This window comes from Lucilia cuprina, chromosome 4 (assembly GCF_022045245.1).
Source record: "Lucilia cuprina isolate Lc7/37 chromosome 4, ASM2204524v1, whole genome shotgun sequence".
Classification (NCBI taxonomy): Eukaryota; Metazoa; Arthropoda; class Insecta; order Diptera; family Calliphoridae; genus Lucilia; species Lucilia cuprina.
The window spans coordinates 5,419,932-5,486,260 of record NC_060952.1 but is presented as its reverse complement, the minus strand read 5'-3'; the positions used below and the strand labels follow the sequence as shown (position 1 = coordinate 5,486,260).

At 27.5% G+C, this 66,329-nt stretch overlaps 1 protein-coding gene across 1 annotated transcript; it reads right to left on the bottom strand.

Annotated features, from left to right (window-relative positions):
• Positions 1-7,299: 7,299 nt before the first annotated feature.
• On the bottom strand, positions 7,300-38,303 carry LOC111683973 (GATA-binding factor C). Its single transcript, XM_046949595.1, has 4 exons — positions 37,851-38,303; positions 17,923-18,206; positions 16,918-17,779; positions 7,300-7,815 (listed from the first exon to the last, which is right to left on the bottom strand). Exons 1-4 carry the CDS (start codon positions 38,143-38,145, stop codon positions 7,634-7,636), a joined length of 1,623 nt encoding a protein of 540 aa, XP_046805551.1. The 5' UTR covers positions 38,146-38,303; the 3' UTR covers positions 7,300-7,633.
• Positions 38,304-66,329: the final 28,026 nt, after the last annotated feature.

Here is a 66,329-nt window from a genome sequence, read left to right as displayed (position 1 = left end):
AATTCATTTTTTTTTTGGCTATTTTATACAGCAGCAGAAAAAGTGGAATAATTTTTATCTTTCTAAATGTCTTCTCTTCATCTATGTTTTTTTATTTTTTGTACTACAAATGTAAAAAAGAAGAAAAAAGAAGCAAACTGTCGCTAATATCTATAAAAAAATTGTTTAAAAGATAAGGAATTTAGAAAAAAAGTCCTCTTGTAGAAGAAAATATTATATATATGGTTTCCTTTTTTTGTCAGAAATTGTCTTAGTATGGGTAAGGTTTTGGGGGGTATTGGTGTGTTTCATTTAAATAAGTTTGTGTGTGTTTGTATATGGGGTTGTTGGCTCAGAGTCTGTGTTTGCTGTGCTAAAATTGTTTACCCCCTTCCCCTTTTCAAATATAAATTCAAATACCAGCACGTACAAAAATCATGGAGCTAGATTTTTTATTGTAGATAGTAAATTTTTATGTATATCTCTTTGTATCTGTGTGTAAACGCACATACAGATATACAGATTGTGTTCTTTTTTTTTTGTTGTTTTGTTTGTTTTGTTGTTGTGTAGCTGCGCACTATCTTAGATTTAAAAGGGCATTGGCTTGTGTGTATGAGTGTAAATATTTAACTTTAATAATTTAAAAATTTCTTTATAAATATTTTGTCCAGCAATAATTTAAAGCTACTGGAAATTTTGCCGACGGCTTTGGAAAATAATTAGAATTTTTAACTTTGTTTTAAAAAAATTATTAACAGTTTTTTTTTTTAAGTTTTATAGATATTTTAACACTTTAAAGCTAATAATGTTTTAAGATTTTGTTATTGAAATTTTGTTAAATTTTAACCAAAAAAATTTTAAAAATTCTTTAAACTTTTCTCTGTGTTGACCTCTTGACATCATAAATTACTCAAACGTTTAGGTTGTTGCTTTTTGAAATGTTTTCTTCTAAAGGATTTTTTCTGTATAAAACTGGGAGAGCAAAACAAAACAAACAACTGAGAATTTTATGGCAGCTGTCAGCACATAAATAAATCTTTTGAGGTGTGAATTTATAATTTTTAAAAAAAGTTGTGTTTTGGGGAATTTTTTCATAAATTAGTTAAAGTCTTACTGACCATACTTTTGTTGTTGTTTTTTTTCATAAATTAATATGTGCGTTTGTTATTTATTTATAATTTAATCTTTAAACGCCATCTTGTAAGCAAAAGTTAAAAAATGCAAAAAAAAAATGTTATATGTATATGTATGTTTGTCTGTGTATATGATTTGCCAGAGTTTGCGCTTGCATTTCAATTAATCTCTTGTCAATATTTGACATTTTGTCATTTTTACTGTGTTGACAGTGATATATCGCCATGGCATAACGTTTCGTTTTTATTTAGTATTTGCTTTTTCTTTTTTTGTCTGGATGTTATAGATTTTATGTTATTTTTTTTTTTTTTTTGTAATTTAATATTTATTAAATTAATATTTTTTTTAAATTAAAAATTAAAATGAATTAATCAAAATTGTAGCAAAAAGCTTTGATTATTGTTGAAACTTTAATTAAAATTTTCAATTAGTAGCAAAACTTAAGAATACTAACGAATATCTCTTTAATAGAAAAATTAAAGCTTAAAGCTTTTTAGGAAATAATAAGCTTTTACAAGAAGGAAACATAAAGAAAAAAACTTTAAGCTTTTTTGTAAAAAAACTCTAAATGTATAAATAAATTCTATTAAAAAGTTAAAAGACCTAAAAAAGCTTTTTCAGAAATGTAAACATGGTTAATTTCAATTCATTAAAAAAACTAAAAAAGCTTAAAGCTTTTTATACACAAAATTCCTTTACATGTTAAGACGTAAAGCTTTTTTTCTTGTAATTTTACTAATCTTTAAACAAAGCTTAAAACCAATCTAAATTTACAAATTTAAACATTTTTTGTTGTCTTTTGTTAAACAGCTTAAAGCTTTTTATAAAAAAATCCCAAACAAGTAATAACCTTAAGCTATTTCTCTCTTTCTAGCTTTTTTAACTCCTTTTGTAATCTTACTTAACTTTAAACAAAGCTTCAGCTTTATTTAAAGCTTAACTAACTTTATACATATAAACATTTTTGTTGTTGCAATGTTTTCTACCTCGAAACAATTGCTCTGTCTTTAAGTTTAATATTCTTTTACGAATTATGATCTTTAAAGTTTCATTAGTATTAAAACACGCCCTATTTTGCGTAAAAGCCTTTAAACAAAACATACCAGCTAACCCAACATATGTTGTTGAATCCTTTCACTGGCTCTTTGGAACCCTCTCTCCTTAAGATTTCTCTAAAAAAATTCTTTCATTACTTGATATCGTTAAATTTTAATTGATCTTTTTTTTCTGGACTTTTTGTTTAGTATTGAAACTAAGTATGTGAACATTATGTTAGCCTAAGGATCAGCAGAATGTTTTTAGTTGTTGCTGCTGTTACTGTATTCCTGGGCCCAACAGTCAAAGAGTGCATTTTTAATCATAATGTTTAAGCTTGTTTATTGAACGTGCTGATCAGCAACGTCATGCTTTAGAAAAAAAGTGTTGAAGTTTTTTTTTTTATTTCAGAATTTTAACGTTTTGACGAAATGTTGTCTTAACAAGATCTAGCTTTACTTTTTTTCCTTTTGTTTTTGTGTAACCAAAAGGCAAAAATATTTTAATGAAAAAAAAAAGGAATTTTATAAAACTGGCGCAAAAACGCCCTAAAATTTTATATATGTTTTGTTAGCCCAAACCCATGATCATCCGTTCATTGAACTTTTCTTTCAACAATATTTGATTTGTTATTGATTTGAAATGGTTTTTGCTTTTGCAAGATTTTTTTATATTAAAAAGCTTTTTTTGTTGCTTGCTGAGGCTAAAGTAGCTTAATATTTTTAAGTGTTTTTTTTTGTTTTTGCTAGCAACAAGTGTTGGGCTGCTGTTTTGTTTTGTTTGCTGAATTTTTATAAAAATAAAATGATTTATATGTTTTATATTAAACTGGGTGGGGGAAACCCTTTTTTTATGAAAGAATGAAAAATAAACTTAAGTTCTTAAAGGCAAATTTTGTTTTTTTCTTTCAAATTCGGTACGTTTAATTTTTGGCGTCACAGCCCACATACTTAAAACTTAATATTGTTGTTGCTTTGGCTGTTAGCTGGTTGTTTAGTTTTGTCTCCTTTGTTTTTAAGATGATGTACTGTCGATAACAAATTTTAAATACAATTTACGAGGCGCTTTTTTTTTGTCGAAATTTGTGAATATTGACGCGTTTTTTTCGCTCTTATTTTTTAACAATTTTCCCACGCTTTAATAGGTTTTTGTGTTTGTGTTTATGTTTTTTTTTTTTTTTTTTGTAAAAACTAAAACTTGATTTTTTGGTTTTTAATTTAAAACAAGCTTTTTTTGAGTCTATTAACTAGTCTACTAAACATATGTTAGCTACTTTTTTTTAAAAATCATTTAAATATGATTTTTCTTTTAGTTAAAATGAATTGTAAGTTGCTGGTAAATTGTTTGAAAAAAAATTAATAATCTTGTTTAACTTAAAGTGTTTATTGTAGTCATAGTGTGTCGATTAACGAGTGTGTAAAATTTATTATTATTATGACTTTAAGCATAATTTACATAAATTTTCATATTTGTTTGCTGAAAACAATTGTTGTGTTGTGTTGAATGATTTTTTTTGTTCAAAAAGTAATGTTTTGTTGTTGTTGTTGTAATAAGTCACGATTTTAATTGATGTTAATAACAAATTAATATATCTTGTTAAAAGTTGATTTAATTAAAAATTAAAAAAAAAACAGTTTTAAAAACAAACAACCGCTGATTTTGTATAAATTTTGGTCTGAAACGTGTGTTTTAGCAAGATTTTTTAAATAGAAATTTCTTTATTTTTATTCAAACTAATCAAACAAAAACTTTTTGAAAAAAAAACTTTTTTGAAAAAAAGTACTTTTTCGAAAAATAGTACTTTTTCGAAAAATAGTACTTTTTATGAAAAAGTACTTTTCAACATTTAGCTAAACCTTTTAAAAATAACCCTTATTAACATATTTCAAAAAAAGTGTTTATTTATTTATATGAAAAAGTACTTTGCAAAAAATGCTTCTTTCAGGAAATATCTGATCAAAAATACCTAAAAAAGCGCTTAAAAGGTATTTATTTTCAAAAAGTACTTTAAAAAGCAACTTTTATTAAAAAAGTACTTTAAAAACTACTTTTTTTAAAAGTACTTTAAAAAGCTACATTTTTAAAAAAGCACTTTAAAAAGCTGCTTTCTTAAAAACATTACTGTAAAAAGCTCCTTTCAAAAAGAGTACTTTAAAAAGCTCCATTTTTCAAAAAGTACTTTAAAATACAAAAAGAAATTATTTTATTTGGAAAAAAATGTTTCTGTTAAATTGTTAATCAAATACTATCAAAAAACCATTTTAGTACTAAACTGTTTACTACACATTCCTTGACAACAAATTATGTAAGTCAAGGTAAAGTTTTTGAACTTAAACTGTTTTTTGTTGTAATCGTTACTGTTGTTGTTGTATTCTGTATTCATTCACCTCTATAAAAAATCAATTGTTTATGGATTTATTTGTATAATAACAATTTTGTTTTTTTTTGGTTTCATTTCATAGCCGGACGTTTGTAACAAATTCTGTTCTGTGATTTGTGATTTTTTTTTGCTCTTTACATTAAGTAACTTTAACTTAAAGCTTTTTGTTTATATACATATTTTTTTTACTACTTTATAATTAAACGCAATTATTGAACAGCCAGCAGCAGCTGCATTTATAAAGAGAGACTTGGCATTCACATTAAAATACACGAAAAAAATAAAACAACTGTAAGGGATATGCAAAACTTAAAACAAATGCAAAAAAAAAACAATTTTAAACAAAACAATGAAAACATTTTGAGAATTTATGTGTTTTAGCCTTAAAACAAACAACAACCGCAAAATGAACAACACAAAATAATAATAAAAAAAACAACAATACTTCATCAGCATTTAAGCATTTTTGAGGGAGTTAAGTTAAACAATAAGAGGGGAGTCTTCCATAAATGCTTTAAAACATAGTGTTTTTTAATAAAAAATTAACATTAATAAAACTCTTTTAAATAAATAGCCATTTAATTAAGGTTTTAGGCCAATAATAGGCGTTACTTTAATAAAGAAAAATAATTTTCTTTAAAGTTTAAAGTTGTTTTACATACGAAAGTTTTAAGCTAAAAATGTGAAAATAATAATAATATAAGCTTAGACTTAAAGCTTTTATATAATATAAAAATTAAACTCAATGTAAAACAAATAAAATTTTGAAATTTTTAAAAAATTCAGCAAAAATAAAGAAAATTAAAAGAAAATATTGTTAAATTAAAAAATTTTTTATAAAATTTCTTTAAATCAAGCTAAAAAGCTAAAATTTTTACAAACAAAAGCCTGCAGCATAAACCTTGAAATAATTTAAAAATATTCAAATTTTAATAAAAAAATTAAATTTTAATAAATTTTTTAAAATAAAAAAAAAAAAAACAATTTTTAAGAAAAAAATTAAATTTAAGAAAAATATTTCTAAAATTGTTAATAACAAAGCTGGTAATTTAAAATTTTCTAAATTGTTAGTTAACATGTTTAACTTTTAAAACAATTAAAAATATTTACAATTTTGAAGAAAATACAAATTTGAGAAATTTTGAAAAATTTAACAAAATATTAAAATTTCAAAAATATTTTACTATTCAAAATATAAAAAAATTTATTTATTTATTTGCATAAAAAACTCTCAAATGACCACCCTGAATTATATTCAAACGTCAATGAACAATTCATGAATCAATCTTAAACAAAAGCACTTTTTTTTTTGTCAAACAAAAAACCCACAACTACAAACCAAAGCAATAAACAATTGAATTGTATTTAAATTTAAAGCGTTTAATATACTTAAACAGCAACTCTCTAGGGTCTTGAGCAGAGAAAGAATGAACAAAAAAACTGAAAACCTTAAAAAGGTCCTCCAACAATGGCTTATGGAAATGGTTAGTGTCAATAAACACATTTTTTTGCATTCAATATACCATATAAATACTATAAAACTGTATACCAACAACAACAACAACACAGAAAAAAAAGAATCATTTCAATTTTAATTTGTTGCATATTTTGTCAATAACACCAACAACTTTCAACAGTCACACACGCTTTACTGTGTTTTTTTTTCGTTTTTTTTTTTTAGCTGTGGGGGTACAAGTATCAGTGGTTTTATATTTAATTTCTCGTTTAAGAAAACTGACTTCAACATAAAAATTGTCAACAAACTTTCAATGTCCAGCTGTGAATTTCTTGGGAATTCCCTCATAAAAGACATGAAGATTCAAGTATCAAAATACACACCATATAATAATGTAGACAACGAAGACGACTATGTCGACCCCAAAAAAGACAGTGAGTGAGTGAGTGAATGTATGAATGATATAAGATCGATCGTTCGATCGATCGAACGAACGAACGAACGATGGTTCAGTGGTTTGATTGTGAGTCTGAATTGGTGAATATGAGATGCTTGTTTTTTGTAAAAATCTAAACAGCAAAAAAAGGCAAGAGTGAAGGTGGTGGTGTCTTGATCATGATGAAGTAACATATTTTTATGCTAATGATCATAGACATTACTAAAATCAACAAAAAAAGAAAAATCAAAATTAACCATAAACAAATCTTAAACAGTTAAGTTTTTCTCTTTTGCTGTTTGTATGACTGTAATAGTCAAAATTGTTAAGAGTTTTTTTTCTTTGTTTGTATGAAGTGCTGCTTAAAAAAACAGAGTTACATGATTAGATCTTTAAATGATAATTTATCTGTAGGTAGTTTGGTTTAGTGGGTTGTTATTAAAGAGGTGATGATGTTGAATTTTAAGAATTGTCTTTGTATTTTCTCTTCTAAGCTCTCTTTCCCTCTTACATACTCAATGTTTGTTTAACAAGAAGCTGTTATCATCATCATATAAATGGTATCTACTGTTAAGTTTCTTGTTCATTTGTAAGTTGATGATTTGTAAATGTGATAATCAGTAGATGTTGTTATTGTTGTTGCTGTTGTTCTTATGTGATTGGATTGTCTTAAAGTTATCAAGAGGCGCCACTGTTATTAATTCCCACATATTTATATTAAAATAACAACAACAACAACTAGAAAACTACTAAAACAAATGAGGAACACACATAGTTTTCTACACAGATATCATCTTTTCTTTTTGTATTTTTTTTTTTTGATACGCTCAACACCAAATCAAAAGTGTGGAATATATTCTCTAGACAAAAAAAAAAAAAAACAGAATCTCATAATCATGATTATCTTGATGATCATGTTATTAATGTCTCTATGGTTTTATTGTAATCAATTGTCTTAAAATTTAAATTTTTATAATTTCTAGGAAATATTATGACATTTGAGCAACAGTCATGCTGTGGTTTTTATGTTTATATAGAAGACAACTTCTACTACTTCTTATAAAACTTTTTTAAAATTTTTATTGAATTTTTTTTTTTTAACTAAAAATTCTCTTTAAATATTTGTTATTTGTTTTTCAAATTTATGTGGCAAGGTGTTTAATTTATGTCTTATTTTTTTTGTCTCTCCTGTTCGTTTAGGGGTTATTTACCTTTAATTGTGTAAGAAATAAGGGTGTTTTAAACTTACCAGTCTTCGTTTTGGCTTAATTAAAGGTCGATTTTGACCATTCATTTTGTAATATAAACCACAGGCATTGCACAAATAGTGACCGGTACCATCGCGTCGCCATAAAGGCGTTGAGGTGGCACCACAATTTACACACTCACGGCCTTCTGTAAGGAGATGAAGAGAAAAAAGAAAAATAATAAAATTTGTATAAAAAATAAAATAAAATGATAAAAATATTTGGTAAATAATATAAAATATTTTAAATTTTTTTAAAAGCTTAAATTCTTTAAGTAGTAAAGCTTTAAGTTTTCCTTTAAAAGTTTAATTAATTTGAGCAATAAAGCTAATTTTGCTAACTTATTTTTACCTTAAAGACATACATACTTAAAAGCTTAATCATTCTAGCAGTAGGGCAGTTTTCTTAAAAGCTTAAATTTTAAAGCCTAAAAGCTTAATTATTTTAGCAGTAGGGTTAACAGTTGAAGCTTTAAATACTGTTTTTTTTTGCAGTAAATTATCTTAAAGCTTTTATGAATCAACATTATTTGTTATAGCCAGCTTAAAAGCTTAACTAATAAAGCTTTAAATGCTGATTTTTTTGCAGTAAATGAGTTAAATGATGTTAAAGCCTTTATAGCCCAACATTATTTGTTATATACCCTACCAATTATTTTGTAATAAACCTTTTTTATCTATTATCTAAAAACACATAATTTTTCAGATTTATTTAGAAAAACTTAACGTTGCGTAAAAATGCATAAAGAAAATTGAAAAAAAGTGAAGCTATTTACAAAAATGTTTTAACTCTCCCCCCACAACAAACAATTAGTAACTTCTAAAACACAAACACACACACAGACAACATTTCAATGTCATAACTATAGTTTTTAACAATTTTATTATTATTATTATTATTACTTTTTTTGTTAATTATCCCCTTACAAAAAAACATCAACATTCAAACAAATTAGGAACAGTTTACATAGAAAAACATTGGAAAATTGTTTAAATATTTTTCAAAATTAATAAATAATATTCTAATGTTTTGTGTCTCTTAAACCAAACATTAGGCTTAATGTTTAATTAAAATGTAAAAAGACATTAACAGTTGTATACAAAAAAACATGACTTAAAACAAAAAAACCTGAAAAAACTGCTGTATAATAAAAATGTGCAAGGCAAACGTATACATCATTTCCGCTTCCCTGAGTTCTTGAATTATTTTTCCATTTTTATTCTGTTCTGTTTTTTTTTTTTTGCTTTTTTGGCCGGTTGTTTTCTTAAGGTACTTAAGAGCCAAAAAGAACAAATGCTCACCTACAAACATTTGTTTAACATTTTTTTTAACATTTAACCTGGTTTAAATACGGCTGCTTGCATGTGTTTCTCCCCGTTTTAAAATTTACAACAGGTTCATTTTTGTTCAACTTGCTTAAAAATGTGTTTTTATTATTTTTATTTTTTTTTTTTTTTTTTGAAAATAAAATGTTGCATTTTTTAACTTTTACTTCCCCTTTGTATAAAAATCTTAAGAATTTCTGTTTAAAAAAATGTCATAAATATTTAAAATAAGGAAATTTCATTTGTAAACACTTTATATGTAAATTAAAAAAAGTAACTTTTGTGTTTTTAGTAATAAATGTATTTTTGTTTAATTTTAACCAAAATTTAAATTTTAAGAAATTTTTCAAAATTATGTTAAATAATAAATTTTATTAAATTTTCTTAATTTATTAAAACTTTTGTAAAATGTTAAAAATTAAAGCAGTAAAACTGAAAGTTAAGTTAATCGTACTAGAGACTTTAAGCTTTCAATTAATGTTAAAATCATTTAATTCGGCAGAAAAATGAAATTTTGCCATTTTTTTAAAAAATTTTTTAAGATAATAAAAAAATCGAAAATTTTTTTTGAAGGTTTGCTAAAATATTTAAAAAAATTGTTTAAACTAAAGCAAATCAATTGAAATTTAGCCAACTAATAGCCAAGATCTTAAGCTATCAATTAGTGTTAAAATAGTTCAATTTCTTTAAAAACTAAAATTAAAAAAAAAATTTAAAAATCAATAAAATTTCAAAAAAATTTTACTTATTTCGTTATTTGTTTTTTTCTACAATTCTTATAGATAACAACAACTTTTGTTACACACTGTTAAAATTGTATTTTTATTAATTTTCATTTTTAATTCAAACTTGTTTATTTTATTGTTACAACAACCCTATAATATGTATATAATTTTGATTTTTACTACATGTTGTAAGACACACACTCAACACAAACATTAACCGCCCCCAGCTCCCAGCCCCTTCACTCCACAAAACTTTGCTGACTAATGACCATTAAAACAGTGGTGTACACTTTTCTTCTTTACAAAAACTATTTGAATTTTTATGATTTTGACCATATAAAACAACAACAATATAGAAAATAATGGAAAAAAAAATCACTAAAAACTAAATAAACCATACGGGAGGCCATTAAACCAAAGAGCGAGGCCGTTTCAAAAAGGAGTAGTAGATTTTGCAGCAGAACATAGATAAAATGAACAATCCTGGTTATACACTTTACATTTAATTTCAGTATTTTTTATGACATTTTGACAAGTATAAAACAATTCATGTGGTTTCGTTTTTTTTCTGCTTTTTTTTTGTATTTAATATTTATAAACATTAAATGATAATTGTGTTTATGTATAGGGAGTTGAGTTAAAGGTATTTTATAAAGCTTTCAACAAAATTAATAAGTATTTGTTGTTGTTGTTGTTAACATTAGAAAGTAAATAAAATATTAAAAACTGCGTGTTTTCTAAGGTGGGTGTCTGTCACATATTCCTTCGTTTTAGGGGGTGTTTTGTGTTAACAGAAAATCTAAAAAAAATTATTGTTATTATATTAAAAACAAAGTACATAATAATAATTTGTTTTATTTTTCTTTTTAATGTAAAATTTAACATGTGTTGATGTTTTTAAAGATTAATTTGGTAGTAATAATTTAAACCCTCCTTAAAAATGTTTTTGTTTGCCTCTGGTATGTATGTAAATATAAATTTGCTGCCAAATTAAGCAGTTTTTCTTTCAAAAAAAAAAAAAAAAAACATTATTTGTTTTATAAGTTGTTAACATCCCAAAGACAATAAAAACAAAAAACAAAAAAAAAATGTCATAAAATTCCTTAGAATACAACAAAAAAAGAGTATACCCTTAAAAGTTTTTATGATTTTTCATATAAAAAAACCAGATTTGTGTGGAATAGTTGGTTGAAATAAAAAAATATTTAATTCGTTGTTAAACTTTAAACTATCGAAACGTTTTGTTGTCTCTGACGTTGTTTTATAAAATCACGAGTTTTTCTTTACTCACTTCTTGGTATGAAATGAGACTCGGCTAATAAATCAGTGCGTTAATGATGTTAGTTGTGCGTTAAGGTTTTATACTTTTATTAAGTTGATTTTGTTTTTGTTTCTGTTCTTGGGGTTTGTTAAGTGTCTCCTGTAATATTTTGTGAGTGTGTGTGTTTTTTTTTTCTGGTTAAGTTTTGTACGTGAGTGCGTTTGGTATTTGTGATGATGATGATGCTTGGTGATCCACAAGAATTTTTATGTGTAAAATTTTGAAGCACGCTTGTTGGTTTATTGCTGGTGTGTTTGGAAACATTTGACCTTTTGAAGGTACTTGATATAAAAGCAGTAATGGAAAGGTATTAAAAGATTAAAAGAAAATAGCTTTTATAAAAAGCTTTTGATTGAAAAAAGTATTTAATTTATTTAATGATAAAGCTTTTAGTGTTTGAAATGTATTTTTAAAAGATTTTCTAAAAAAGCTTTTAGTTTTAAATGTATTGGTAATAAAGCTTTATGAAACTCTTTAGAGCAAAAGCTTTTTATTGAAGTGCATTTTTTATAAAAAGTTTTATGTTTAAAAATCTTTTTATAAAAGGAAATTTTTTATTCAAAAGCTCTTTTTATATTCTTAATGAAAATAATGTTTAGTTAATAAAACATTCAATTAAAGAAATTTTTTGTGAAAGCTTTTTTGGTTAAAAAGGAAAGCTTTTAAAGAAAATCCTAGCAAATTTGTTAGCAAAAATTTTTTCTTGATTAGAAAATTAAGAAAAAGCTTCTTATTTAATATAAGACTTTTTTGTTATACTTAATGTTTTAATTACTTTAAATAACTGTAAAATATTGTTTAATTATTATCAAATAATTTTTGTTGGAAAAACAACATAAACATTTCATGATCATTAAAAGTGATGTTGTGATTTCAATTTGTTTCTTTTTTCATTAAATCCTTAATAATTGTATTAAGGCCCGGTTTTGAAAAAAAAAAACTATAAAAATGTGTGTTATGGTAGTTGTTCTTCTTGTTGTTGTTGGTGTTGCGTTTAAGGCCATGTATCATATATTTTGTACATATGGTGACAGTTCTCAACTTGTGGGTTTATTGTTTCTGTACATTTTTATATATTTTATGATTATTATGGTTAAGAAAAACAAAAAAAAAAAGAAAAAAAAAACACTAACTAACAGTTTATAGACAATCGTAGATTACGTGAGTCTGAGATTCTGTAAGTTTGTCTGTCTGTCTGTCCATCCGTCCGTCTGTGTGTTTCACATAGTGTAGCAGGTTTTTTTCTTTTTTTTTTTTGTTTCTCTGTCAGATCTTTATGATTTAGTGTTTATATCTAACTGTAGTTTTTAAGGTTTTTTTTTAGTAACTGTCTGCTGTAACACAAAATAAAAAGGTTAGTATCTCCTTTATAGTGTTTTAGTTTTTTTTCTTATAGGTTTCTCAAAAAAAAAAAAAAAAAATGCATGTAAGTTAGTCTTGGGTAAGGTCTTGGCTATAAGGTTATATAAAATTTTGTTTTATTTTATAGACATTTAGTTTTTCTAGGAATTTTATGCACATTTTTTTCATAGTTGTAGCTGTTGATAGTTTGTTTTTTTCCATCTGATTATGTGTATTTTTTGTTGTAAAGATGCTGCGTGTGTCTGTCTACACACTGCAGTGATCTAGTCTTAAACTCGGTATGACATTGGTTTTTAGGAATTAAACATTAAATAGCAACAAAAATATGTCTTGAATTTTTTTTTTATTTTTTTTGGGTAAGGCGTCTTTAGGTAACATTGTTATGGAACAATTTATAAAATGTCTTAAAAGATGTGACATATTCCAGCTAATTTTGAGTTAATAAAAACAAAAATACTAAAAACAATATTTAACTGCTTTGTTTAAGTAATAGTTTTGATTAAAAAAGTGTATGTGTATGTGTGTGTGTGTGTGTGTGTAAAAGAACAGCAAGTGCTTAAATAGTGTAAGACAAGTTAGTTTAGTTATTAAGTATATGGTAATTAAATGAGTTTTGTTTTAATACTTATTAGAAAAAAATTCTTTATACAAATAGTAATATATAGTAAATAGTTTGGTTTTTTACAAAAAAAAGTTTTTTTTTATAATTTTTTTTTTTTTAGTTTTAGCTGGTGAACAAGACAAAACAACAGACACATTGATGTGAGTGAGTAAATATATAGAGATAAAAAACAAAATGTTTTTTTTAAGAAAAATAAAAGAAAATCATGAAAAACTAAAAAAAAATTATAAAAAAAATTTAATAAATAAAAAACCCAAAACATGCTTTTTGTTATGTTAAATAAGAAAAAAAATATAATTTTTAAAATTTAGCCAATTTAAAAAGAAACACACACACATTTAAACATTCTTAAAAAATTTGCTAGCGCCTTTAAACATAAAGTTCTTTTCTTTTAAAGCCAAAAAAAAATTGATTTTATTGGAGACTTCTTTAAGAATCTGGACAAAAAAAAAATCTACTGTTTTTAACTGTCAAACCACCAGGGTTTAAGAATTTTTTTCTTTAGTTGTTTTCTTAACAGTGGCATAAAATTTTTAGTTTAAACAATGGTTAACAGATTTTGTTTTTTTGTTTGTACTTTTCTTTTTTTTGGAATGATGAAAATAAGCGTTGTTCACCCATATCAATTACTTAAACTCCATTCATGACAGCGCGCAATATTATATAGAAGAAGTATGTAAGTATGTTTATATAAGTTTGTGTAAAAAGGCCTTAATATCAAGCTTAAGTTACATTAAAAACAGACTGACTGACTGGCTGTTTGGTTGGTACGGTTTGGTTGCCAAAACATAGGAGGTATTTATACAATGATATGTCTTATTGTTAACGTTTAAGTATAAAGGATTTTTATATATTTAGTTCTTTTTCACCTGACACATAATGAATAAAGAGAAAAAAACTCAACTGTTTTTTTTTTCTCTTGGACCAAGAAAGATTGAACAGGAAGAAGAGTTAAACAACAAATAAAGCCAATCAATTTTAAAGTTAAAAGAAAATTGTATTGTTTGCTTTTAAGTAAAAGAAACAATTGTTTCGTTTTTGTTGTTTGTTTATAAATGTTGAAACACGAGTAAAGCAACCAGTGATAAAAAACACATATGTTTTTTTAAAGCTTTTTTTGTACTAAAAAAATGTGACACACAAACTAACATGTGTTCTTACGCCCTCAAAACAAACTAAATTTTTAAAAATAAAACATTCAAATAAAGAGAAAAAAGAATTGAGTTTAAAATTTCAAAAAAATTACTTTAAATATTTAGTGCTGGACAACATTTAATGGTGCTTAACAAACACAATTTTCTAGATTTAATTAGTTTTGGTAGAAATTTTAAAGAAATTTTTTAAAAAATATTAAGAGAAATTTAAAAATATGTGTTTAAAAATCAAAAGACTTAAGCGAAAAACTTGCTTGTTATGCTTAAAGCTAAATGTAAACAAAAAAAGTTAAAGAAAAGCTACATATTGTTTGCAATTGTTAGGAAAAAGTGAAAGCTCTTAAGGGGATTCTAAACAAAATAGGAAATAAGAAGAAAAACATAAGATAAACACTTTACTATGCAAAAAGACTTAAGACGGCAACCTTAAGAAAGCAAACAACAATAAAAGTTAGTGAGAGCGCTAAAGGAAAAGAGAAAAATGAGAATAATCTTTAATTAAAACAAAAGACTTAAGACAAAAACTGATTTATGCAAAAACATTTAAAACAAAGACTTAAGAGAGCAACCTTATGGGAGCAAACAACAATAAAGCAAGAGAGAGAAACTAGAGTAAAAGCTGCAATTAAAACAAAAGACTTAAGATAAGAACTTGTTTCTGCAAAAGGTTGCAAATAAAGACTTAAGAAAGCAAACTTGCGGGAGAAAGTAACAATAAAGCAAGAGAGAGTATAAGCTACAATTAAAACAAAAGACTTAAGTTCAGAACTTGTTAAAGCTTGAAAATAAAGACTAAAAAACAATCTTATGGGAGAAAATTTCACTAAAGCAAAGGAGATAAAAGAGAGTATGAGTCACAATAAAAACACAAGACTTATGACTTCAGAAAAAAAATATTGTTCTTGCAAGAGCTAAGAAGTTTTGTAAATTCAAACAAAATTGAAATCCTCTTTAAAAATTTTGAAAAATTTTCCTTTATTTATACCTAAACCTTTAGTTATTTATAAATAGATTTTCCCCCAAATTTCTTTAAATTTTGTTGTTATTTTTTTATTACAAAAAAAATGTTAATACAACCACAAACTAGTAACATAAAACTTAACTGAGAATGTATAATTTAACATTAACTGCTACTATTAAGGAAAGACAAACTAAAAGAAATAGAATATTTTTAAACCGGCTTGTAGCAGGTGTTATACACGGCTACAATCTATAACAACTACAACGACGATGACGACAAAACAAACTGCACAAGGCACTTCCGCGCATTTTTCATCCAAAGCTACACATATTTTTTTTTATTTTCATTTCTTGCTTTAAATTTATCAGTCTGAACTCAACACAAACTAAATGAGGAACTTGCAACTAAATAAAACTTGCAAATGTTATGAACCAAAAAAAAATACAAAAAAAAAAATTGCATACACTTGAAAGCTGTAGGAAAAATAAAAATTACCACAAACTCCAACAAAGTAAGAGGGATAAAAAAACTATAGGGTAACTGACTTCATGAGATTGACAAAGAAACAGACAGACGGACAGACAGACAGATACCTATAATATACAACGCTCTTATTGTGTCACATTCATAATGCAAATGTAATTAACAAACGCAACCATGTAAAGATGATGATGATGACAATAGGAAAAAAACATGCAGTGGGTTAGACAGACACACATACTCATACTCAACTAACCCACAATTATGCGATTTTGATGATGAGTATTAAGTTTTTGTGTTCAGTTCCCTCACTTGCTACTTTTTTTTAAGGGTAAAAGGAGTAACGGAATGCAAAATACTATACTCTCGAGTACATATTAATAATATCGTGTAAAAAAAAGGTTTATTGTCACTGCGTATTTACAATGTATACGCTGGATGGCTGACTGGCTGGCAGGCAGGCCTTCCAAGTTCACACGCCAACAACGTATAATCACTTGCTAAACAATGCATGCAGTTGTAGGTTTTTTGTTGTTTTATTTCTTTGCTGTTTGTTGTTAAAAGTTTTTGTACATGTTCAAGTGCTTGTTATTGTATATAAAACTTCTTTTTTTTGTTATTGTATTTAGGTTGATTTTTGCTTACACTTTTATATTTCACGAGTACCTACTTGGGCTAAGAAACGAAAAGTACTTTTAATAAGCCCAACAAGGCTGACAACGAATTTTTAATATGCTACAAAAATAGACTTTATTAATTGAAGACTACTTAAGTGCAGCTAGCAAACTTTTGGAATGTTTTAAATATACCAGCCTTTTTAATGAACTTTGTTCAAAAAAAGTGTGTAAAAAAATTTTAGCAAAAAAAAAACACAAAAACATACTTAATAAAATAAAATAAACTGCGAACATGTCAAGTATAATGAAGGCAAAATACAAAACGCAATATTCCCAAACACATAGTTAAGAAGAAAAAAATCTCACACAATATGAAAAACAACAAAGAATTAAAACAAAAACCATAAAAGCACAAAATTTAAAAAAAATGCAAAAAATATCTTAAAAAAGAAAACTTAACTTAAATTCAAATAATATAAATAATTAAACTTAAACTAAAATATAAAATAAAGTGTTAGTAAACAAAAATAAAATGTTTCTTTTTTTTATTCACCCACAACATTTTGTTACATTTAGAATTTGTTAAAAACAAATTCAAATGCCAACACATACGTGTGTGTGTGTGAGTGAATGAGTGTTATTTTTTTTTTGCTTTTGTTGTATGAAAGTTTTGTCTTGCTTACCAGCGCTAGTCCGAGGTTTAGTACGAGCCGGTTTAACATCAATATTGGAACCGTTATTACTGCCATTACCACTTAAACTGCCGGACATGCCGTGACTGCCGCCACCGCCAACACCAACCACACTACTCGACATACCACCCGATGAACCCACACTAGATGCCGACATCGAATGATGACCATGATGATGATGGTGATGATGATGTCTGGCAGCAGCCGCCGCTGCCATTGAAGGACTTTGAAACATACCAGCGGCTGCTGCAGCGGCCGCTTGATGTTGAGCGGCCGCATGATGATGCGCCGCATACGAGGCATATGAACCATCATAACTATTGGCGGATGTGTTGCCAGCAACACCATTACTCAAACCCAAACCGCTAGATTGGCCTAAATTGCCATAGTGCGTTTGGCCGGTACTATCGAAGAGACCCGCCGCACTAGAACTGTTTAGCAGGGCGTTGGTGTTTGTGTTGTTGTTGTTGTGTAGGGAGGAGGTATTGTTATTTTGGTTGGCGGCAGATTGGACATTTTGTGTATTTGAATTATTGGCGTTTCTAGAACCTGATGTCGATGATTGGTTATTACTGTTGTTGTTGCTGTTGTGTGTCTGATTACTATGTTGATTATTTGTATTATTACTATTTGTTGTACTATTATTGTTATTACTGTTGTTGTTACTATTACTGTTTGACGTTTGATTAGTACCTTCTCTTTGCTTGGGCACAGAGGACTGGCCACTGCCATTGTGTGAGGAGGAGGTAGAGCCATTTTGTATGGTGGGCTTAATGTCGAGGGCACAGCTTGTATCGGGCAGGGAGGTGGAACCCGTCGCTTGAGCTTGATGCATAAAAGCATTTACCACAGCCTAAAAAGAAAGCACAATTGTATAGGGAAAGAAAATTTGTGATCAGTTAAAATCATATACAAAATAAAAAAGATTTTAAAAAAGCTTATTTATTTTTGTAAAGCTTTACAAAAATAGCCTGAGAGCTTATTTATTACACTCACCTGATATTCCGAGGGACCGGTTTGTACTGAGTCGGGTGTTGAATCCTTTGGCGGTGTGGGCGGGAATGGAAATGAATGTTGACCCATCGTTGTTGTCTGATGTGATTGACCCACCTGACTCAATTTATGATCGACCTGTGGTTCCTGGGGACACGCAAACGGACTGCCCCAAGGGCTGGCGGGTGCAAATGATTTATGTTCGCTGGTAAGCCATGAACTCAGGGGCGTATGAAAGTGAGGCCGACACATTTGCGGTGATGTATGTGAGGATGGCATACGGGAGGCTAAAAATAAAAAAGAACAAAAAAGAAAAGATGAGTAAATAAATCTCTGGAAAAGGTGCGATATAATGCTGCATTAAATCAATTACAAAAACAACAACAGCAGCAGCATTGTATTGCAAAAATATTTAAGATACAGATATAACCAACAAAAAAAAAGAAGGCCAAAAGTTGTACAAACATATATTTCTGCATGCGATTGAGACCAGAAGCGATAACGATTTATAATAAATGATCATTTTTTTTATATAAAAATCTTAAAAAACAAAAAAAAACCAAGAACAAACTCAATACATTTAAAGGAGTTGTATGGGGCAGTAGAGAAAGATCATAAAACATAAAACAGAGTGTGAAATTAAAATTTATAGCTAACGAACGCACATAATCCAAAACAGAGCAAAGCACTAGTTTTTATTTAGTTGCATACAACAATTGCTGGCAAGAAAAATAAAACAAAAAAAAAATTGAATTACTGCCACACAGATTAAACACAACTGTTTAACGCTTTAAGCTGATTTTTTTGTTTCGTTTGCAAATTCTATACTTAAGCGGTAGTGCTTTATGTTTATTTCTTCTTCTGCTTTATAGAGTAGAGTATTACATAAGTTTTCTGCTTATGTTGTTGTTGTTGCTGTTGTACAGAGCATTTTCAGTTGTCGTCATAAATTGTTTAATTTGTATCATAAACAATCGCGCGTTTAAAACATTTTTGTTTTTGTACATTCTGTTTAAACCTGCAAGACAAAAAAGATCGATCATCATACAGCAGTCAGCTATCGATCGATCGATGATCATATAAATGATCATAACACATTGATCATAACACGTATACTACAAACGTAGCTATGGATTATAATAGAGCTTTTACCGCACTTTACTGAGAGTGAGTGTGTAAGTGTTCCTTTTGTGTCCTTGTGTGGCGTTCGAAGTTTTTTTCTTTTGTTTTGTTTTTTTTTATGTGTATTACAAAGTGTAAAAGCTAATGTTTTGAAAACTATAATTTGGCGGACACCAAGTGAGATTTATGTGCATTTAAATCTCGCTGCATTAAAACTGCTTAAAGCATCAACAATTTTAGTTTTATTTAAATCCCAAAGACCAAGACAATTTTGGTTTAGATAGATGTTTGCTTGCTGGATTACTTGGCAGCAGTGGCTGTTTGTTTCATTCAAGCAACAAGCCATCTTACAGTTTAGTAAAACAAGCAACAGCAGCAAGAGTAATAACACCGCCACCACCAGCAGCAGCAGCTGTTTGTTCTTTTAAGATTTGCATGATCACATGCATTGTTGTTTGGATAAACCGTTCATTGGTTTTGTTTTTTTTTTTTTTTTTGTTATGAATTGTATGTGGATTAAAGTTATAAACATTTTATTACTCCCCCCTTTGGTTTGGGGAGTTAGCCGTAAGTTAGTTAAAACAGGGGAGCACCGACTTAAAGGGAAACATAAATATTTATAAACAAAACATTTCAGATCTTTTAAAACTAAACTTGAAATTTGTTTTCAAGTTTGGTTGCAAAACAAAATGTTTTGTTTATGTTTTTAAAATGTTTACAAACAATGTTTATATACATTTTGTTAGCAACATGTTGCTAATATTGATTTTTTTAAATGTTTATCAATAATGTTTACATACCTTTCTTTTATCAACAAGTTGCTAAAACAAAATGTTTTGTTGGTTTTTAAATGCTTTTAAACAATATTTTTATACATTTTGTTAACACCATATTGCTAAAAGTCTTTTTGTTTATGTTAGCAAATGTTTATAAACAATGTATATAAACAATGTTTATATACATTTCCTTAGCAACATGTTGCTAACACAAAATCTGTTTTTTAGTCCATTTAAATTTGTTTGCCCCCTGTTTTATTACTTTAATGGGTGCAGTTTGGTTTATATTTTTGATTAAACATATTTTTAAAATTATTAATATAATTTCAAAGTAATTTTTATGTTAAATTATTTTTTGTTTTTGTTGTAAATGTTAACATATTTTATGATTATTTTAAGCATTATTTTCTTATTTGAAAACAAAATAATTAAAATAAATTTTCATAAAATCGCCTTTAGTAACCAGAAAAAACAATAATTTTAAGAATCAAAAGATACAAAATTAAACAACAAAACCTAAAAAGATGGATTGTTTTAGATAATGACACATGTAAAGCCACCCCACAACAACAACAACGACAACAAAATTCTCCCTAAACAGTGGCTTATAAGTTACAAGATAATCTTTTACAACAGTGTTGCAAAAAAGGATAAAGGAGAGAAAAAAGAGGGACATATGTTTCAAAGTTGCTCAGCAAGCAACATAATCAATATTAATATTAAACTTAAATCAACTGAGTGACTGCCAGGGCTGACGATGACTACTACAACTAATACTAAAATTACTACTGATATTTTTTCTGTTTTTTTTTTTAGCAAGTCCAGCGACCACAAGACCACAAATAAGTAACAAGTTCGATCTGGCTGCAAAGATAATTCCCATTTGATTATACTAATAACAGTGGTTTAGACAATATTATATGTACGTGTTGCTGATTATAGATATTATTATTATGATGATGATGATGCATCGACAAAGCTTAATGCTATATGACTAAAATCCAGCCAATAACAACAACAACAAAGTTTAAAACTTAGTCCAGACCAAATGATACTTCATGCTAGTCCAATGGATATAAGAAATTGTTAAAAGAAACGTATGTGGTGTTAAGACTGCTTGCCACAAACACTCTCTACTTGCTGCAGGTGATGATGACGATGTTCATGATGAACAAACAACATCATTTTAAAACAGAGTTGAAATAACAAAAAAAATATGAACAAAAAACTAAGATTGCAAGAAAATTATTATTGATGACTATTAAGAGTTAAGACTAAGAAATAAAAAAGTTAAGTTAACAGTAAAAAAAATAAATATATATAACAAAAAACACAAGGAAGAGAAAAAGTTCATGTGAAATTGCTACAATTGTCAGTAGTTCTTCAAATTATAGGTTTTGTATTAACAAATTGCTTTTGATAAAGCATAAAATCTACAAGAAATCTGTACATTATAATTTTATAACAAAAAGTGCGTGGTATAGTGTTGAAAGTCTTAATTAAACCTTTAAGTACAAACAAATGTAAGCAATAAGCTATAATTTGTTATGGGAATTTTTGAGAAGCTAATTAAAATACTTTAAACAAGATTTGCATAATAAAAAAACAAACCTAAACTTTTCCTTATATTTAAACTTAAATACCATAAAAGCTTTTTTTTAGCTATAAATGTTTAAAACAATCAAAGTTTTAAAATGACACATCAAAGCTTAAAAGCCGCCTTTAAGTAACTAAATAAAGTACTTTAGCAATTAAGGAGTTTAACAGAAAAAAATTCTCTACTCTATTTTTTTTAAGCTTAAGCCTGCTGCTAACTTAACAACGAAAAAAACTCTTTGCCCTGGTCATAAATTGTATATGGAATTGAGAGTATTTGTTTTCTTTTTGTTGTTTCGTTCATTTTTTTTTTATTGCGATTTCTTTGTCTTGTATTAAAAAAACAAAAGGCCACTCTGACAATTCTCTAAGCAAGTTTGTATAAAACATTGAAGTTTGGCGTTTTAAAAGCGTTTGACAGCGACAATCAACAGTCATGTGTGTGTATAGACCGCCCTTCACTCTCGACAAAATGAACATTTAACATGCTCTCGCTCGGTATAGCTAGCTTATTGTTACGTTAATGCTGGCTGGCCATTTGCAAAGTTTCATCATGGCCATAGTAGCCTGTTCCACCAAGTCAATATACAATTTGCGGTGTTTACTATTCAAAACTGACAACGTCATTTAAACACAAGTGAGATTCAATTCAAATAGCCCCCCTGTGATCATAAAGGAAATGCCAAATTGTCAAAACCCAATAAACAAAATTTAAAGGAAAGTTGTTAATAATTTAAGTTTAGCAATTGTTTTATTATTTAAAAGTATTAGTTGTTAAGCTTAAACTTAATTTTGGGACTTAAACTCGAGTTTAGCTAAACCTGGTTTTTGCAAGTTTAACTTGAAATTTTAGTTATTTTAAATAGATTTACATTTGTTTAACTAAAATAACAAAAAATAAGTTAAAATTTTTTATTAACTAAAAAAATTTTGAAAATTTTTTTAGTTTTGAAACTAATTTAAGTTTCAAATTGTTTGCTGGGTTAGCAATGACAATTTATTTTATCACAAACAAACAAGTTGTCCAAGCGCCTTTTAATTGCCGCCTTTTATAAAAAAAAACTCAAATACAAACTTAAAGTTTAACTTGAAATTTTAAAAAGCTTTAACTTTAACAGGAAAACACTTCCATTTAAGTGACACCATCAGTCAGTCTTAATTTAATGAATTAGAATAGACCAAACCAAAAACCAGACATGTTAAGGAAATTGAAAATTAATTAACTAAAAAAGAAAACATTAAGCAAATTGTGGGAAATTATAAAGAATTGTAATAATGTAATAGAATTAAAAAAAAGTGTGATAATTACTCTATTTAAAAAGAAATAACACCTGCTTTAAGGGTGAGTTAAGGAGAGAATAAAGAAAATAATATTTTAATTTGTTAATGATATTTAACAAGAGAAAAAATAACATTTCATTAACTAAAGTGTATGTTGCACAAAAAAAAAAAATGATGAAAATGTTTCGAATGAAAGGCAGATGCTAAAGCTAAAAACTTATCTGTATACGAAAAATCTCTTCTTACTGGGTGACAAAAATCCCAGCTAGACATACATACATACTAGGTACATATGTATATGTATATAAAATGAATGTAAGGATTGAAATGGAATTAAAAATCCACAATTTTATCAATTACAAAAAATCTTCATTTGAATGGTAACAAACAGATTTTAGGAAAATTGAAACAAAAAACGAAACAGTAAAACCTAGATGTGATGAGAGAGATTGACACAAATTGCAACCAAAAAGCGAGAAAAATCTTGATAACAAAATATCTAAAAGCAATACAAAGTATCAGTTAGAAGTGGTAGTAAACTAACACAGTAGACATGCAACAGCAACATTAAAATCAAAATCATTTTCACACACTCTTCTTATTGATGGCCCAACACACAAAGGGTGTGATGCTGTGAAATGAGTTAAGAGAGTGAGTGTGTGTGTGTGGCTGGCAAAATAAAAAGGATATATATATTTTTTTTGCTATTTGTTACAAAAGGCTTTTCGGAAAATTAAATTTCTCACTTTTGTAGAGTAGTTTTCAAAAGTATTTCAAACATATTGTTGACATCAATATAATCATAACTAGAAAATCTTCTCTTTCTCTCACTTAAACAAATTGCAAATGAAAGGATTGTAAAGCAAAGATATTATCATTACAAAAAAACCAAAAAAAAAAAGAAAAAAGTTTGGGGTCAACACTAAACTAAAGATATTTATCTATTATCTGCTTTTAACATATTTTAAGTAAATTTATAAATTATTTTATTAAGAAAATTAAGCAAAACGGATACAGCTGTAACTTAAACTCTAAAAGGAATAAAAAGAAATCAATCAATCTTATTCAACAATTTCAGTTTTTCTTTCTTGGATAAATAATATACAACTAAAACACCTTTTATAGGCCTCATTAGATACAGGACATTATACATACAGGCTACATTATTATGGATTTTCATTCTCTTTTAACTTACAATTGGGGTTTTTTTCTCAAGACAAGTGCAACAAATACTGTCAAGTATTAAATAGCTATACAAAGCATAACTCATCATTTCTTACAACATTGTTGAATGTTGTAGAGTGTATATTGAAATATATGTGTAAGCGCCAAATTGTACAATAATACACCTGCCTGTCTGTCTGTCTGTCTGTCTGTCTTTCCTTTAAAAAAATGTGTAAGAGAGTGAGTGTTTTTCTTTTTTTTTCAAAATATTGTAGGTGATTCCTACTTGATCCTTAAGTCTTTTCTTTATACATTTTGGTGGTTTTCTACATCTTTTTTTATAAATAAAAAGAGGTCCTTTTAGTGGAGGGAATATTTACTACTTCAGCTGCAAGTTGTGTTTTTTTTTTCTTACTTTAATAAAAACTAAAACAATATAGTTGGTTGTATAAGTACTTAACTTGTCTTAAATTTGAGTTGTTTGTTGTTGTTATTATTATTGTTTTATTTAGACACGTGCCTTTTTATACTTTATGATCAGTTTTTTTTTTTTGCTTTACGAAGAAAACAAAAAACCGCCGCTAACGTTTGTTTACAACTGCCTTTACTACTGTATTAAGCCACAAAAAGAGAACAGCGCAGCACAGCACAGCAAGCGTTATTAATCCCCCCGTTAATGACACCTGCTCCACAGCTTACCACATTTAGCCTGTCCCAATTTGAAATTTGAAACAGTCAGACATATAACGGCTTCTTTGGTTAGTTTGTTGTTGGCTTAACATATACATACATACAGAACAGACATGCAACCAGCTCGCGTTTAGTTGTACTCTGACTGACTGAGCAAAAGTTAGTAAAGAATTGTTTTGCTGGCCCTTTTATTTTTCTTTGGTTTCCTTGTATGTATGCAGTGTGCTAAGTAGTTTCGTTTTAATTAAGGTTTTAATTATTCTATTTGGGAATTTGCGTGCGAAATAGTATTTTTTTCCAACACATTGTAGGAGTACAGGTCAAAGGTCAGATGCTTGTTTTATGTATATAGTAGTTTTAATTATAAAAAATTTAATTTAGAGGAAAATTTAAAGTTTTAAGCAGTTGTTGAATGTTGAGAAAGTTGTAGGAGGTTTAAATCTTTAACTAAACTTAAGTTTAAGCCTTAAACTAGAGTTTAACTAAAGCTGTTTGTAGCAAAGTTTAAGTTAAAATTTCTTTATTTTTAAAGAAAATTTTAAGCTTTAAACTTTTATTAGTTAAGTTGAAAGTTGTTAGTTTGCACACTTCTTAATTGCTTTGTAATAGTTGTAATTAAATTTAACATTTGACATACTTAAACTCGCCATTAAGCCTTAAACTCGAGTTTAGTTAAACTTGGTTTTGACAAGTTTAAGTTAAAATTTTTATTAATTTAAATAAATTTAACTTAATTAAAAAGATTTTTAAAGAAAAAATGATTTTTTAATTTAAAACAAAAAGAAAATTTCAAAAAAATATATACATATTTATTTCCAACAATTATTATGTCATTTTTGTGTTTTTTTTTTTTTTTTGAAATCTAGTGCGATTTGATTTAACTTATGAATTTGAATTCAGTCTAAAAGGCAAACTATTTTAAATGAAAACTATATTGCATGTTACAATTGTTGCTGGCAGTTTGCAATATAGCGTGATGTGTCAAGTATGTTTAAATATTTAAGATTTGAACACTTACTAAATGAATTTACATAAATTGACAATTAAAAAAACAAAAACAACAACGACCAGAAAAAAAAACTAAAAAATATTTAACGCATTAAATGTAATATGTAATAGTGAAAATTCTAAATAATAGGGAAACTTTTGAATATAAATAACTATTTCAAACTAATTTGTATAGTTGTTTTTTGAAATTAAGTTTTAAAAATTTAAAACAATTGTTTTGTAATGTCATTACTTGCCATATATAACATATCTATAAGATTAGAACAAAAGACTTAAGAAAACTTACTAAACAGATTTTTTTCTATACTAAACTTATTTCGGTGTTAAGGCAGGCTTGTGGCTATGGTAGTTTTTAGAATGATAACTTGATGATGCTAATAATGTTACACAAATATATTTATTTATTTATTTATTGAACTTTATCTAAATCTTTAAAAACCTTAAAAAGAATAGCACAGAAGTCCTTTACAGGGTCTAGATTAAATGCTCCATATCTTAAATTTAAGCAATAGCTAAAACAAGTAGACATAAAGACTAGAGCAGCCAACTTCAGTACCCATAAAGACACAGCAATAAAATGGTGTGAATTACAAACATGGCAACATTTAGAACAGCAAAATCCAGCATCTGTTTCATAGACCAGGAAAATAAATAAAAATAAACAAAAAAAGTTTTTACGTGGTTGGATTTTTTTAGTCTTTTTCTTTAAGATTTTTTTTTTTGGTTTAGTGTTAAACACAGGTACGTTGTGGCAAATACTACATGCAACGTTAAAATGTCAACAACATTTGGTTAAAAGTAAAATAAGGAAAATGTGAAAAAACGAACTTTTTTTTGTTTTTTACCAACATGTGGGTTTTACGCTGAATTTTAGCAGACTTAAAGTTTAAGATACAAGTACTTAACACACACACACACACACACTTGCATGTGCAACATATTCTTAGGAAAAATACAAAAATAAAATCAACTTTTTTTTTATTTAAAAAAAGTTTATTTAAAAAAATCTAAAACTTATAAGAGTGAGTGTAAACTAGCTGTGTATGTTTAAGTACTTCTCATGAAAAACGCCATTTTGTTTAAGTTTTTTTTTTTTTTTTTCTTCTTTTAAACATTTGTAGCAAAATGTTGTAGGTTTTGTTTTTTTATTTTGTAATTTATTTATAATATTGGCCATCTACTAACATGTTGATATGGGACAGACAAAACAGTCTGAATTAACAACATTCCCTCTTATCATCATCATAATCATAATCATCATCATTATTATTATTATTATAATAAAATGATTTATTCTTTGCATACAAATTGGCTGTGGTGTGAGAAAGTATTGAGAGGTTTTGTGTTGGTTTTTCATTGTTTTCTTAGAGTGGACAACAAGCAGCAACACGTCTGGAATATGTGTTGGACATTTAACACTTAACAAATATGACAATTATGACAAATGGAATTGTGGCAAAGACAAAAAACAATTTTTATAAATTTTAAATGCTACACACACCTTGTGAAAAAAAACCTAAACAAGTTAATAATTATAATATCTATAAGAATAATGTTTAATACATTGTAAATGTCCTCTAACAAAGAATATTACAATAGCAATAAAATTGCATATAATAAATTAATTTAAAAGAAATTATTACAACTCTATTGAAGGCTAAGTTTTTGATTTGATTGAATTTAAATAATGTTAAAGTTTTAAAGCTTTTAATATGTGTCATATTTTAAATTTGTAATGTTTTATTAACACTTTAATATTACTCCCATTTTAATAAATCATTAGTTACTTAAACTTAGATTTAAGCCTTAAACTCGAGTTTAACTAAACTTGATTTACAAGAGTTTAAGTCAAAATTTTAGCTTTTTTATATAAAGCAAAGCTTATTTCTATGATTCTATAAAACAAAGCTAAATTTTTTAACAAAATAATAAAATTTTAAGCAAAAATATTTTTACAAAAATAAAATTAAAAAAAAAAATATTATTTTTATTTAGAAAATTTCAATTTAAACCCTTATAAAGAAACAAGTTTAAATATTCCTTAAAAAATATTAAAAAATTCTTAAAAATAATTTAAACTCAAAACTGTTAAAACAACAATTTAATAACTATTAAACAGTTATTTTGTTTACAATTTAATCAAAAATAATTTCTTAGAAAACCTGGTAAAACAAGGTAAATTTTTTCAAAACTTTTAAAAATATTTTTATAATTTTTCTTATTGATAAAGTTTAACACAAATAGCCTTTAAAACAAACATTTAAAATTTATGTTTACTTTATAAGGATTTTTAATTTAAACAAAAAATATACACAAAATTAAACAAAAACTTGCAAAAAAAAATCACAAAAGCACACGCTTTAATTTAAACTATTTTATCAATGGTGACAATCAGTACAATTTTTCATGGCGTTAAATATGCCACTTCGATAAAAGTGTTGAAACATAAAACCATTTACAGACTACAATAAATTCAAAGAATGCTACTGTAGAGTTAAGTTTGAAACAAAAAAAATGAAAGAAAAAAAAACTCATCATAATTGCTTTAAAGAATTGATGAACTGTTGACAAGTTTAGATGATGATGAACAACAGCAACAGCAGCAGCAGCAGCAAAAATTCTATAAGAAAAACCGTCTAAAGAGAAATTATTATGATAAAAGTTTTGTGGCGCAAAAGTAAACGCCTGTGAAATGACCAAATTTGGTCATTTGACATTGTGGCAGACACAACATAAAACATAAAAATTTTCAAATCAAATACAAACTGACAAACTCTGACGCCTACGTGAAAATTTTTCTTAAAAACAAAATAAACTAAACACACAAACTAACTGACTGATCAACAACAAAAGAAGATGCTTTTTAGTAGTAGTGATCAAAAAGGACCACATGCTTGCTTTTGTTTGCAGCAAACTTTGCGTGGCTGTCTTGTTTAGTTGGTATGATGGTGGCATCATTTGTATGGATATCACATGTCATAAAATAAATAAGCAATGCTGTGACATTTATCACAATCGATAAAACTGCAAAAATCACACAAAAGATCATAACAAAGAATTCGTTGTGTGCCTCAAAAAAAAAAAAAAAATGATCAAAAATATGCGCCAATAAAGGTTTCTTTAAGGGGGAACAGGGGCACAGTAGTTTGCGTTTGCTTAAAAGTTTATTTGCAGCAAAACGTTTGTGCAATTTGTGTGATCACATTTTATTTTGTTAAGGGTTTTTTTTGTTTTTGGTGTATTCTTGTAGCAATATGTTGTTGTTGTTATGATTCGTTGCTTGAACTTTTTTTTGTGTCTGCAACATGTTATGCATAAATTTATGCTGTGTGTGTTTTTATGTTTTTCTTGACAATGTTTGTTCGACATGTAGCCAGGCCTAAAAGCAACATCAACCTTGCTGTGGCCGGACATACAAAAAAGATGAGTTGTTTTATAATTTTTCCAATATTAAATAGTTTTAAATTTATCATTTGATTTTTTTGACCATTGTGTATGTATGTGTGTGTTTTTTTTTTGTTCTTTTGGCTTAAACATACAAAACACAAAATTATGCTAAATAGCTGCTGTTTGTTAAAGTCATATTTTTTCGACAGAAATACATGTTTGTAGCGTTGAAAAGGTTCATGTTGGGGGTCCGTAACAACAAGCAGACTTTGGCAATTGACAAAGCAACTTATAAAATTATTACACTGTTTTAAGCGGCGGCTTCTGCGACAGGCAGCATATTGTTTAAAACATGCCACAATACAAAAAAAAAAAAAGGAACGCATAATTTACTTGCAAAAGGGGGGCCAGCAGTAGTATGAAGAGGGGCTAACAAAAGATTCTCTACGTTTAGTTAAAATGTATAAATATATGTATAAAAAATCCTGTTTACATTTGTTGCTGCAGCAGCAGCATCATCACATCATAAATGCAAACGTGAGGCATGCATGTTTTTTTATTTCTTTTTTTTGCTTTTCCTGTAAGTTTCTCTTAAATCCAATTGCCATTGGTTGGTTCATTGGATGCAGCATGATAGCTGTTGCATGTGTGCCACAGCATAGACATTCAGTCTGCCACACACTAGTTACAATTGACTACTGTTGGTGCTGGTGGTTACCACGAAAAAGGAACACTCACTCTTTTATTCAAGACAATAATAAAATGAAAACTACAAAAATAAAACTAAAATCAAGTAATTTTTGTTTCCACTTTTTTTTTTTGTTTTTCTATACTTTGGGTTCCAACTCATCTGCTGCAGTTTTGTTGCAATTGTTATAGCAAGTTGGATGCTGTTTACTGCTGTCTTCTTAGAATCTTTAGACTCGATTCTTATATTTTTTTGGTGGTTTTTCATTCTTAGGAATTCAATAACTAGTTAAATTTCGTAGAAATAGTTAAACCAAAAGGTAAAAAAACGCATAGACTATAAGAAAAGCATCATGTTGTTGGGGTTTGTTTTTTCCTCACTGTTGCCTTAACAATTGATAACATCAAAAGATACAAATACAACATTTAATTTGAGAGATTTTTTAAAGGTTTTTCTTTTTTGCCTTTTGAAAAAAAATCCTAATTTATTTGAAATTTTTTTTTTCACTCAAACTTTACTGCAAAACTAAGCTCAATGACATGTGTTGGACTTGTCAAAAATACATCATATTTTTCCTTGTGTCAACGTAACAGCCTCTAGACTGACCAACAACTATTAATCATCACAATATTAAAAAGCTGTCATAAAATGCTTTATTGTCAAAGATTTTTTTTGATATGTCGTATTTAGTTTTTTGTTCTCAATTATCTCAGGGGAGTTGGTTTTTAAAAAATTTAAAGCCTGTGTTTATAAAACTTTGGGGCGGTTAATATCATTGCTGTTTAGTTTAGTTTATTTAATATTAAGTTTAAACATTTTTAAAAAATATTTTTTAAAGGCAGAAACTTTGTCCGATTTAAACCATTATTTTTTTCTAAAATTTTTGTATTTTAACAGTTTTTTGTACAAAAATTGGTTTAAACGTATAAGAAAACATTTTCAAAACATTTTGTTGTATTTGTGTAAATTTTCTATAATTTTTAAAATAGTTAAACTTCATTTTTAACCTTAAACTCGAGTTTAACTAAACTTGCTTTTGTCAAGTTTTAGCAGAAAAAAGTGTTTTTTGTAAAATTTAAGAAGCAATTAAAAGTTTTTGAAACAAAAATTGCAATTTTATTAAGAAGATTTAAAACTACAAACAAATAAAATGTGAAAGAAAAAATTTATTAACAAACAGGAAACATGTGCTGATAAACTTAAACGCCACTAAAGCGACGGTATATTCAATTAAATTTTTTTCTAACTTTTTTTATTTATGAATTTTCTTGAAAATTTTAGCATTTTTTTCTGCATAACAAAAACATAAAAACTATTAACTCAAATCATATAAAGTTTTCAAATAAATTTATGAAAACATAAAAGCAAACTTAACACTTGTAATTAGAATTCAAAAACTGTACAATTATATAGAAACGCAATGAATTGTTTTTTTTTTTTTTTTTTTTTTTTAATATACGACTAACGACAATAGCAATATTTAATGTAAATTGAACAAAAAAAGCTTTCGCACACACACAGATTGGCGGTAAAACTTGAAAAGATGACAAGACACCTTTCGGTATAATAAAATTTAGTTTTTTTTTGTTTTATTATACATATTGTCAAGCTAAGCGATTCCCAAACGTAAAGAGTATATATGTATAAACAGTTGTTTAAGTTTTGTTTTTTGCATGGAATGCAAAATAGTTGTGTATAGATCATCATCAAAAGAAAGAAAACAAACTAAAGGAATAAAACAAAATATCACGTACATCAAGCTACAATTGCAAATGTTGAGAATGAAACGAACTAAAAGCGAGTAAAAGAGAGAAAACTTTGAATTTGTGTTCTTTTCAACCTTTAAGTTGTTTTAAGTCTTTTAATTACATAAAATGTCAAACAACATGAAATCACGTGTTTGCCACAACAACATACAATATACGTTAACAACATACAAACGGTATAACTCAACAACAAATCAGCCGGCCAAACAACTAGCCAGTAAGTTTTTAGCATAAAAGAACCGATATGTCCGTCAGTCTATTCTTTTAAAGCCGTAATGCCAAGACGATTTGTACAAACTGTGGCCAGTATTTTGAAATTGAAATAATTATGTCATTTAATTACGCAGACAGCTTAACACAACTGCGGCCACAAAGCAGCAAATCAAGAAGACTAAGGCAGTAAAGCTGTCAACACTGATGATAGTTGTACAAACAACTAAGACGACAATGACGATGATATTGCTGTTGCATACACAAAACCAAACACAACAACATTATGGAATTATTGTATCCGCACAACAACTTATTGCCGCTAACAGAAAAAATATGTTTTTTTTTTAAGAAGTTTGATTGTATTAATAATATGAACAACTGTGCCTGCAACTTTTAACTAAAGGAACAAAAAGCCGACACTTACGGTTAAAAAAAAACTATTTCTACACATAATGAAAAGAAGAGAAAGAGAGAGGGAAAACAAAAGAAAAAATATTTGCCCCAACTAATTAAAATATCGCACTCATATTTAAAAAGCTAAAGCATACAACCAAAGCGGGCGGTCGTGCTTATACATATGCAAAACTAACAACAATATGGGGGGTTTTTTGTAACATATTATCAAAAGCATGCAACATCAACAACAACAGCAGCAGCAGCAACAACATCATCATAATCAACTACAGATCACAACATCATCACAACTGACGGCACAAGCCAGTCATTCAGTCAGTCAGGCTTGCATTTAACCATAACAGAAGATGAATTAAAAATATTTGCAAAAGAAATTATGAAATAAACACACAACAAACTAGTAAGACATTAAAGGCAACAACAACAACAAAAAACGAGTACTGTAACAACAACAAAACCTAAATGAATGACCGCTTCTATATAAAATTAATGAATATTTACGAGTTTGTATTGTACAAAAAAAAAGCCTAGTTGTGTTGGCATATTTGTCAATTATAAAGAGTAAAATTGAAACTGAAAAAGACAAGCCCACTTTACAAATTAAGCGTTTTTATATAGTTTCATTTTTTTATTTTTGACTAAATTGAATGTAATATTTAACAACAATGACAAAACTGTGTGTAAAACATTGAATCTAAGATCGTATGATTTTTGCATTAATATTTATATTTTAGTTTGTGGTCTGTTTTGCTGTTGTAGTTGTTGTCGTTATTATTGTAGTTTTTCCAAGAATTTGGGTCATAATTAATGTTGCATGATTTCAAGACATTTTAATCAAACCAAAATGTAAAAAAAAACTAAACTACAGGGAATTTGCAAAGAAAAATTAACAGACAACTGCTGCTGAAAAAAATCTCCCCCTACTAAAAATTCATTTTGCAAAAATATTCTCTTTTTTTGAGACAAAGTGTTAAAACAATGAATTCTTTATGATAATGAAATGATTAATTAATATATTATTACAAAAAAATTTGATCAAAAGCAGCAAAGCGCCTCTAAGGGGGAAAAAGGGAATTGGGGCTTACTTTATTTTTTTTTTAAATTCACTTTTATTTTGATTGTTTTTCATTTTTAAATATTTTTTCTTTTTAAGCTTATTTTTCGATAATTTTTAAGATTTTCAAATTTAAGTTTAAGGCTTAAACTCTAGTTTAACTAAACTTGCTTTTGAAGAGTTTAAGCAAAAATTTTTATAAATTTATAATAATTTCAACAAAATAAATAAAAATCCTTAAACATTTTAAGAATAAATTAACTTATTTAGATTTTAGACAAATTTTAAATGTTAAGAAAATTCTTAAAAATAAAATTATATGAAAAAACGCTTTGTCGCCTTAATTGTAATTTACTATACAATTTCCTTACATACATTTTCTAATAAGTTTTTTCCAAAAATCAGTTTTAATGCAATTTTAATTGAACATTTAAAACGCATATTGCTAGTGTCATTGTTGGCAATTAAAGCAATTTGTAGTTGCCACACCATTATGACCACCACCACCAGCAGCAGCAACAACAGCAACAAACACTTGGCAATAACCACAAACTTAACAATAAACATAAACGCCAAACAAAATAGACTGAAAACTATAGAGCAAAATATTCCAAATGCGAATGCATGTTGCATCATAATCACCTATAATTTATCACTTACACACACGTAAAAACAAAATCATACGCATACTTAAAGCCACCAAGCAGACCTAACAACTACAACAACAACGACAAAAATCCCACCAAAAGCAGTAGTAATAGTAGTCACTAACAGCAGTCTTGTAACAAATCGCGGGTGTTAGTTTCAATTGAAAAACAGATTCCATAACCATTGGAGAAAAACATCAATTCTAAAAATTTTATTGTGAAAATTCTTGCTTTATACGAGAAGAGAAAAAAAAATAGCCATTTATTAGTTGTTGGTCATATATACAATATGCAACTGCAACTGCCAATGTTGCTGCTAGTGCTGTTGTGATGTTAGTATTTCATATTGGCCTCCAAACAATGTCACTGGTTTGGTGAAATTAATGAACATTGTCACATTTGCATTCATTGTCATCCTTGGCCACTTGCTGCGTTAGATGTTTCTCAACAAATACAATGCATATGAATATACATCTAGAGGAGATATTAATACAAATGAGCAGCAGCAGCAACAGCACAGCAAACCAACAGCCAGTGTCACAACAGTTGCTGTTGTTGTTGGTGTTATTATTGCTGTTAGTTTTATTGTAGTTGCAATATTTTGTTGTTGTTCATTTTTGTTTATTTATTCTTTTACTGTTTGCCATTGATTTAACCAACAACTGTCTAAAGCCCAAACAGCAGACAATTTGTTTGTCATTTATATCATTGTATGTAAAATAAATTGTATATATGTATGTATGTTTATGATTCAGACACAAACTGTGTCATTGTTTTGTATCAGAAAATTATTGATTGGTTCTTTTAAGAAATTTGATTTTCAAAATTAATTTTAACAAGAAATTCTCTTTGGTTAGTAAAATATGAAAAATTATATAGCAACAAAAATGTTTACTAATATTTATATGAAAGCTAAAAAGATAAATGTTATGTATCAGTTACAATTAGAGTGATAAGATTTGCTTGCAACAAAAACTTAAATTAATTAAAAGCAATTTAGTTTAGGCCAAAAAAAAAACACAATTTTTCTAAGAAAATGTTAAGCTGGGTTTAAGAAAACTTGAGTTTAAAGCAAAATTTAGTTTGTTTTATATTTAGAAGACTGAAATTAATCATTTACATGTATTAGTTTTCAAGTTTAAGCTTAAACTTGAGTTTAACTAAACTCTAGTTTTGTGATAGCAAATATTAAAGTTTAAAATTTAGCATAAAATTTGTTTAACATAAAACTACTTAAAGCATTTTAAAGAGAAAATTTCTTAAGTTTTTGCAATAAAAATTTAATTTTTTGTTTAAAATTAAAAAAATCAAGAAAACTAAAACTAATTAAAATAAATTTCTTTGTTTAAACTAAGTTTTATTAAACTTGTAATTAACTGTAGATTTTATGTGATATTAAACTTCTTCATTTTATAGAATTTTCTTTTAAAAAACTACATCATCAATAAAAATTAAAAAAAAATAGAAAAAAAGCTCTAAACAAAATTGACAGATGTATGAAAAACCAAACAACAAAACTTAAACTTTAGTTAATTTTGTTACAACAAAAACCAGCACTTGATATATTTCATATAAATGATGATAAACAAGATATTTTGCATTTTTTTTTTTTTTTTGCTTTTCGCTCATTGTGCATAAAAATTGTTATTTGAATTTTTGACATTTGTTAAGCTTTCAATCAAGCTCACAGTCATCAAATGACATTTGCAGACTAATGAATTTTAAAATCTTAATTTGTTTAAACGAACAGCAGATATTGTAGAAAAAAAAACTAACAAGAGATGAAAACAAGTAAAGCCAAAAATAAAAAAAAACTCTTGACTAGACTGTATGTCTGTCACAGAATCAAAATATGTTACAGGTTTTTTTGCCAATAAATTTGAATGAATGATCGTTTTATAATATGACAAACAGTCAAACAAACGAACAATCAAACAATATTGTATATTGTTGTTTATACAAACAACAACAACAACAGCAAAAAGAGTTAAACTGAAGCTGCTGTGGCTGTGGCTGCCAAACGGCCGGTACGCATGAATGAATAAGCCGGGAATAAATTACAATAATGGTGGTTTTTGAAATGAAATTCAATCAAGCTTTCTTTCATCTTTCTTGGCTTATAACTTGTGCAGTAGATATGAATTAAACATTATTGTAAGAAAATCCACGTTAAGTGAATGGTAATATTTGATCAATCACACCAATATACATATATATATACATATATGTATCTTTGTTCATTCATTCAAACAGTCAGTCATTTTTTATTCATTCATATACATAAATAAAAGTGGTAGAAAAAAAAAAACATGAATGCATATATTTTTGCAGTGATGCATAAATATTTGGTTTATTTTAACGAGATCGAAGAGGGACACAGACCCCAGAAACAAAAAATACTCTCATATTGTTGTTGTTGATGATGATTGTTCATGCAAAAAGCTTTAGGTTTTTTTCTTAAACGGTAAGTGAATAAATGTTACCAAAAAAAAAAACAATTTAAAACGCACCGTTTTAGTGTCAATGGGGAGTTAACTGTCGAAAATGACAGTTGAAAATAATTTAAGAAATAAAACGGTTTGTTATTGTTTTGTTTAAAAAAAGAAATTTTAGCCGTTTGTTGTGATTATTTAATTCTTTCAAAAAAAAACTTTTGATTTTTTCATTGTTTTGTATTATTTGTTTTAAAGGCGTGGGAGCGTAAATTTTTAATTTAAAATTCATTAGCAACAAAGTTGAGCAACATTTGAAATGTTGCCAAAAAAACAACAACAACCACAATTCTTACATTCTATAAATATCAATAAAGTTTTAGCTTAAAGCTGAAACCATAATTAAGCAAATTTCTTTGTAAATTTTTTTTATTTGAAAAAAATTTAAATTTTTTATAATTAAAAAGTAAAACCTGCTTTATAACAATAACAATTTGTTCATTTTTTCTTGAAAATAAGCTTAAACTCGAGTTTAACTAAACTTGCTTTAAACAAGTTTAAGTAAAATTTTGCATGGCATATAAAAGCTTTTAAAATAATTAAAAATTCCATAATAAAATTTTTAACTTAGAAGTTCATTTAAACTTGCAAAAAGCTTATTTTTATCAAAAATCTTGAAATTTATAAAAATGTATAACAGTAAAGCCAACAACATTTGACAACTTTTTCTTAAACTCGAGTTTAACTAAACTAGTTTTAACTAAGTTTAAGTAAAAAAGCTTATTAAATACTTAAACTCTCCACAGCAAAATTTTGAACTTAAAAGTTCAACTAAACTAGAAAAAAGTTATTTTTTTGTTAAACTTTGAAATTTATAAAAAAAAATTATAACAGAATTGTAAAGCCTAGTATAAAGCAAACAACATTTGACCCTTTTTTCTTGAAAATAAGCTTAAACTCGAGTTTAACTAAACTTGCTTTAAACAAATTTAAGTGAAATTTTTCACTAAATATAAAAGCTTTTAAGCTGTTTATTCATTCCATCACATAACTATCAACCTATAAGGTTTACTAAACCATATTTAAGCAAGTTTAAGTAATTAATTTATTAAAAAAAAAAAACACCTTAATCCTTAATTAAATTCCCCATAAACTCATTTTATATTAACTTAAACCTACTTAAATGATAAAAAGGAAACAAAAAAATGTGGTAATACCTTAAAATTTATGCATGTCTAGTAAAGAATTATATAAATATATTGTAGGAGTAAGGGTGGCATAAATACAAAAAATATATTTCTTCGATTTTGTCTTATTTTTTTCATTATTTTTTTAACAATTTCATTTTACGTTAACAATGTGGTTAGGAGTTTGTTTGGTTTTCTTATTGTGGTCTTTTGTTTAGAATTGGTTTTGGTATTGGTTTCTTTTTGTGTTCTGTTTTTTTGCTTTTCATTTACACAGACGCCCCGTCAATCACTCACGCACCATTTTGACAATTGAATGAATAGTAAATAAATACAGAGGGAAGTTATGAAAAAAAGGTAAAGAACAAAATAAAACAAAAAAATTATGATACGTCATGTTTAACAGAAACTTAAACATAGTACATAAAAACAACAGCCATGTTTTTTTTTTTAAAGCTTAGTGTTAAAAAAAAGGATATTTAAACATAATAAAATTGTAAACTTACTGTGTTGATGATAGCTGGGATAATATCTTCTATGATGACCATTACTTTCAAGAGCATAAAATGCTCCCATATCGCTGGTATCTAAACCTAAACCACTGCCAGCACCGGCACCACTGCCACCGCCTAAACCGGTGCTACCACTGGCTGTTGAACCCAGACCACCACCTAAACCGTGATGACCTAGACCTGAGGCAGAGGCACCCAAACCATTGGTTTGTGGTGAGCCTCCACCTACTAAACGCGGATTATCATACCAGCTGCGGGCAGCAGCTTCCGCCGTTGAAGTCATATCCATATCAAGTATAATTTTGAAAAATTTTTTATAACAAACCCGGGTAAATTAAAGAAAAAAAATCAACTTAATTATTAATTTGAGCAAAAAGTTTTTTTTTTTCTTTTCAAGTTTAGGCAAAACGTTTTGTTTTTCAGGGAGATTTGATTTTTAAAATTTTATGTCTGGTAGACTAAGTTCATTTTTAACTAAAAGTAAAGAAAATTTAAAATAAATTATTAAAATACAATAGTTGTAGTTGTTTATAAAGAAAAGTTTGGAGGAGAGAGAGGACACAAACTGGGAAATCAACTTAAATTTATTTCGATTTATAATTATGGGTTTTAAATTTATTTTTAAACATTTTGTTTGTATTTATTTGAGGTTTATTATTAATTTTTTTTAATATTACCCCCATATACGGCAGCAACAGCAATTTATAGGGCTTTTAATGGCGTTAAATAGATTAAAATTCATTAACACGCATAAACACACATAACTAGCACTAGTTTTTAAACACTTAAAGAAATTTTATAAAAATATTGTTAATTTTAAGGAGAGCAAAAAACTTGTTAGTTTGTCAGTTTTATTGAGTTTTTGAGCTTAAACTCAAGTTTAACTAAACATTGTTTAAGCAAGTTTAAGTCGAAATTTATGCAAAACGTAGCAACAAAACATAAATTAAACAGAACTAGTTTTGGACTAAAGTTTAAATAAAAATTTTTAAATTTTAAAAATTTTAAACAAAGTTGTCTTAATTTTTTCATGAATTTGATAGTTTTTATCTAAAAAGTTGTCAAGAAAAATCTTTTAAAAATTGCAAGTTGTATGTAAATATAAGCTTAAACTCTGGTTTAACTAAACTTGGTTTAAACAAGTTTAGTGATTGACATAAAAAAAATTTTTAACTTTTTTTAATGAAATCTATTATATTTCAAATTGTTTGTTTATTTTAAGGAATTTAAAACCTAAAATAAGCTTAAACTTAAGTTTAACAAAACTAGGTTTAATACATTTAAAAATTTCATTTTAAAATTAAAATTTTCAATAAAACCTAAAAAATTAAACAAAAACTTTATTTAAAAACTTTTTAAGTAAAAAATCTCTAATATTTCAAATTGCTTATTTATTTTAAGGAATTTAAACCCTAAAATAAACTTAAACTCAAGTTTAACTAAACTAAGTTTAAGCAAGTTTAACTACTAAATTTAATAAATTTAAATATTTTAAGCTGAACTATACGCAATAAAATTGTTATTTTAAGTTTTTATATGTTTTTAACTAAAAAAAGAATTTATTAAATTTTTAATTAAATTTAAAACAAGTTGTAGTTATTATTTTCCAATCTCGAAAAAAGAACCATTCAGAACTCTTATCACTTCCATTTGTTAATTAAAACCAACACACTGTGTATTATTTTCAAAAAAAAAAAAAAAAGAAAAACAGCAGCAAAAGTTTTAGACTTCAGTCATATTGAATTTCATTTGATATTATTGTTATTAAGTATTTAAACAATTTTATAGACTTTTGATTTATGACAGTCAATGTCAACATTATAAAAATAAAAGTTAAACATATTTATTTATAAACTCTTTTTGTTATTTTTTGAAAAACAGAAATTTGTTTGGTTAAAAGTCCAATGAATTAATAAAATTAAATTGAAAATTGTATTAATTTAAATTGAAAATTATTAACAGTGGTGTGGGTAGAAGAGATCTTGCTTTTGTCTTTCAAAAACAAGTAATGAGTTTGCGGTTTTAACAACTAGTTAAGATTCTTTTCTGTTTTTGTTTGTTTTTAAACCAAAAATTAAGATTAATGATTGTTTTTCCTTTTTTAAAACGGGTGACAAAATTCTTTTTAAAGCCCATAAATTTGTTAGGATATAAGAAAAAATACTGCAATTTTATTGAAAAATCTTGTTATATTGTTTTATAGTTTGAAATGCAATTGAGTTTTTTTTCATCTATTGTGTTACTTTAACAAAAGATTTGTTTTGTTTTCTAAACACACAACATACTTTCTTTTTTTTTCTCAAATTTTGAAAACTGGCGCTTAGAAAATTTTTGTTGAAGTTAAAAGAAACCTTTTTCTTTAAATAAGACAGCAGCAGACCTGTCTGTCTCTTTGTGGTGTCTTTTGTTTTGTTTAAATGTGTGGGCGTTTTGTGTATAAATTTTGTAAAATGTCTAGAGTATTTAAAATGCCATACCGATGATTTACTTGTACAATTTAAATAAATTTATTATTACAACTTTTGTCGCAATAAGCGCCGGCTTTCTGTAGGTGACGTTTAAAAGAAATAGTTGAGTTTGAGGGAGAATAGTTTTATAATTGAAAGGTATTTTGTCTAATGTACAAAATAATAAAAAACTACAATTGAACTTTCTTTACAAAATTTTGAATTTAAAAATAAAAAGCTACAATTAAACTTTCTATACAAAATGTTTTAAATTTTTTTCCAAAGTTGATAGAAAAACTATCTCTTAAAATATGAAAATATAATTTAAAATTTCAAATTAAAATTATTTTAAGTTAAATTAGATAAAAAATCTTTTAAAATTTTCCTGATAATCCAGAATATAAGCTTAAACTCGAGTTTAACTAAACTTGGTTTTAACAAGTTTAAGGCGTAATTTATAGAAATTTTTAAACCTTCAAGCTAGACATTTACAAATTACAACTTTTATTTGAATTTAAAGTATAACAATTAAAGTTATAAAGTTTTAAAGTTAGCACAGAAATGTTTTATTGTTAAATTTTAAAAGAATGAATAATTTCTTTTAAAAAAATTAATTTATTTCTCTAATTTGTTTAAAATTGTTTTCAATATTTTTTTAAGTTAAAATCTCTCTTAATTTCGAAAAAAATATTAAATTAACAAAATAATGTTATATTTATTTTTGTAAAGTAAATATCTTTTAAATTTTTTAAGTTAATCTTAGAAATCAGCTTAAACTCGAGTTTAACTGAACTTAGTTTAAGCAAGTTTAAGGCTTGATTTATAGAAATTTTTAAAGCTCCAAACTAGATAAATTAAAATGACAACTTTTATTTGAATTTGCAGCTTTGTAATCAAAGTTATAAGGCTTTTTGGTAAAAAGAAAATAAGAATTCCTTTTTGTAATTTCAAAATTAATTTGCTAATAAACAAAACCATGACAATTGCCGTCTTTTTAATTAAAGAAATTCATTATTAAACTATATCAAATTTGATTTAAAGAAATTTTTGAAAAGAGTTGTATTCAAAAGTATTGCTTTCACAATCCTAAATGATGAGTTTGAGCACAAACAATTTGAAAAACTTATTGACAAATATTTCCAACTTTAATGATAACAATATTGTTTGTTTATTTAAAAGTAAACACACACATAGTTACATAAACAAATATTGCTTGATATCAACTAAATAAATCAAATGACAGGTAGCAGTTCAAAAAAATAATATCATAACAGATAACACAAACCAAAATTTTAAAAATGTTTGTGTACCGAGAAAGAAAAATCAAATATTGACACCTTTTCTTTAAATAAAAAAATATTTGAAGAAATTAAAAAAAAATAATGCTGATAACTACTACTGCTAAAGATATTGATCTATTAGAACATTTGACAAATATGATTTGGTTTTTTCAATTCTTATAGATTTTTAAAATTGTTATCTGAGAAAAAAAATAAAAAAAACATTGTTGATTGATAACAAAAAAAGAAAAAAATATTTTCATTTAAAAGATAACAAATTTGGTTGTTTTAAATTTGGGAAAAAAAATTAAAAATTGATAAAAATTTAATAAAGCAATGTGTGTTTATACTTAATTGTTAAGGTTTTTTTAGTTTTTAAAAAAAAAATTTATAAAACAAATTTTGTTGTACATAATAATTTTCTTTCAAAGTGAAGATTGAAGTTTTTGCTGCCGTCGCCAAATGGTTTTTATAAGATGTTTAAAGTTAATAAATCCAAATTGCTGTTGGCTTTACAATAGAAAAAAAAGCTTTTTCTTCTAAATATTGCCACCCGGTGCTTTAGTTAAGTTGATTTCCTGTTGTTTATTATGTAAAATAAAATAATTCCTTACAGTTGTTGTTAGAAATTTGTTTTTGATAAACACTTAACACTTTTTTATTATTTTCGTTTAAAAAATTATAAATTTCTTTTTTTCTATACTTGTAACAAATTCTTTTTTTTTATTGATTTTTTTTTTTGTAATAAAATTTGTTTAAAAACTTTTCTATGTCTTTGATCAAGACTTTGATTTAAATATATTTGTTTGCTTTGTAAAATTTCCGTTTAATCATCACTTTATTTTATCAATTAAGAGTAGATGTTTTATTGTGATTAATTTTTTGTGTTATTCCGTTTATTTTTTTGTTTGTATATTTATACGCTTTTTCTTAATTTATTTTAGCCGAAGTAGTGAATTTCTTCTGTTTTAACGCAAGAAAACAAAACACAAACGCAAAAACCTACACTCACGCAAGTAAACACGTCAACGGTCGCAGACCAACTAAATTCATAACGATTGATAACATTAAAACACCTCAAACAAAAAATAAACAAACAGATACCAGATACTTGCATATGGCCATAAAGTAGAGAAAAAAGAGATAACATGATACCACTATCTCTGCTGAAATCGCATACAAAAAGCTCAGGTTATCTGTTAACATGCTCTTTAAACAACAACAACACAAAGCAACCAAAAACACAAACACAAAACAATAGCAGTTAAAACAGCAACAACAACACCAACATTTAAGAGGGTTGGTTGGGCACAAGAGTTCAACTACAAAAACACACACAAAAATGGTTGTCCCCCTTAACACTATAAAGAGTAAAAGAGAAAATGAAAACACATAACTCTATAGCTGACTCTTTTACTCTTAGAGGTTTTGTTTTATACAGGGCGTATTTTGTTATCTCTTAAAAACCGGTTAATTTGTTAGAAAATTTCAAGCTGGCAATGCTGTTAACTCTCTTAGCTCTCTGTTCTCTTGTAAGTAATTGTTGTTTTTTGTGCATTTCCATCCTAATCTATTTCCATCTCTTTCTTATCAATAATTGTCTGTATTCATTCACACCTTGGCACAAAAACCCACACACAACTCAATGAAAAATTGCATTGTTTAGCACAGTGTCAAAGCAGGCCGTAGACGGACAACAACAGCAAAAACAATTTTAGTTAATGCACGCCTGCATAATTGTTATGCTCTTTGAAAATTTTAAAATATTCTCTAACAACAAAAATACTCTTTTACTACAATCAATAGGTTTGTTGTTTTGTGTGCAAAACATGTATGTTACAGTTTCTTGTTGTTGCTGTTTTAATACAGTATGGCATGGCCTCTCTTGTTACCAGAGATTTGTGAAATGTTATGAAAACAAAAACAAGTCATCTACCCTAAACTATAACTGTATTGTAGTTGTTGTTGCTGGCTGACTGACTGGCTAGCTACTCGTACGTTTGCTGTCAAAAAGTGACAACAATCATCGATCGTTCCGTTTGTGATTATGCGGTTTATTTATGGTTTTAACAATTGCAGATTTGTCTAGATTTTTGTTCAAACAGCCAGCAACAACAAACATGCTGCTCTCTGTAACTGAAACATAAACACACACAACCCAACAAACCTTTAAAAAAATAAAGCAAAAATCAAGCATGGTTGTCACTTCAGCATAAAGGAGTGAATGAGAAAGCTGTAGAAATAAATTATATTTTCATATTGATTTCTCTTATTTGTTGCAAAAAAAAAACGAAAAAAATTGCACAAAAACACAAACAAAACAGATAAAATTAAAAAAAATGCGGAAGCGATATAGCAAAAGCATATGTTTAGGTTTTATGTTCAAATTTTGTTAACACTACCAAAAAACTTATTTTTTTTTTGTTCTTGCAATCCTCCAAAACAATTCTCTTGTTAGAAAATTTCATGGTTAAAAGTTTTTTTTTTTTATTTTTCTACAAAAAAAAAACTGTTCTAACAAATATTATGTGAAAATTTATTTTCTTCAAAAAACAACTTTGCGTGTTGCCGAGGTTTGTTTTGTTTTCATTATTTGTCGAACATTTTGTATGCCATCTTCCTTATTTTGTTGTCTCCTCCACCATAATGTTGTAATGCAAAAAAAAAAGAAGAGAAAACACAAAAAAAAGCTTTAAAACAAAAAACTCAATTCTAACGGAAATGGTCAAAAAAGCATTTCAACCGACGCCATTATAAGTTTTATTTGCAAATGAATGAGTGTAAATGTGTGTTTTGTTTTTGTGTTGGTGTTATAATTTTTTTTTTTGGTTTGCCATTAGGTGGTTTGTTTGTTAAGTTTTAAACAACTTTAAGGATAATAAACTAATGAGAAATTAAATGAAACAAGTAAGAATGTAATGTAGGGTATGACCAATCATATTAAGTCTTAATTGAAGCATTTAAAAAGGGCAGTGGTTTAATATGGGCCAATTCTTATATATTATAGTACTAGGATTTACTAGATCTTTTTTAGTCTTGACTACATATATTCTATAGTAATGATTACAGATCTTCTATAGTCTTAACTATAAGTCTTTTATAGTCTTGACTACTGATGTTCTATAGCCTTGACTATAGATCTTCTATAGTCTTGACTTTAGGTCTTTTATAGTTTTTATTACAGATCTTCAATAGTCTTGACTGTAGATCTTCTATAGTCTTTATTATATATCTTCTATAGTCTTTACTACAGATTTTCTATAGTCTTTACTACAGATTTTCTATAGTCTTGACTACAGATCTTCTATAGTCTTGACTACAGATCTTCTATAGTCTTGACTATAGATCTTCTATAGTCTGAATAAAATAGATCTTCTATAGTCTTGACTATAGATCTTCTATAGTCTTGAATATAAATTTTCTATATACTTAACTATAAATCTTCTATAGACCTGGATATAGATCTTCTATAGTCTTGTCTATATTTCTTCTATAGTCTTGACTATATTATATATGTATATTACTTTAAACTTATCCCTCTACCTTCTTTGCACAAAAAAAGTCCTGCAACATGCTTCAATTCGTTTATTTGTTTTTGCGCATCCTTGTTGAATAAAAGGTTTTTTTACGTTTGCTTGTTTTTTCCGTATGTTTTTTTTTTCTTTTTTGCTATACATTACAGCCTTTCAGTTTCTGTTTTGTATGTGTGAAACATTTCTTCCTTCCTTCCGTCCGCTTGGTCCGGCCATACGGTTCTGGGCAATTCTTCCGTTAAATTTTTTTGTTTTGTTTTTAAATTTGCAAATGTTCAGAGAAAAAAAATGGAATATTTTTGGCGTATTATGCTGAAATGGTAGAGGAGTTTCACTTTATATGTTTGTTGTTTTTTTTTGTGCTCCTCTTGCTCTATTGATGTCATTTTCTAGTTGTTAATGTAGTTGTTGTAATTTTTAAGAATGGCAACAACCATTTGTTAAAAAAATGATTTTTTGTTAGTTTCTGTATATTTCGTTCTTTTGTTATGTTGTTCTTGTGTTGACACTTTTATTCATAATTTTTTTGTGTTGGTTTATAAAGGATTTTTGTTGGTTTGTGCTTTACTCTCCTGTTAGCATGTTTTCATATTTGTTGTCTTGGTTTTTTGTTCTCGGTTTTTTCATATTTTTTTTTAGTTTTTTGTTGTGGGCATCTTGAAACAGGACCTTTAAGTTGAGTTATTAATAGAGAAAATATGGTTTTCATATTTGGTTGTCGTCTCCAATGACAATCGTATTAAGGAAATCAGTGTTTGTGGTTAAAATAAGTAGTTGAAATATAATAAAGAGTCATTTTGTTTTTAGATTTAAGGACATGAAGTTTGAGACAATTGCAATGGCAATAGATATTTTTTCGGAGAGCAACAACAATATCTTTTTAAGATTTCATTCAAAATGTGTTGACTATAGAGCTGTCTGTAGTCTTGACTATGGATCAGTCATAGTCTTGACTATCAGTCTATAGTCTTGACTATAGATCATTCTATAGTCTTGACTATAGATCATTCTATAGTCTTGACTATAGATCATTCTATAATCTTGACTATCAGTCTATAGTCTTGACTATCAGTCTATAGTCTTGACTATCAGTCTATAGTCTTGACTATCAGTCTATAGTCTTGACTATCAGTCTATAGTCTTGACTATCAGTCTATAGTCTTGACTATCAGTCTATAGTCTTGACTATCAGTCTATAGTCTTGACTATCAGTCTATAGTCTTGACTATCAGTCTATAGTCTTGACTATAGATTAGTCTATAGTCTTGACTATAGATCAGTCTATAGTCTTAACTATAGATCTGTCTATAGTCTTAACTATAGATCTGTCTATAGTCTTGACTATAGATCTGTCTATAGTCTTGACTACAGATTAATCTATAGTCTTGACTATAGATCTGTCTATAGTCTTGACTATAGATCTGTCTATAGTCTTGACTATAGATCTGTCTATAGTCTTGACTATAGATCTGTCTATAGTCTTAACTATAGATCTTTCCATAGTCTTGACTATAGATCTGTCTATAGTCTTGACTATAGATCAGTCTATAGTCTTGACTATAGATCAGTCTATAGTCTTGACTATAGATCAGTCTATAGTCTTGATTATAGTTCAGTTTATAGTCTTGTCTACAGATCAGTCTGTAGTCTTGACTATTGATCAGTCCTGATTATAGATCTTTCTATAGTCTTGACTATATATAAGTTTATAGTCTTGACTATAGATTAGTCTATAGTCTTGACTATAGATCAGTCTATAGTCTTAACTATAGATCTGTCTATAGTCTTAACTATAGATCTGTCTATAGTCTTGACTACAGATTAATCTATAGTCTTGACTATAGATCTGTCTATAGTCTTGACTATAGATCTGTCTATAGTCTTGACTATAGATCTGTCTATAGTCTTGACTATAGATCTGTCTATAGTCTTGACTATAGATCTTTCTATAGTCTTGACTATAGATCTGTCTATAGTCTTGACTATAGATCAGTCTATAGTCTTGACTATAGATCAGTCTATAGTCTTGACTATAGATCAGTCTATAGTCTTGATTATAGTTCAGTTTATAGTCTTGTCTACAGATCAGTCTGTAGTCTTGACTATTGATCAGTCCTGATTATAGATCTTTCTATAGTCTTGACTATATATAAGTTTATAGTCTTGACTATAGATTAGTCTATAGTCTTGACTATAGATCAGTCTATAGTCTTAACTATAGATCTGTCTATAGTCTTAACTATAGATCTGTCTATAGTCTTGACTACAGATTAATCTATAGTCTTGACTATAGATCTGTCTATAGTCTTGACTATAGATCTGTCTATAGTCTTGACTATAGATCTGTCTATAGTCTTGACTATAGATCTGTCTATAGTCTTGACTATAGATCTGTCTATAGTCTTGACTATAGATCTGTCTATAGTCTTGACTATAGATCTGTCTATAGTCTTGACTATAGATCTTTCTATAGTCTTGACTATAGATCTGTCTATAGTCTTGACTATAGATCAGTCTATAGTCTTGACTATAGATCAGTCTATAGTCTTGACTATAGATCAGTCTATAGTCTTGATTATAGTTCAGTTTATAGTCTTGTCTACAGATCAGTCTGTAGTCTTGACTATTGATCAGTCCTGATTATAGATCTTTCTATAGTCTTGACTATATATAAGTTTATAGTCTTGACTCTAGATCAGTCTATAGTCTTGACTATAGATAAGTCTATAGTCTTGACTATAGATAAGTCTATAGTCTTGACTATAGATCAGTCTATAGTCATGACTATTGATCAGTCTATAGTCGTGACTATTGATCAGTCTTTAGTCGTAACTATTGATCAGTTTATAGTATTTGCTATAGATCAGTTCTTAATCCTGGCTATAGATCAGTCTTAAGTATTTACAATAGACCAGTCTATTGGCATGGCAATAGATCAGTTAATAGTCTTAACTAACAATCAGTCATAAGCAATAGATCAGTCTTTACAGTTCTCACTATAGATCCGTTTAATTTTGGCATTATTTCTGGCATATATTTTTGTTCTAAACTTTATCTTTAAATAACTTTTCTCACTTTTTCAAATAGTTTATGTTTAATATTCAACAAAAAGTATAACTTTATCTGACCTTGTTTAGCCTGTTTCCTGAATAAACGTGATTTTATTTCCACACTTCCTTAACCAAGCATCATGCTCTTTAGCCAAGTGTTTAAACTATATGTAAATATGAAAATCCAATTGGAAAATAAGCAGGATATTTATTTTTCGTGGTGTTTTAAAAATAAAGCTGACAAAATCAAATATGAATCATGACACTCGTGACAAATTTTAACAAAAACCTTGCCCCCGAGCATTATTGTTTATTTGGACAAACACTTTTCAATGATGATTTTAACGATGATTTTTTTTTCACTCGCTTTGAAAGAAAACAAAGAAAGAAAAAAAAAAACGGAATATGTTCTCTAAATAAATGTTGACAAAAGCAGATGTTCACTCTAAAATATTTGCAGGATGAATTTTAACAAACACACAGTGTCATGCAAACTATGAGGACATACAATAAGTACATGCATGAAATGAAATAAAAAAAGTACGCGTATCAGGACAATCAAGATTTAAAGCATACATATAAATAAGAGTATGAATAAAATGTACTAAGTAGGAATAAATATACAGACACACAGATATATGTACATATACATATGTATGTATGTACCTATTTAACGATAGGTGTGTGTTTGCTATTTACAGTCACACAGATATATTTACAATCTTGATTAGATTTTGGTGGTTGCCTTAAAAAAAAACACACTAATACTAATAGCAGCAAAAGTATCACAAAAGAAGGATATACATATGTATGTAAATGTATGAGTAATTGGGTATCTGTGTAAGGTTTGGATGTAACTGTGTAAGTAAGTATCTGTGTTTTTGTAAGTAAAGTTCTTGTGAACAATTTAAAGATGTTCGTTCATTCGTTCGTGCCTTTTAGCTCTTTTATATACATATTTCTTTCGTTTATCGATATTACTGATCAATATTGTCAAAATGTGTGTATAAAAAAGAATAATTTTTAAGAAATTAATTCAAAAACATTTTCATTTTTTTACAAAGAAATTAGAATACAAACAAAAACCTAGAAAGAATGAAAGAAATAAACCTCATGCATACAATTTCATTTCAATGCCAATAATATTTTTCATATTTTTTTCTCTCTTTTTTCTTTACACAATAAACATTTTTCTATTTAAACTTATATACACATTTGTTGTTGTAACTGACATGTTTAACATCGGTTTTAGTTTAGTTAAATTTATAGTTGATTTTTTTTTTTGTTTAATTTTTAAAAACATTTAAAATAACATCTCAATTATATGCTAGATTATTTAAATAATTACTACTATTATTAACTTTAAATAGAAATAAAAATAACTTGTACAATTTAAATAAAATTAGAAAAAAACTACATATGTACATTTATTTATTACCTTTATGTTGGTCTGTCTGTTTGGTCTGTCATGTTCATTAAGTGAGGCCCCTTGATTAAAAGAAAAAATACTATAGGAAAAATAAGAAAAATAACAAGCACTTAGATAATTGCTTTACAATTGTCTGTGTCACTCTTAAGCTTGTGGTAACTATTTCAAATACATTTGTAAATTAAACACAATTCATATTCATTGGATTCATCGTAGTTTCATTTGTAGATTATAGGTTTTTTCTTCTAATGTTAGTACATTCATATAAACTTTAATATAAAATACTAAAATTAAAGAACAAAACATAAATAGTAGTTTCATCTATACAACTGGGTAAGTTACCCATGACTAAAACTTACTTGAAACAAACTTGAATTTAGAAAAGTCAAATGTATTCTACGATTTTTAATTTAGTTAAAATTTAAAAAATTTAGTATGAATTTTGAAATATACTGGAAATTCTAATATTTAGTAACATTTTTATATATTTTTAAAGAAAATCTGTTATACAGCAAGTGAACTGCAGTAAAACTGTTATACAGAAAGTTTTCTATAGAAAAGCTCTTTTGAATTTAAAATGGATGAAACTGGTATATAATATTTTTTTTTAATCTGTGTTATCAAAAATTATTTTCTTTAAAAAGTCTACACAATAGAACAGTTTATAGTTTTGTATATAGACCAAATGTGGACTCTATCAATCTATAGTCTTATAACATGTTTATAATCTTTACTATTGCTCACTGCATAGTTTTTTATAAAAATATGAATACATGTAATTGTACAATTCACAATCGGTGTTGTACGGTTGTATCGTAGTATGTAGTAATTTTTTTATTATTGATTTGTTGTTGTTTCAAAAAATTTTATTTGAAAAATTTTTATGACATACAATGATACGACATCGATTGTGAATTGGACAAATGTTTAAATTTAATTTAAATTAAAGTTTTGTTTAAACATTTGTTTTTTGTTTTGTTTTAGAAAAACCGTCCGTCTGTCTGTCTATTGAATGCACGATAGAGTGCAAACGTAAAAAGCTATAGAGTTAAAATTTTCCCCAAATAATAGGTAAGGTCTGTTTGAAATTGAAAATTTGCCACATTTTCTCATGGAGCAAATCGGTTTATAAGATCCCCTGCAAAATTTGGCGGTAACTTGAACTGAATATATCACTTAACCTAGAAGTAATACTTTTCTGTTATTTCCGTTGGGTCCACGTTAAGTTATTCGATAATGCGGATAGTAAACATTGATAGCAGGAATGGAATAGGAAATTTAGTTTCAACATCAAAAAATATTTTAGAGGGTATTTTTTTGGATCCAGAGTACTAAAATATTTTTTTTTTTGGTTAAAGTTTGTAATTTCTGAAAATTTATATTTATCTATTTTTAAGCAGAAGAAGAAAGGTCATTTTATGTCGATATATTTGGATATATTTTGATGGAATTTGCTACACAATTTCTTGCACAGAAAATGGTTGCATGGTATCTCATAAGTTAAAATGTTATATCATAAGTTAAAATGTTATATTTAAAACAGATTTGTTATGTTTTAATAAATACGGTCTTAATGAAAATCAGCTAACATTTGGCCCTACACAAGGATAAATAACAGGCCGAATTTTTTAAACCAGAGATTAAAGTATATTTTTCAAAAGTCTAAATTTTTTAAAGCTAAAAGCATATACTTTCCCATGGCATTCAACATTTTACAAACAGAGTTGTCTTGGCGCAGTTATAACGCCTTGAAAGGGACAAAACTCAGGACATAATAAATCAAATCGCAAATGTGATGGAAAATCGTCTAACTTGGTCTCTGGTCTCGACCATTTTAACATTTTGTCTGATAATATTAAAGAAAATTACAATAATCTATAAATTTATGAGCTATTTTCTTTGGAAACGTATTTGAAATTTTTCAGAAACTATAATCAGATATTAAGATTGTGGCTCTGAAAGTATCAAATAAGAATCGGGAGAATCAAGGTACTTTTGAACATGAAATAGTTTTTTAAAAAAAATACCATCGTACCAAATTTTGCCTTTCCCATAATTGGACGTCCTGAATTTCTATAGATTTAAATCTAAACACCGATTTGAAAACAATCATTTGCAACAAAAAATAAAAAAAGCAAACATATTTATATAAAAATGTATTTTATATTTTACAACTGGAGTACCTTCCCCCGATAACTCTGTTCCGTAGTAAAGAACTAGACACAAGTCTCGTCTATATATACATAAATACATTATGTATGTGTGTTCACAAATATTTTATTTTAAAGAGTGTGTTTAAAAAACAAAAAGTACGCATGTTAATTATAGTTTTTGTTTAAATGCTGTAAAAATAATACATACTAAACTTTTTGTAGTTTTTCGATTCATATCTATCAAAATAGTATAAGAGTGAGTGGATGTAGTGAGTAAATACATACATACATACATACATACATACATACATACATACATACATACATACATACATACATACATACATACATACATACATACATACATACATATGAACATAAGTAAATCATTAAACATTAACACAAATGAACGTACTTGTACACATATTCATGTATGATCTTTTAACTAAAAAAGCAAATATACTAAAAAAACCGATGGTCGGCATAAAGAGAACATGATATTATAAAATAATAAACTTTAATATTTGCCGATTTTTAAAAAATTTCATTGATAGGCTGTTTGTTTATAAATATAACTTTTAACCTCGACCCTTGTTAATTATGCATGCCCATCACTGCGTTAAACTAAACTTGTATAAAATTTAATTGTTGTATGTATTAAACCTTCATGTGCGCTTTAATGAAAAAAAATAAAAAACAAAAAATTGTAGAGATGGTTGTTTATTATATTTGTTTAACAAGTGCATGATGTGTTTTAATTTTAATAAAAAGAACTTTATTAAAATAGTTTTAAACAGACAAACAAAGCAAAACAAAACGAAAGATTAAACATTTTAAATAAAAACATACATGTCTGTTTTGTTTCGGTCTGTCTGTCTGTCCGTTCGTCTATATTTTAGTTTTGTTTTAATTGTTGTACAGAAAAATAGTTGTCTAAAAAAAACCTTAAATACCACTAAATTTCCGAGATTAATATCAAAAGAAATTACACGCAACGTGCGTTTTATGACAAAAATATATATTTATAGGTATAAATAAATAAAAATCATGGAAAATTACCGTTACATATTGAAATCATTTAAATTTATGAGGGCAATAATACAAATTTGACTTTAATTTAAAGAGAAATTAGTTATTTTGTTAATGAATGTATTTTAACATATTTAATATTTAATATAAATAAATTGTTATAGATTTGTTGTTTAAATAACGGGTGTTTAGCACAACTTGGAAATGTTTACTTATATTTAAAACCAAATAAAAAATTACAACAAATTGATATTTCTAGTTGAAAACTAAAATTATTCTCTAGACAATTTCCTAAAAATTTTGTGTAAATTTCTACGCCATTATCAAAAAAAAAAAGAGAGAAATACTGCCAAACTAAACTGATTTTAATTGACCCACCAAAAAATATAAATGCCATACTCAGTAACCAACCAAACCAATATTTACTAAAATAAAATTACTTTATTTTTTTTTTTTCAACAGAAAAACTATAGTAAAACATTAAAGGGATATTTAGCACGAGAGTTCATAGAGAAATTTCCAAATAACAATAACCGTTTGGCAGCCATATTACTTTTTGATAACTTTTTAATTTAATAACTTGAAATAATAATAAAAACAATGCATGCTCGTGATCAAACATACACATTTGAATGGATTACAACTGGTAATACACACATGCACAAAGGGGGGATACAGGACGGACATACATGCATATAGGCAATTTTTATTGCTGTATACAATCTGTATGTCCTATGTGTATTAGGAAGGCTCTATTTAATGTAATTAAAAGTTTATTATCACTTGTTCACCTTTGCTAGGTTAGTTGTTAATGTTGTAGTATATTAGACCGCAGTTCGTGACCGTGTTCGATTCCCACCAGAGGCACTGGTAAAATAGCGAACAGTAGGACCGATTTTGCAAAGCTTTAAGTAAACACCTACCTTGAAAGCTTTATTTCACAGTGATCTTTTTCATCTACTGGGCAGAAATGGGACTGTTTATTATTCGCCCTAGGTAACTCAGTGAAGAACACTCATTAGGCAATTTTTGTTCGTAGTTTTTTGTGTCCATTTACTAGCAGATTGTTGTAGTACTGTCCATGTGCATGCAGATTGCTGTAGTACCGAGCTATTTAATTTTCTTTGTGATCAGGCTGCGCAATGACAGGATGAATCAAAAGAGTTGTGTTTCCGCATAAACCAATGAATCCATAATCTTGTACGTCCCCATCATCCAATGATTCGCTTAGGGAAATTTCTTGTTCCTCAGTCGCACGGCAACAACACTTAGAAACGTAGTCCGAAATATCCATCCAATAGATCATGTCTATGTCAAGATGGTGTGACAAAGGATATAGGAATTTTCAAAGTCAAACGAAACTTTAGTGGCGCAGTATGTATATATATGTATGACACCGATCAGCGAAAACTTCCCTGAAGTACTGGTCTCCAATGATGCTTGAAGGTTTTCGCAAATTTCACTCAGATCATAAAGAACTGTCTACAAAACGATAACACTGATACTAGGCAAAAATTTATTCCACAACAACACAGGAAACAAGTATGGATAAAACAGTCCTTAACTCAATATTCTCTATACGCGAGCTTTGTTTAAATCTCAGGCACTTCGATCCTAACTGAACCTCAACTGACTGTTCAGTGAGTTCTGCGGGCGACTGTTCACTTTTTTGTCTGGTCTTCTAGTGACGGTATCTGAGTGTCCAATTAGTTATTTTGTTAGAAGTTCGTTAGTTTGTAAGATAGTTAGTTAGTTCGTTAGTTTGTTAGTTAGTTACGCCACTTCTTCAGAGTCCTTGGTGGGAATAAAACACACGTACTCCGGACTGAGAGGTTGGGACACAACCAAGCTCAGTTATTTAGTTTGGTTTGTACAATTTGCTTCGACAATGACTCCTTGGAGGAGACTCAATACTGCCGTATTGTATTCACACTTAATATTTTGATTTCATCCAAATGCAGCCAACCTAATCCGTTTCTGTATATATAATAAAATACTCCTTAGTTAGTTTTAAACACATAATAAGTGCAACACCACTTTACCACAAATTCATATTTATATTCATACAAGTAAATACAACAACAAATTCTGCATGCTAAAAATAGTTGCAACAAAATTACTAGACAGTCTCGCAACTACAGAGTTTTAAAAATTAATATTCTTGTTTGAAAATATTAATTTTTAAAGAAAAAATTCTACAAAAATGTATTTAATTCAGACAAAAATGTAATGAAATTTGAGAAATTACAACTATTTACACTTAAGCGAAAAACAATTTTAACTAAATGAGAATTGTAATAATATTTTTCATAGCAACGCAAGTTCTTGGCAAATATTTAAAACCTTGTCATTCTAAAGAGCTGTGATGTTACTCCAATAGAAAGTATTAGAATATTAAGATATGCTTTGTTTTTGCCAGATATTTGTGTGTTTTCAATTTGCCAAGCCAATTGGTGTTTGAGTTCTTTAAAGCTCTGACATTTGGGAAACAAATACCACAATGTTTGTACGTAGTACCCATTTTGATAATAAAACAATTCAACACTTAATAACTGCATTGCACGGATAGATGGACAGACTTAAAACGTAATGGTAAAATACTCAATACACACATACACAAACGTTTGGCAACAAAATTTACATTTATACAAGAAACCAAAACAATAACAACTATAGTTTTCTAGAAACAACAACACTACCGGAGAGGAGAAATATTAAACAGGATGGTTTCCTAGTAGTCAAATATATGTATATTTCCATGTTCGCACATATGAAAATTGTTATTTAAGTAAAACTATTGTTGTTGTAATTGCCTGTTAATGTTTGTTGTTGCTATTTGTAATGTATTGATGGTGTTGGCCATAGATGGTTGCAACAACCGTACAAAGTAAAGTTTACATGTTAGTTGTTCGCTCTGTTTTTGGCGTCATAAATAAATGGAGTCAAAAAATAAAATACAACAACCATGTTGCATTTATAATTTAACGTGCAGTTTGCTTAAATGTTTGGCCAACAACTTGTGTTAAAGGTGGGTATGTGTGTGTGTAGCTTTGTTGCCTGTATGAGTTTTCATGTCCTAATTCCATAATAAACTCAACTCTAAACTATAAAATGACTACAAAAAACATTGACTGGCTGACATATACTCGCACTTTCTCGGGTTCGCTTACATATTTGTACAGGCTTATGTATATTAGGGTGGCATTACATATTATGTTTAAATTTTTTTGAATTTTCCTACGCGAAAAAAAGAGTTAATTCTTTTATTTAAAATCTCCAAATTTTTAAAAAGTTGACCCAAAACTAAATTTTCTTTATTTTAAATTAGAAGTTTATATTATGCAGCCTGTCGAGTGCATGTTCCTATTTATACATAGAGACTACAACCAAATATAAATAAATATACACAGCAAAAACTTACATTAAAATGTATAGGAATTTAAAAAAACATTTTAACCAGTATTTCAATACAACCATGACATGGTGACTTCGTTTACAAGTAAGCACTTAAATAATTCAATACTAATAAGGAGCTTTATCTAATGATGGTATCTGTGACTACAGTGTCCAGTTAGTTAAATTTTAGTTTGCTTACAAATAAGTACTTAAATAAGTCAATACTATGAGGAAGTTACAAAAAAGCACAAGGAAATCATCGTCAAACTAATTGCAATTAATATAGGCGATATATAGTAGTCGTCATTATATTTGCTGGGTATGGACTTGTAAATGCAAATATCTATGAGTGTGCTTAAGCATGTGTTTGTTCGGAAAAGCATGTTCATAATTTCTGTTTCTATTTATTTTATTTTTGTGCATAAAATTTATATTAAAAGCGCAGTTTTAGGGTATACAATTTGTAACTTGTACTCAAACATACTTTGTTTATAAAATAAAGCCTCTTTATAATTACATTTAAAATACATAATGACTTTACATTTACATGGTAACATTTGTTTTAATATATTTTACATAATGTCTAGTAGACGTTAGTGTGCATGAAAAGAACATAAATATGCACTAAAACTTAATATTGACACCCAAAACCTAAATGGAAACTAAAAAAATAATCTTAATTGGTAAATATTTTTTTATGAAAGGTAAGAACATACAACTACAAGAATTTTAACGAATTTTGAATTATCAGGGGGAGCTTTAAATTATTATGGGTTTTAAAAACAACAGCGAAAATGTGATCTACACAGAGGGAAAAAACGAGGTGAGATCACTATCCACTGAAAACATTTATATTGCGATAACGAGTTGTTGCAAGGTTGACAATATTGCGTTGCGAAAATTATGACAGAAGTTGCTGCTGAGTCTATATAGTTAAGCCTATAGTACAGTCTATAGCCTAGTCAATATTCTAGTCTATAGTCTAACCTCTAATCTAGTCTGTAGTCTAGTCTATAGTCCATAGTCTATAATATAGTCCATAGTCTATTATATAGTCAATAGTCAAGTCTATAGTCTAGTATATAGTGAAGTCTATAGTCTAGTCTATATTCTAGTCTATAGTCTAGTCTATTTTCTAGTCTATATTCTAGTCTATATTCTAGTCTATATTCTAGTCTATAGTCTAGTCTATAGTCTAATTTATAGTCTAGTCTATAATCTAGCCTATAGTCTAGTCTATAGTCTAGTCTATAGTCTAGTCTATAGTCTAGTCTATAGTCTAGTCTATAGTCTAGTCTATAGTCTAGTCTATAGTCTAGTCTATAGTTTAGTCTATAGTCTAGTCTATAGTCTAGTCTATAGTCTAGTCTATAGTCTAGTCTATAGTCTAGGCTATAGTCTATAGAATTTGGACAGAGTTGCTGCTCGACTTAGAAATTCTTGTAATATTTACGAAAATTTCGTGTATAATACGAAATAGTATTTCCTAAACCACAGGTCTGAGTTTACGAAAACTTTTCGTATTTTTTTATATATATGTATATTAATAAAATTTTAGAAATAGTATTTATAATTGCTTACTATAGAGTGTCTCCAAATAAAAAGGTGTTGGATTTTTAATGACAAATTAAAATGTTAATAATATGTATACGTATTACGTAACAAAGGACCTACTACTGTGAATGACAGTGCAATAAAATCTTCTTTTTTTTATAGTTTTAAAAACATAAAAAGGTAATAAAATGAATATGAATAAATATGTAGAGCAAGAACAACATGTGTGCTTCAAATTCACTGCCTTTAGTAATAAAACAAATAGGACGACAGGACATTATCAATCAGCAGAACAGTGATGGTTGTTGACTGCAAGTTGCCAGTCCTAAATGCCAGCTAGACAGTCCTATAGGAAAAGTTGATAATAAATAAAATTTAGTGTGACTTTTATTTGACGATGAGTGATTCTAAATTTGTTATTTTGTCAACTTTAGATTTCTTTTGGACATTTGTTAGATACAATTTATTGAAGATTTTTAAGGTTTGAATTATATTTAAAGTTGTTCTGCTTTCCCTGAGCAGTTCTATTTAGAACATTTTTGTTAATTTTTATAATCTTTAGTGTTTATTCTTTTATCCAGAAATTCAATTATCATTTTTTAACAAACTTTCTCTCCAGAAGCTCTTTTTTGTTAATGATCTTAATCACTTAAAATTAAACTAAAACTAAGATATTTTAAAATAGATTAAAAACTCTTAAAATTAAAATAAAAAAGACAAGTTGATTTATTTTACCAAAAATTTTATGATTTTAATTATTTATTTGACCCAAGCAACCAAACCAACCAACTGAACAACAGCAAAAGCAACAACTGACAATTTTAAAGTGCCAACTAAACAAATTTATTTATTTATTGTGATTTTACATGTATTTCCAACTTGTAGATCACACAAAAAAAACCATTAAACTCATTCGTAAAGTTTAACTTGTTTAAAAATGTTTATTTATTTGTTTTTGTCTTAAACACAATAATAAAACAATAAAATTTCGATTAAAACACGCATTTAATTGCGCATCATTAAACTGAAAAGTAAACTAATGTTTAAAACCAGACTAAAAATTGATTTCAGATGGCGGGTTGTTAAGGAATTTTATAAGATTCTAGGAAAAAAACATCAAATAAATGTAGTTTTTTTTTTTAATGAAAGAGTGAGAACAAAAAATTAAGATTTGTAATTTAATTTAGGCTGAAGAAGAAGCCACAACAGCAACAACAAGTATAACAAACAAACTGAAACATTAAAGTTAACCAAGAAATTAAACAAAGAAAATCCAGGCATTTAATCAAACACAAATCTTCAATAAACATTTAAAAACTTAATTTTAACTTAAAACAACAAAATAACAAAGAATTGAAAATTTTATACTTTTTTTTGTAGTATTTAATCGAAGTTTTCTGTTTGTGAGTGTGTGCGTGTATGTTTGTGTGTGTTTCTGTAAGAAATAAACACAAATTCAAATCAAAATCAAATAATTTGTATGCACAACGGTAACAAAAGTAAATCGTTAAAGTCAGAAAGTACAAGTCGTAAAAACGTAATTCCATTAAAAAACACGAGCAGAAATACAAAGTAAATATGCCGCAATTACGGGGTCTTTCGAAGTAGAAGAAGACGAAGAAAAACAAAGGTTTTCAAAAGATCTGCTCTACTACACGCATTCTATACAAGATATTTTAGTTAAACATACCAAATTAAAATCGAAAAGATGAGTAGTAATCGCTTAAGTTGATTTTAAAAGTCTCACTACATTATTGAACTGAATTTAATTTTTGGCAAAAATTTTAAATATGTAAAATTTCTAGTGAAATTTTGGTTATATATCAAATCAAAGGTTTTGAATTTTTTGTGAAATTTTGAAATTTTAGCGAAATTTGGAAATCAGAATTTTTGGTGAAATTTTTCAATTTCTTGTGAAATATTTAATTTCTAGTGAAATTTTAAAATTTCTAATGATATTTGCAAATTCCTAATTTCTAGTGAAATTTTATTTTCTAGTAAAAATTTTCGGTTCTAGTAATATTTTAAAATTTCTAGTGAAATTTTAAATTTGTAGTGAAATTTTAAATTTCTAGTGAAATTTTAAATTTCTAGTGAAATATTCAATTTCTAGAGAAATATTTAATTTCTAGTGAAATATTTAATTTCTTGTGAAATTTTCAATTTCTGGTGAAATATTGAATTTCAAGAGAAATATTTAATTTCTAGTGAAATTTTCAATTTCTAGTGAAATATTCAATTTCTAGTGAAATTTTCAATTTTTAGTGAAATGTTCAGTTTCTAGTGCAATTTTGAATTTCAAGTGAAATTTTCATTTTGAAGTGAAATTTTCCATTTCTAATGCAATTTTCTATTTATAGTGAAATTTTTAAATTCTAGTGAAATATCAAATTTTAGTGAAATATTCAATTTCTAGTGAAGTTTTTGAATTTCTAGTGAAATATTCAAATACTAGTGATGTTTTCGAATTTCTAGTGAAATTTCAAATTTTCATTTAAAAAACTGGTGAATTAAAGTTTTTGAATCTCGAATTTTTGGTAAAATTTGAAAAATCAGAAATTTTTAAATAAAATTTTTAATAATATTTAGAATTTCTAATTGAATTTCGAATTTCTTGTGAAATTTCGAATTTGCTGAAAATGCATGAGTAATTTCGAAACAAAATTTTTAATATCTAATGAATTCGAATTTCGAAAAAAATTTTAAATGAAATTTTGAATTTCAAGTAAAATTTCGAGTTTTCAGAGATATTTCAAATTTTGATATTCTAGTAAAATGTTCATTATATAGTGAAATTTTGAATTTGAAGCAAAATTTGTAATAAGTAGTGAATTCGAATTTCTGATGAAATTTCTAAATTTTTATGAAATTTCGAATTTATGCACATTTTTCATTTTTTTGTAAAATTTCAAATTTTTGGTGAATTTCGAAATTTTTGTGAAATTTCAAAATTTTTATAAGAAAATCTAATGTTTAGTGAAATTACTAATTTCTTCTAAAATTTCATTAAAAATTCAGGAAAAAATTTAAATTTCATTAAAAACTCGTTTTTTTTTTTTGAAATTTCCAATTTACAGTGATATTTCGAATTTCCAGAGAAATTTATAACATTTAGTGAATTCTATTTTAAAATAAAATTTTAAATTTCTAATGAAATTAATAAAAATTCAAATATTCAGAAAAAATTTTAAATTTCACTAAAAACTCTATTTCGATTTCTGGCGAAATTAGTAAAAAATTAAATCGAGTGAGTTTCTCTGAAATTTTGAAAAAAATTCGATTTTAAAATTTTTAGTTTCTAATGAAATTCCGAATTTTAATGAAATTTCGAATTTTAATGAAAACTCAAATTTATATTGCTATTTTAAATTTTAATTAATATCTCAAATTTCTATTGAAATTTCGAATTTCTGGAAATAATAAGAATTTCCGGTGAAATTTTTGTAGCATTTCGAGTTTTTTGTGAAATTTTGAATTATTATTAAAATTTTCTTTTCAAGTGTATTTAAAAATTAATGATGAAATAAATATTTATTAAAATTTCGATTTTATACTAAAATTTTCAAATTCTATAGAAATTTCGAATTTCTTGTTAAATTTCAAATTTGAAGAAAATTCTTAGTTTCTAATATGATTATGACTACGAATTTCTAGTGGAAGTTGTTAAATGTCAAATTTTGTATTTTAAGTAAAATTTTTAATATACGAGGAAACTCCGAAGAATTTCCCAGTTCCGAATTTCTGATAAAGTTTTACACTACTAACAGTAAAATTTCAAATATATTATCAAAGAAGCGTTCGTATCAGAAACACATTTCGATATCGAAATTTTGCTTAAATTTCATATTCGATGTCGAATAATATCATTCCAAAAAGGGAAATTTAGAACATTTTTAATCCCAGTAAAAATTTAAAACATTCTATCAAATCATTCGAAATATTTGATAATAATAATAATAGAATTACACACAGAGTTCGTTGCGTTTTCCAAACGTAACAAACTAAACCCTGTAACGAATATACCATCTATTTTTTCAACTATGGTTTATATAAACTTTATTTTTAAAGGTTTGGTAAAATACCCTAAAAAAAGTAAAAAAAAAACAACTAAAATACTTACTCACTATTTACCACGTAATCACTATCACAAAATTTTGTTGTTATTATACATTAAGTTGACAACAAACAACAGCAACATCGTTGTTGTCATCGTCATCGCTGTTGTCATCATCATCACCATCATCATCAATTTGTGTGTGTGGACGCGTGCTTGGCTGTCCAAAATATTTATGTTTAACTAAAAAAATCACAAAATCAAAAGAAGGCTGGTAAGAAAAAAATAACGAAATAAAGCGGCAATTTTTTTTAAGGCCTAAACAGCGACAAGACAAACACTCATAAAAAATCTAAATTTGAAACTTTACTAGCAAAAAAATACACACACACAATACACACAGAAATCCATACTAAAATAACCGTTGAAAAGCATAATAAAATTAAAGAAACAACTAATCTTTGTTTCAAATTACCCTATTTCGTTTTTTGGCCATTTGTGGATTTGGGCAAAATTTTTACTAGAAAACTGTTAGGCAATGTAATAAAAATACCACAAGAATATAATCATAAATAGTTATCAATCAGTGCGTTGTGAACGTGTTAGAGTTTGGTATTTCGGTTTTAGATATTTATTTAGTTTAAACTTAAGAAGAAGGCTTAATTTAAAGAAAAGTGTAAGATATAAAATTGCAAACAAAAAAAACTATGTTTTTAAAACAAGAAAGAGTTTTATATATAGAAATGGTATCAGGGAACGTGAACTATAATAAGAGAGAGTAACTATAGTATCATTCTCCCAAACAGTACATTGTAAGCAGAATCAAACACGGTGTAAGACATACTTCACTCTATCTGATCTACTTACTATTTACACAACTTATATCCGACCGAAAATTGAATGTATGGGCCGGAACCTCGAAGTCTATTTTGGAGCTACTCGACCGCGTACAAGAGAGAGAGAGCGAAGTTACATATCGGTGACAGTAAGGTATCCAACACAGTTAATTCAATGGAACGCCGTTGCAACGTGGGGTGTATTCACTTTTCTATCGATACTATAATGGAATGTGTTCCTCTGAAATTAAGGAACTCGTTCCCGATATCCGCAGCACACAACTGTCATCAAGAACACACAGAAGTATTTCCCGTCATTTTCGATGTGAAAAAGTTTAAATCAAATGTCCACAAACACTACTACCTCTATCCTTCCTCGCACAACCTATTTTCCTAGTTCCAGCACAATGCACAGTAGGGGTCATCCGTTGAGTACTGGTCCAAGAAAAAATGCGATATCTTTCAAAAACACTTTTACAATTTTTTAACAAAAATAATCGTTACGTACGGCAAAATAAAATGTGTCATATTCAAACAAAAAAATTGTATTGGTTTAGTTTTGTACGTGAAAGGATTAGTAATTGTAGATCCCGGATTTTGCTAAGGCTCTCACGGGATGTATAACGTGCAAAAGTGACACCTCCTATGACAAGTCTGTGTTAAAATCATAACTTCTTCAAGTCTTTTTCAGTACGTCCCTGGATATTACAATGAAAATTCTACTTCTTTTTCGCTTCTTTGGAAGTTCTTTTTTTGCTGGGTAGTACCTCAGGTAATAATTTAACCCACGACTACCGGTCTACTTGACTAAACATTACAACAGAAGTTAAGCCTTTTGAGTCGGCAGACTGGACACTCGTACGACTTAAAATATACGAAATATGACTTCACCATTTCAGGTAACTCAAAGGGTCAATTTTGATAACTCCAACCTATTGTCCAAAGCTTGCTTTTAGAAGGGATTTATCTTCACTGCATGGGTGTTACATTGTCATCAGATTTAATAATTTAGAAAAAAAATCCGAAAACAAAACCTAGATTAAGATATCTTGAAGCGTGCAGAAGATATTCCAGATTTTAGTTAGTTTGAAAGGAATGTAGGAAGGAAGCTTTATTCCGCCTGTTGTGCGCTCTTTTAGGTGGGAATCGAACACTAACTACTGACCTATCAGAGGCTAATTTTTTGAAAGAGTGTAATGGTAGTCTAGTTATTAGTATTCTGGGATATTAGTCTTTGGGTTGTGGGCTCGATGTTTACCATAAACTACCGTTTGCATCATTACAAAGCTAGAATTTTCAAAATGTTTGACTATTAAAGGAAAATTTTTGGGAAATAATAGTGTAAAATTCCATCCAAATATAAACTAAAGCATTTAAATTTTTTTGACTGAGATTTCCACAAAACATTGGATATTAGAGTAAAACCTCTCTAAAATGCTAATAACCAACATTTTATATTTAAAACATTGATCGGTAGATGTGTTATCTTTAAAGAGCCGAAAATAATATAAAAAAATACCTTAAATAGAAAATTATTTCACAGTCAATAAAGATATTTGCAAAATGATAATATTTTGTTGTTAATACCAAATTTCAAATACGACAAGCGGCTGAGGGTTAAAAACACGTAAGTGACATAAATACGCAGTGTTTTAAAGATGGTTAAGACACTGATTATTTAAAAGAAAAAACAACAACAAAAGTAACAATAGTAAAAAAAAATAAAACTATAACTACTAGACGACATTGCGTCTTCGTTTACGCCTACAAAAATGAAAAAGAAAAATAAACCTAATATTGAGAAATTCAGATGTAATAGAAACGACAGGAAAAAAAGTAAACAGGCATAAAACTACTATGAGACTACTCTTACTACTGTCATCTCAGATAACGGTAACAGAAATTATATGATTAGATAAGAAAAGAAAAAAAAAAACAATAACAAAAACAATGAAAAAGAAAACAACTTAAAACAAACATAAACTCTCACACCGACTGAAATACACAAAAAACGTAGAAAGACAAGGAACAAAGTTTACAAGGTAAAATAAGAATGAGAAAAAAATACATAAAACAAGGAAAAGGAAGAAGTTGAAAAAAAATATTATGGTCCAAAAAATCACAATGCAGATGACAGCAAATTAGTACAAACAACAGCCAACAACAAGAACAACAATAATAAACAAAACTCAGGTAATAACAACGTCTTCTAAACTAAATAAAATATTGTATCATCACAAAACTCAGATAGACAGACAGACAGAAGGATGGACATAAGGACAGACGGACAGCAAAATGATGACAATGACAATAAAGGCATTTTTAGTTAAGCCTAAAATTATGTCAATGATGACACAAACATGCCGCTAGGCTCAATAATTACAAACATAACAACAACAACTACCGAAACACTCCACTTTAGCGAAACAAGTCCGAATGAGATACATACATAGATGTTGGAGATAAAGGCTGCAGAAGCTGTTTTGTATGTGTGTGTGTAGATTGAAAAAGATGAAATTAATGTGTTTGATAAACTAAAGTTTAGTGATTTGATGATGTTGGTTTTTGCATTCAACTTTTATCACAAATATACATATTTAGTGACAAAATTTATTTTGTTTATTTTAAACAGTATGAAGCTGAAATATGTTTGGTAGAATCACTGGCAATTTTGCTGTCCAACGATTAACGAAAAGTTGTAACAAATATTTATTACAAGACTTTGACTGCTTCAATCCATAAACTTATCTATTTTGTTATTCGAATTAACTCATACATTTGCACACTCCGCAGGACAAATATGCGTCCATGTCCTATGTAGAATCAAGAAATATTGTGAACAGTCACTCCAGATATCTGACAAACAGTGAGTCACAACACCATTTGACCATTGTAATCTATCCTAAGCTATTAGCATCACATCGGTTCAAGACTTTAAAGTTGACTTTGCTACCCTCTTGATATGTCTCTGTGTGTCCATGTCCTATGTAGAATCGAATCAACAGCTATTGTGAAGACAGTCGAAGCACTCACTTCATATATCTGACCAAACAATGGGTAACAACACCATTTTTCCATTGTGATCTCTCCTGAGTTATCAGAATCACTTCGGTTCAGGACTTAAGTTTAATCTGATATTTCTCTTCCAGATGTTTGTGGATCTGCCACTTCATCACTTTTGTTCGGGAGATTCCATTCTTGCATTGTTGCGTCTGAGGTCATGACCAATCCAACTACATTTGCGTTTAACTATCTTAAGACGTATTAGTGTTTCACCCAATGTGGTGGGTGTCATGAGGGCCCTGACCACAAGCAGGACATTCATTGGTGACGACACGGTCTATACGTGACCAGTAGGCATTGGGCCTGTTGCTCCATCACGATCTTAGTTGTGCCGCGACAGGTTTTCTTCCGTGTCTACTATGGGCGGCCGCCGACCTACAAGTACGACATTCATGCGGTATACTGCGACCGCGGAGTTTATGGCGTCTCTATGAATGTCGTTCAAAGCTTTCTAATACGAGGAGGGATCCATTGGATCCTTCATATATCCGCATATGTTTTCCTATTATATACGAAGATCATTTGTGACATGCCTTGGGGGAGTATTCAACTGTGTGATGACATCCGAGGAGAAACTGTTTGACCTCGAAACATCACCTCATGCAGGTGATGTTTCGACGTTATTTGTAGGCAGCGGAGATGGGTTTCA

Excerpts from the sequence above, each read along its gene's own strand:
- LOC111683973 (XM_046949595.1), bottom strand. The coding sequence starts at position 38,145 with ATGGATATGACTTCAACGGCGGAAGCTGCTGCCCGCAGCTGGTATGAT. Across the intron at positions 17,780-17,922 it reads CCGGTCCCTCGGAATATCAG|GCTGTGGTAAATGCTTTTAT; the intron begins GTGAGTGTAATA and ends CTTTCTTTTTAG. Across the intron at positions 7,816-16,917 it reads TAAACCTCGGACTAGCGCTG|AAGGCCGTGAGTGTGTAAAT; the intron begins GTAAGCAAGACA and ends ATCTCCTTACAG.